Source organism: Hippoglossus stenolepis, chromosome 1 (assembly GCF_022539355.2).
Source record: "Hippoglossus stenolepis isolate QCI-W04-F060 chromosome 1, HSTE1.2, whole genome shotgun sequence".
Taxonomy (NCBI): domain Eukaryota; kingdom Metazoa; phylum Chordata; class Actinopteri; order Pleuronectiformes; family Pleuronectidae; genus Hippoglossus; species Hippoglossus stenolepis.
Window position 1 is genome coordinate 10,118,993 of NC_061483.1, and position 72,089 is coordinate 10,191,081.

Here is a 72,089-nt window from a genome sequence, read left to right on the forward strand (position 1 = left end):
TACAGAGAAAATATCCACTGTTGAGTTATGGTTGTAGATTTTGAGCAGTTAGTCCTGAATGAGTTTTTACATAGACGGAAGTGTGGAAGATGAGTAACTTTAATCCTCTTACAGTGTTCTGAGTGATACAAAGCATACATCCCTTTTTACTTTTACTATCTAACAGTGATGATGGACCAGTTTCCTGAGATTAATGTAATGGTCTATCATTTGTTTCCATAGTCGTCCATTTAGTATCGAAAAACCACTGTAAAAGGACATTAAAAACCCATTTCCAAAGCACTGGCACTTTTAACAGCAGCCAGCTCTTAAAAGAGTGTTTACTGTTCTTCTTGAGGAACCAAACAACACGACGGAGGTCACATCTGCCGCCGTCAGTGTACGTTCCACTCTGATCATCAAACGCCTTTAATACCCACAAACTGCAAATTAAACAAACCAGCTGAAGGGTGGAGTGCAACATCCTATCCGAGGAAAATGTGTACACATCATTTCAAGCGCCAATTTATTCGCCTCTGAGCGGGAAATAAAAAAAAAACAGCAACAAGAGGAAATCTTTTGTGTAGCAGAAATGTGAACTAATGTGATGAATGAAGAATCCTTTGCCCGAAGCAAAATGCGAAGTCGGTGAATGCTCGAGTGCGAGGCGCTTGCATATGTGCATACGTTTAACACCGATGAAGGCGATTTCTATCTTTTCCGATCCGGCACTGTAAAGGTTAACAATGCAATCCTGTTTGACGAAGGTAAACCCGGCCATGCAGATGCTTGAGAGAGAGCAATCAGGTGTGCGAGGTTATCGCTTGGGATACGAGAAATTAAATCAAATCCACGACCGGCTATTCCTCAACCAACTCACACAAGGACAAGAGCAAACAGTATTAGTAATTGCTTTTTTATTTGATCTTTTCGTCTTTTTTTTTTTTCAGATAGATCACAATGAACACAGCCTTTAGACAATAGCAGTTGAAGTAATCCATACAAATGAATGTCCCTGGTCTTTTCACCAGTTGCCCGTTGCAGCGTGGAGCCCTAAGCTATCAGTGTGGGCTTGGGGGGGGGGGGACGACACTGACAAACATTGGGTGCTTGTTTTAACTAACCAAAATGGCATGTCATCTCCGTGTGTGTGTGTGTGAAGCAGTGGCTGTCTGCGTCTGTGTGCACCTGCATCAGCGTGAGTCAGAGACCCGAGGCGGTCAGCCACATTCAGCGAGGCCTCGTTCTAATCACTCGGTAAAACCAACAGTCTCAAGTGGGCAAAAATAACCCACTCTAGATTTGCGTAATGCACTGCCAACGGTATATGATGTCAACAGTGTTTAATTAGACAGTAATGAGAGGCCTTGCGTTATGTTCAATCTCCTACTATGCGTTGACCTCAGCAGCAGCCTCTGCTCTATTACACTGCAAATAGCCTGAGAGGTGGGGAGGGGGGGGGGCGCCATGGCTTTAAAGAACACCTTCCATCCATTGGACCCAGCTCGTTTCCTGCCCACGCTTTGCGAGTGCATACGGAGCGTGGCTGGGCCGGCAGAACACCATCAGAGGGGACAGCACTCACAACGCGCCTCGGCCGTGACAGTGACCGTTCGTGGCAGCTTCAGAATCTGTGCAAATGACGGGATCCCGGGTCGACCCCCTGCACTTTGTTTTAGGTCAAGACGAAATAAAAAGAGAGAGACCACAGCGATAGAGCCCTAACGTGAGCTGGAGTCAAGGCTGAAGAACATAGGTGAAAATGGATAAATAAGCAAGGAGTTGTTTCGTCAAACGATGGAGGCGTGACAGGCGAATCAAGCACATACACATGACTGAGCACAATGAGATAAAACGACGTGTAGTGTGGAAGCGGTAGACCTTTGCCCTTTCTTCCGACCCTTACTTTACCTTTAAGAGGTTGTGATATGGTTTAAATAAAAGGCAGTGTGTTGCCTAAGTGTGTATTTACGTGCATGCACAAGCCTTTTCGATTAGATCACAGAAGCAGTGCGCACTTTAAATATAACATTTTAACTGTTTGTATATTTGGTATGTTGTGAACGTCAACCATGTTTGAGTTATCCAGATATTTGAGCAAGATAACAAAGACAATGAAAATCTAATTTAAAAATAAACAAATATTTTCCTCCACCGTCAAATCCTCCAATCCGTCTTCTAAAAACAGCCTCTGCCATCTCTCAGGTAAAGAGGAAGGGTAAACTGAAACCAATTTTTGTTGTTGTTGTTTTTTCAGACAAAAGAGCAGAGAAAAGGCAACAGTTACTTTGCTCCTCAGAGAAGAGTAAGCAGACAGCTGAGGAGCAAAATAATAATAATGATGTGAAACAAAGACGACAGCAGAATGGCAGAATGACAGGAGAAATGTCCAAGCATGTACCTTTACCGAAGGAAAAAACAGCAAGAACGCAAATACCAAAACACTCAAGAAGTGACATGTCTCCAGGATATAATCAGCTGTCGAGATTCCAACTCAGATCCACTCATACAGTAAATACACCGGGTCACTGTTCACCAAGTCGCTGTTCCCTCTCATGGCTGCATCTTACATAGATTTGGTGATTGCGGTCACATTTGTCCAAAAACACGTCTAATCTAACAGCCTACAGTTCTGCGCAGTTTACCTTCAGAGAATATTAGAAAAAGCACCTCCCGTTATAATCGCAGAGAGTGGCCGAAATGTGCCAAAATTTTCAAAAATAAACGTCTATCTTCTTTTTTTTTTTGTATTTAAGAAAGCCTGAATGTGAAGACACTTGGTTATATAAACCGTCCATCTACACAGCTAACACATCAAACCCAAAAGGAACTTCAGATAGAATTTCAGATGTCAAGTCTCTCTGCAAAGTATGAGAAGTCGAACACGTATCGAGAAGGAGTACAGACATAAACGACACAGACTGCTGGAAAAGAACCTCTTTTGGTCCTTTTATAGAAAATGCACATTCTGGTGGACCAGGGCTTTTATAAGCAGTCACAAGCTCCACAGATACAACAAGCTCTCCGCAGAGACAGTAAGGCAGTTTTATGATCACCAAGGAAACCATTCCGCTTTCCATATGGCAGGTTTCTTTTTTTGGAAAGAAAGTAAAAAGGAATCGAAACACAAAATACACGTACTAGTTGTTGTTAAAGAAAAATAGCTGCCCTGTAAAAATCTGCTCAGTAAAAATAGTCAAACTGTTATCGTGTGGTTGTTGCTTTTTGTTGTTGGTTTGAATTGTATTCTAGATCAGCTGGCTCATTAAGCTTTCAACAGTTATTGTATTTGATCCAGCTGGATCTCAGGGTAAAAAGAGGCGACATCTCAAAAGCACTGAAGCCAGCCTGCAAAGATGCAGAATAGAGAGGGGGGGGAAAAATAAAGACCAACAAAACCCAAACTAAAGCAAACTCACAGAGTTCGACAGCTACTAAGGCAACTTTTGCCAAATACAATATAAGCCCATGTATATTGCAACACAACTATATATTAATTTAATAAAATACACAATATAGCTTTTGTACACATAACAATTTGGCTCAAATGCACAGAAATTGCAGAAAAATCAATAAAAATATGTCAATTTTTTGATGTAAACACATCTAAATTGGATACATTTACACATATAATGATATTATGTATAGTGATAATGTGAAGGGACATTTTCTTGTTTATTTATATTTTTGGATATTTGTCTTCAAAACAATGGCAGTGTCCTTTGCAGTTCAATCGAGGCAGTGCCCCGCGCTTCACCTTAAACCGCAGGACACGTTTTGCTGAGATTCCTCATTTCTTTTTTTTATAAAATGTATAAATATTCTGTTAATATTTGGACACTATACATGGATTCATACATATAGTCATCTATATAATCATATAGATATCCTTTTTTCACAGTTGAGGAAAATGTCCCTTTTTATACAACTCGTGATTGCCTTAAGGCATAGTCACACACATGATAATTCACTGTACACAAGGGACTGAAAGCTGATGATGTACATGTATAAGACAATTACACAGATGGCCAGTTGTGTGTAAGCATTAATATGTACGTGTGTGTGTGTGTGTGTGTGTTTGCGTGTGTGTAGGGGCATCAGTGCATGTGTATGAGTAACAGTGTAGTGCACATGTATAAAATAGGTGTGTGCAAGTACACCGGTCTGCAACATGAACGTTTAAATAGAGGCGTGAGAAAGACACAACTTACACATGTGGCTACAAATGACAGGTGAAACATGGTCACACTGTTTTATAATTCTCCTTCAGCAGAGCATTAAAGCCCGTCCAACCCCCAAGTCCATAACCGACCCTTGTGAACATACCCCTGATTAACCAATCTCTTCATGTTAAGATACAGGATCCATCACACATTTAACACCTATATTAAAGTCAGAAAAGATAAGGTTGCTTGTGTATTTTGGTCTTTCAATGTCCCAAGTAGATTAGAATTTGTTTCTCTGTTTCCGTGTCGATTGTCATGTCTGACCATAGTTCTTCTTCAGTCAGTTTCTATGGCCATCACACATAACAGAAATCCGTCTATACACACTCAGATATGTAGGATTTCACGAGAGACCATGAACAACACACTTATGAGCTGGTGGGCACTTAGATAATAGCTTGCGAGGTGCCAGAGGCATAAGCCTCTGCAGTTTGCTTAAGAATCCAAAACAAAAAAAGAGTTTATAAATTCAGCAGAATTCAGATGTTTGTAACCCAGTTCTTTTTTGTTGGTTGGGATCTTAGCACCAAAACTGGTGCAAAATGACTGACATAATAAATGTTCCAATCCTCTGTCCAGTGTTGGTAATTTTCAACAACAAATAGTGTGAAAAGAGCTCCTTTCAGAAGAGCCGTTCAACCTTTTGATTTGTTTTGGTGACAGTTTTGTATGAGAGTTTTTGGAATAGCATCCTATTCCTCTGTCGACCTCCCATTTTTGTTTTTCTGCAGTCCTCTGTGTCACTTCCTGAGTGTGCCAGTGGCCTCACTTCCTCTGCAGTCCTGCAATAGCTTGTCGATGTCTCTCACCACCTGGTCAGCATCCATTCCGTCACGATTTACGTCAGGCTCCATCTGCTCCATGGGACACTCCATTTCCCCTGCAGCCTCTTGGCTGATCCTGGAGCGTGCCTCGGCGAGCACCTTGGCCACTGGGTCTGAGGGCGGCAAGGGTGGGTAGACCCCCTGGTCTCTGGTTTGTTTGGTTGGGGACAGGTACTGACCATCAGGAGGCCCGTAGTGGCCGGAGCACGAGGCAGGAGGAGGTTTACCTTCAGCTCCGTCTGCTGGGCTTTTGATTGAGGAACAAGGAGAATTGGTGGAGCAGCCCTTTGTAGGACTGTTGGAGGCTGAGGGTACCTCTTGGAGCAGTGGGCTGAGGGCCCGTTTTGCCTTCAAGTAGGGCTTGACATTGGCGACCAGAATAGTGTGGTCACGTCTCTCTTTTCCAAATGTACAGAATGTCTTCTTGCCGTTGGGGTTGACAGTCTCATAGGTTTCTGTCTCGGGAACAGTCTCCATCCCCGCTGGCACAAACATATTGTTGCGGTAGTCAATGCCCTCGGCCTGGTTTCCTCCTGTAGGGAACTGGGGCATCCAGCAGCGGTCAGAGTGACCCAGTACCCGGCACTCCTCCGTACAATTCACACAATCCTCATCTGCAGATAGAAGAAAGGGAGGGGAGATGGAGAAAAGATTGAATTAATTTCAGCAGTGTGCATAGAATAAAAGTAAAACCACACAGTGAGAGGGAGACCGAATCATAGTACTATTATGAAACTGAACTGTACAAAGAGTCCAAAGTTAGGGAAGTAGCGCCAAAGGAAATGATGTAAAAAAAAAAAAAAGAACCTGCAAAGGATGTCCCATTCCAAACACATGTGGGCATATACACACACACACACACAACTACCCACACACACCTTTTGAGGGACTGGGGGACACCTGCTAGCATTTTCCAAAGCTCTGATCAAGGCGATGGCAGAGCATACAGAAAGGATGGAGAGGGAGCGAGAGAAAAACAACAACAGTTGAGGTTTGGCAAAGGCATAGTGCCGTTATCATAAATTCATGTCAGTGGGCTTTGAAGCCCTCCCTAGACAGACAGACAGTGCCAAATGGTTTGTGCTTCTTCCCTGTGTGTTTGTGCCTGTTTATTTGCGGGCTCCTTCTTGTTGCGTGTGCATGCATGTGTGCATAAGTGTGAGTGTGTGTGTTCCCCTCTTTCATCTCTATTCAGAAGGATGCACACTCTGGCTGATTATGGGAGTGTTCATGCCTGTGTCAAATGGATCCAGAACTTGGTTAAAAAAAATAAAAAAATAAAAAGAAGAGGATATTTTTTTTTTCTCCTCTTGGGCATGAAGTGAAAACCTGAAAAAAAAAATGGAGCATCTGTTGTCCCACAAATGGATTTTTTCCATTGGCTGAGTGGGATGAAACCAAGAGAAGCCAACCAGCAGCCACACAGTAAAGATTACACAAATGAAATTGGTACAACTTATTCTTGTTTCTCTTTCCCTTATTTGACAGGGGATTATACTGTAAATTGTCCTTTAGAAAAGAAAACATTCTTTAAAACACAGAGTTTTAAATTTGACATTTCTTGTAACTGTCAAATGGGCTAAAACAGATGAATAGCATGGGCTACATGACACATCTGAGTGTGGTGCATTTAAAAAAGTTGGTTTCGTTCTAATCAAACACCAATTTTATTTGTCCAATTGAATCTATCACCTCAAGGTCCAATAACTGTCTGTTCTCTGTGTACTGAATGAACTTGGTGTTCTGACACAGCCCTGGCTCTGTGAATGGAAAATTTGAAAAAGTGGCTTGGACCAAGCTGCCCAACGACGATGCAGTCAACTGGCAAAAATGGGCGTTCGTGCTCGAGCACAAGACAAGAAAAAAAGAGATGATGGTGGGGGGGGGGGGCGCACATGCTTACAGATAACTCTAATTTAAGGATTACTAGCGGAAGGAAAAATAACAGTCTACCCTTATGTCACTGCCAGACCGAATGGGACTGATTAGGGTTGCAGTAGATATATCCGCAGTGGCGTTAAGGCGGCTGCGTGGAAGGAATGCAGAGACTGACAGGGCTGGTAACAACTTCATGGATGCGCAGTGGACCACTTGACCGCCCACCAACATTACTCTCAATAGTCCTGATTGCCAGTCAGTTCGCTGTGGGAGACCTCAGAGAGTTTAGCAGCGTGAAGACGGATGCATAGGTTGCTCCGTTTCTGCTCAGACGTTGGATTACAATTGTTTAGCGACGTTTCCTAGAATCAATGCATCAGTTTGTTTTGTCCCGTTTGCTGATGTTTGTGAAAGCTAATCCCAACCAATGCCTCCCCTTAGCATATTGTCTTTGCAGGATTAGTCCTGTTGTATTTGTTTGTACAATGTTCAAGTGGTTTCATAGCGTAAAAGGTTCTAAAAACACTTGGGTGCATAATTTGAAAAGCTAACGTCGTGCTTTTAGAACGTATTCACTTCCACGCTGTATCAAATGCTTTGGATTGTGTTGTTGCCTTGGCAACACCCCTCCACGAATTGGGGAGGGTGGCGCTTCTGAAATAAGGGGTATGTTTGTTTTGCTGTCGAGTTTAAATATCAACAGGCTCTGTTCGAAATTGCTCACGTCACCTTTGAAGAAGTATGAAGTTCACAGGTTAGACAAAGCCCAGAACGCAGCAGCACACCAGCCTGTAACACCGCTCCCAGGTTAAATCCAAAGGTCTGCTTGCACAGACTTCTGAACAAATAGAGCAGCAAAGGCTAATTTGCATATTGGTTTTGAGTCGTGTGATGCATCTCGGCTTGTTTGTGGAGCCAAACGCTGCAGACAAACAGCAGACCTATTATTATTTCAACACTTGCTTGTATGTTAAAATGCAACACGAATGGCAGCAGGACTGATGCAACTTTCCTTGTTAAAAGGAACAAAGCAAGTCTGCTCATAGGACCTTAATTTCTGCATTGTTGATGTTTTTATAGCCCTAGGAAAGTGTCAGTAGCACAAGTAGCACAGAGCAATATTTGAGTTTAGCAGTCAGATAAACACATTTATAATTAACCGAAAATAGGCTCTCACCCTCCCCACTGAATGTTAATGGTTTGAACCTTGATTCCTCGTGGTGAATCTTCAACCTCATATAGAGTACGTTATGAACAACACATTTTTAAATTAGTGTGATTTATCTTCCTGTAACAAGCCTGTTGTGGTTTGGAGTCTGAAACCAATGCCGGCAGGTTTAAATTTCGAGAGATATATTAACACAGGGGTTGAAAATGATCTCTTAGTCTTTGCTTGTATCAAAGGCAACATTTAAAAGAAGGAGCTGGAGTGAGGCTACTCAGAGCCGTAAACCATTTCCACCATCATTCCCAACCAAATGTGAGAAGACAACATTACTGTTCGGAGCTGTAACGCCACCCCATCAATTACATTACGTGATGCATGGACCTTCACAGGATGGCCAGAGTGCTGCTTTAAAGACCACAAACTTGGGACTAATACAATCTTTTCGTTGATGCGAATAAGCAGGCAGAGTGGCTGTGCTTGAGTGCACTTGGCTAGGTCCATCTTTGCTGTGTTGCGGGTCAGCAGCCTAGATTCCCTGAGAGAGTGTCCTCCTAAGCTGTAGCGATGAGCTTAACACTTCACAAATGTTTGAAGAAGCCAAACAGCGCTGGCAAAGAGAGTCTGACATTTCCCCTGTCGAGGCAGTCAACTGAGGAGGAAATAAGGTTGAGCTGGAAAGCAGCACTGAGTCCAGTGTGGAATGGACTACATCTAAATGGTGTGGGAGTGAGCGAATGCGTTTGACACGACACGACTAAACAACATGTCAGTGCACCGAGATCGATGATTTGGTCGAGAGCATGTACATAAATAATACAAACCTGAATACAGTCTGCGTCCAGAACACGCTATTACTGTAATCTATCACCGAGCCACAAAGTATAAACCCAACATGTAACCGAGCTCAACAGCCAGACGTCCGCTGGCTTTTCACACAGCCAGGCTCGCCACGTGTTCCAGACACACACAATTAACTTGGCCCCTACAATGTCTTCGTGCTCTCAGAGGTGATTGTCCATTCACTGTGTGCATATTAAAGCATAAATAATCCATGCAGACATATTTCCCTCTATTTAGTTGGAGGAAACCTATGATAGATTATTCATGTCTCAAGCTGCACGTTCAACCTTGAGGCGTTCTCCTCATATCTATTGCTAACAATATGACATACGAGAGCAAGGGTGACATTCATCTCCCTCTCTCCATCCTTCTCCCGCTCCCTCTCTCCCTCTCCAGCGTGGTTCCACCAGCTCTCTGCGATGATCTACCAAGGACAAATGTGCCTGCAATGATTTGGCTAACAGGGGCGTGCTCAGTCGCTCCCTCTCCAGTTTCTCTCTTGCTGTGGTATATATGGTGCAAGATGAATTACGCCGATAGATACGCTATCAATGAAGGCAATGAAGGCAGAGAAGGCAATCATTTGTCCCGTTTTGATTCATCTCCCAGTCAGTGACTTGATATGGTGCAATGATGAAACACTAATAATTTGCATTATTCACTATTGGTGAATATAAAGTAAATCATTAAGAAAAAGTTACCTAATGACCATACGAACTACGTACTGTCGAGTCACTTTCATGTTTTATGATCGTGTCCTGTAAGTTAATGTCCTCAATCTATTATGATATTATTTTTGCAACATTAATATTTCAGCTTTTGGCTAAAATCCAAAATATTTGTCAAGACATTAAGATATCCATCTGTGTTTACAATGAGGAAACAGCATTTGTATCTTTCAATGTTCACTCCCTATCAAGTCTATAATCTTGGCTACTGATATCGCACAGCTAAAGAAAAAAATTGTTCTTGAATTTTATCTTACATACAAGCTTAGAAAAGGAAGGTTTATAACCATAATGGCTCTGAATGGTAACAAATGGGAAAGGAGAGGGGACGAGGCAGTGACATGCGACAATCTTTTTTTGGGGATTACTCATAATGAACCAGAACCTCTTTAGTTTGGTCCAGACCTATTTTCAGTTACGTCTGAACCAAAGTCACAAGTGTGAAATGTGCCTCGGACAACAATTTACCAGAAGAGGTGGTTTCTGTCTCGTTTGAAATGAGCAATGATTCGATTTGTTTTTAGTCTGAAAACCCTTTTTTTGGGTCTTTGTCTCTGATGGTATATTTGAACGATGCAGATTTTCATTTGGTGCATTTGAACTCAAGTCAAGTACTGCACCTCAAGGTGGTGATGCTGGCAGTAATAGCATAATGATATCACAGAGACAGTGTAATGAACCGAATGAACCACTTCATCCATTATCTCCATTCAAACAGAAAGACTACTACACGCCGGTGTCCAACAAATCAACGCCAAGTGTAGGTGGACGCATAGCTGATCACGACAGGACATACATAATGTCCTACAACATTCTTTAGTGAGATCCCTAAATTAAAATGGGAAAGTAAAATTTATCAAATGCAAACAAAGACATGAACCTTTGTTCGACCTTGGTCTGGTGTAAAAATGCCCTCAGACAATGGAGTAAAAAGAATTTGCTTCAGTCCCGAGTGTCAGGTTTGTTGATGTTTCCATCCTCGCAGCTCTGTTGTAGAAACTTGACTCCTATTCCTGATTGGAATCAGATGTTTATTACACATTTCTTATCAACAAAAAGTTTAATTAATTCCAAGTAATCTTTTGTACTTGTGAAGGTGTTTTTAAAAACAGCGGCCGGGGCTATCTAGCTACCTCTGGCAGGGTTAACTTTCTTGCTTTAGGGCAGAATAGCAAGACTGCGTGACAACGAACTGGATGAATGAGGTATGTAGCTGCCAGTTATCTCTACTGCTAAGAGCACATGAAACAGATATGAAAACAGCTCTAAGAAATCCTCTGCGTAATAGCAAAAGGACAAAGTGTCAGAAGATACATTTACCAATTCGGAAAGACCCTTAATTCACCGACATTGCAAAAAACAAGAAGGGAGCGATCCTGCCTCACTGTTATTTGTCAACATCATATACTGCTGTCTTCTAAAAGCCGAGTGAGAAGATAGATGAATAAAGGATTTGTTAATTACTTTCTGAGCCAATGAGGTGCCTTATCTCAAATGTAAAAAAAACAGTCCCTACATCTATCTCTCTAAATGTGACGGGGACATTTTTAGAGGCCATTCTTTCAGAATAAATTATGAATAATTCAAATGATGAATTCTATTTAAAAGCACAGAGGAAGATCTAAAAATGTTTTTAAAAAGCATGAAATTAGTGCCAACTATATGAAAACAGAGTAAGGCAAGGACAACAACAGAAAAGTAGTTTTATACGCAGAATATGCAGGTTTTTGTAAAACAGCGAATGTGCGAGTTAATTTGCAATTAATAATTCCAACTAAAAAACTGAAATAGAGCCAAAATCACAACTCTTATATTGACATATTGCAAATTCATCTTTGCCGGAAAGACCCAATCAAATTATGACATTGAACTTTTTAGAGTTTTCCGAATGACGGTTAAAAATAAAATTCGTCACCCTCACTGATTTCTGCTCATCGTGTGCCCCGATCATGACGATGTGGAGCACTGAGCCTCTTATGGTGGATTTACAAGAACAGAAGACTATTATCGGTACCTCATTTTTCAACCTACCCTTTCCTAATACTCCTTGAGGAGCGACAAGCAAGTGCCGATGCAACAGAAAATACACAACGAAGGATCGACGGTGGTAATGCATACCCGTAGGGACGCATACGCCCACACACACAATATCCACTGCCACAACTTTGCTTGATATGATTCACTACCCAGTGTCTACTGCAAAATGTCAAGATGGAATGAGGTTGATATTAAAAAACTCCAATAATGCAAGGAGGTCAAAAGTAAATGTTCAAGGGAAGAACTTGTTAAACTTCTAAATTGTGGATTTTGCTCCAGTTTAGCATGTGACCATATACAAAGAGCCACAGTTTAACATTTTATCACCGTCTGATTTTCATTCATGAGACTTCACAGCATCAGTGAAGTAGCTTCTTCTACTGAACCATTAAAATCCTCTCATCTCTTTTCAAACTACACAAAAAAGAAAGTCCCCTCCGTTTTCCTTCCAGAGAAGGTCTTTCACTAAATTAACACTTAATTAATGAGCCGCGCAAATTCACACACAGAAGCCACAAGAAGGCACAAGGCTCCGCTGCCCCAACACAGACGAGCAAAAAGTCATTCCTAAAGCCCTGAGTTGTTCTTTTGCCTTCTCTCTCTCCTCAATTTAATTTTTCAAACTTTCCGGGGTGGAAGCTTTCAATATGGCGCATGAAGGATGTGCACCTAAACCTGTGAGTGTAAAAATTGGGCCTGTGTATCGGTGTGTGTCATAAAGCATGCTGTGATTTCCCTAAACACCCTTTTCTCCCTCCAGACGCCTGCCCCCCTGGCCCTACATGCCCATCCCTCCTCGCTTTATTACCCAGCCCTGTGATTAATGTCCCTCTGTCACACACTGTGGTTCCCAGGGAGGGAGGGGAGGAACCGCGAGAGTGCCGCACACACACACACACCCAGACACACACACACACACTAGTAGCAACAGCATCAGTTAAAAAAAAAGATGCGAAAAAAGTAAAAAACTACATAACGTTTCAATTCTGCATCCATCACGGCGCTGCTCAATCTTTTGACCATCAAGTACAAGTAGGTAGTCATTAGGCAGCTCTACACTCTAGTAAAGTAGCCTACGAGATTGCAGGATGATTACATAGTACATCATGTGGTTGTGTGGTGAAGTTGTGTTGTAGTGAACATCCCCCCCCAACCCACCCAAGGTGGACAGGAGGAATGGCAGCTGACAAATTGTGCGGAGCATCTGTGACGGACCATGACTGCACCTGTTCACCTGAGGGAGCTCACAGTGTGTGTTTGTGTGCGCACGTGTGTGTGATTGTGTTTTTTAATCTCCTCGCCAACTGTTATCTCGCCCAGCTGATCCATGCAACGCCTCGGCCCGCTCCCCTGCCCCTCCACATTCTCAACCAATCAGGGCGACTAAATATTTGACTTGCACAGACGAGAGAGTCTCCACTTTGACTGAGTCTCATGTTTAGTAAACATCTTATGACGTCTCAGGTCGCCGCTCCACTATTCAACCACAGTTAAAAGTAGATTTTAACACTCCGGGTGACAGATTGTGTTTTTTCTAAAGAGCAATCTTAGATATTTTAGAAATGTTTTCTGAGAAATGAGAACTATCGTAAAAAAAATAATGAATATGGTTTTCAATGTTTTTTTATCTTGTTTTCCTTTTTATGTTTTTGTAATTAAGCATCCGTCTATCATTTGTTATTTTTATTGGGAAGCCAAAAATCTTAAAATCAAAACAACAATTTGTTATTTCATTGTTCATTTATGAATCCGACTTGCACAAAATTGACTTGTGCATAAAATTGGTCTGTGGCCAGATTTGTTCGTTTCCCATTTTTGACAAAATTTGACAAATACATGAAATGAATAACGAATTAAAGTTTTATGTTTATTTTTTCGATTTGGAACTCCCTAGTGAATACCTAAATAAAGCGTGATACCCAGATTGTGGAACTCCCTCTGTTGCGTTTTCTGCTGTGAGTTTGGTTTTATAATGACACAGGTCTGTGGAGATCGGAATATTGTATTTCTCATTGCTTCAGAAATAGATCCTGTTAGTTTATATTCCTTTCTCCTTACACAGCATTGTTATTGTGGAAATGAGAACATTACTCCAGTGAATTACTGCATCTCATATTGTTATGATTCTTAAACAGGGTTGTGCTGGGGATGCAGGTTGTTCTCTACAGTTGGCCGGTCTGTTTTGCCAACATCGTTTGAAGAGAATGCGATGCAATAGTATTTCCGCGAAACTGCTGTTTTGGTGTACTCATCACAGTTTGCTGTGGGACACACATTTCATACTGGCTCACTGCTCTGCATGAAACCTATCAACAACAGTAATGGTGTCTATTATGTGATTTTAAACAGTAATTCAGAGTAAACTGCAGCCTTAAATACATTTCTCTTCTTTTTACAAGTGAAACTCATTGTTTAGGTTTTAACAATCAGCATCTAAATAATGAAGCTGTATCCAAATAAATACAATTATGTATTAAATGATACATTGTTGATTGGCGCAATTCAAAGCGCCACTGTGAGTGTTGTTGTGTGTTGAGGGACTAGTTGTGGATTGCTTTGTGTAGTCGGTGGTTTAGCAAAAGGAGAGGGATACTTCTCCCCAGTGCAATAGCTTTTATCACAGTGGGAGGCAACAGAATACCGATACATAGCAGGAAATGCTTGGCAGCGGCGGTGGGGGTACCCGGTGGCTGGCGACGCAGACACCGAATCAAGGACATATATCTCAGGATCAAACACGTCCTCTCTTCAGGCGTTCCCTCAACAACTGCAGCTCCTCCGTCAGCTAATGCCCGGCTAAGTTGTTCAAAGAACACCCCGAGGAGAGTGTATTTATGCATAGGAGAGAGAGGGATAAAAACCTGAGAGGAGGAGGAAGAGGAGCATAAGCTCATACTCAAACAAAAAAACACACAAAGCCTGATCAATGATGAGCAAGCAGGACTGTGTGCTGTGGGTGGTGCCTGGTGTTTTTCAAACAGCACTTTCCCTTTAACACAGCAACAACAAGGGCCATAAAATACACAACGTGCTCCTTATGAATGCTAATTTGTTTGCAAGTGCCCTACCTGGTTATGTAAAGGATGCAGCACGTACGTGCGCGCGCGCGCGTGCATGCGTGCATGTGTCCATTTGCATCTGAACTAAGCAGAACGAAATCGGCACTTGTACTCCGCATGTGTCCACAACTAGAGGGCATATTGATAATTTTAATGAAACTCATTTAATGATGCCCCATTAAAATATGAATAGCCTTTCTTTGTAATTTGTGTATTTTTACTACTACAGGCTTTAGTGAACCGCGTGCAACAAAAATCAAAAGTTTCTGCTATCTGCTTAATTGTTATTGAAGGTCGGCCCTGAGTCAACGGTGTGAACAAAAAAAAAAGGGGGGGGGTGGTGGCCTGTATCTTGCCGTTTCTCTGTTATCTGTTGATGATCAGACAAGAAAAAAAAAAAAACAACCTCGACAAACAGGCTCAACAGTAATGAACTGCCATGGGAACCTTTCCAAGGCCAGAAAGGCAAAACACATTTGCGGCACGTGTGAGTTCCAACTGCTGTTTGAGCAACAGAGCTTTAAGAGTTCCTCATTGAGGTGGTTTCACTGCAAGAGACAGACGAACAGGGAAGAAGAGAACGAACACGGAGAGTAAACTCTTTTTTGCGTGCTTTCTGTCTGTTTTGGGAGGGTGCACGCAGCGGCTCGGAACATTCACTGTTCACAGAGCCACTTAATGAATATTGCAAGGTCAGTCAAGGAAGATCCTCGCCTCAGCCAATCAAAAAGCCTGAATCTCTTTCCCCCCAACCTGTGACTTAAGACCTTGTATAATTCACATTTCCTGCAGCTACAGCTCGCTCCTCGTGCTCCCCGGTCTCTCGCTCCCTGAGTGGAGGAGCGATTGCAGCAGAGCAGCCACAGGCAAGCCATTAGATATAGATGTCTGAGAGGAACAACCTTTAACATCACTCCTGCTGTCATCAAGTTATTTATACCTATCAACCAATTAACATGTAAAAGCAACCTGGAAGAAAACACGTCTGTTGTACCATGCACATGGCAATGCATACATGCAGAGAGGTGCATTAATTCAGTACAATTCTCACATGACATATCTATATACTGGATTTTGCTGTAAGCTATGAAAACTGAATAAATGGCCCCTTCAAAATATGACTGTATGACTAAACAATACTTTTTTTCTATCGGCCTTGTTTATGTATATATAATGACGAATACAACTACAAGGGCACTAACAGCGCACACACCCCCACCAAGGCCCAACAGTCCCCCTTTGAAAACACATTTAAATTCAGTAGATTCAAATTTCTATTTAGATCTGCACCAAATTGCACACACTCAAAAGAAGCCTGAGAAATCAATGAAAATGTTGAAATATGTCATATCTCACAATAATTAAAAAAAAACATATCTCGATCCAAAAAATTGAATGGGTTCTTTGCTGACCCACGCAGCGTCCCTCCAAAAAGTGTTGTTGTGATTCAACCTAATAAATACTATAATCCATAATCCACACCATAATGTATAATTAAATACAATCTATTATGTGTGAAATGGTTAGGTTAATTGGTTTTACTGCCTTTTCTATTCAAAGCATGCCCATTATTGTGAATTGGATTTTGGAAATAAAAAAAAAAAATGTGTGTCATTTGCCTTTGGACATATGAGATATTATGTGAACGCCCCACATCAGCAATTTAAACTGGTTTCCTCAGCTTGAGTCTACATTATATGTAAATAAAGATATTTTTGCCATAAATAAAACATGCTCCTTGTGCTGCATTCACAGATGAATGGCTGGACCCCAGAGGGTACGCTTAGTCTAAAGCTGGCCAGTAAAGAAATATGAAAAGCATATTTACTCGGTAATAAAGTGGACAAACACACAGAGAACCACACACAAAACAAAGGATGTGCACTTAATAATGCATTGCTATGTTTTACTGATGAAAACACTGTCCTGTGTCCAAATATTGAGCAAACAATGATGAGAGCAGCTATTAAAAAAAAAAACAAGTCGGCTGCACAGCCTACTTTTACAATGGGATTAGCTGGTGTTGTCTGAGGGAGACAGCACCGCAAGGAACAAAAAAAAAGACAGGAAGCCACAGGTCAATAGTATCTCGCTACCTTTACCTGGAGAGAGACATGGAGGGTGGCACAAAGGGTGGCAAGGAGACAAGAAGGGACTTATTAGAAGATGAGGCGAGAAGCGTGCTGAATCAGTGGCTAATCCTCCGTTTCCTCTAAGCCTGTGTAATTAGGACATGGGGGATTGCACCGTGACAGGGGATGCTTCTGGACCGCCTCGCTTTTCTTTCCTTCTTCCTCCCTCTCTTTTGTTTATTTCTTCCCTCTTTAGCCCGGGTTTATGGCAGTTTGTCATCTAAATATAGCGTGCCTGTGTGCGCCTTGTCTTTATTGTGTGTGCATCGCAGCATGTTCAGTCATAAGCAACATAAACAGACACAGCATGCCTGCACCATGTTTTATTTCTACTCACTACTACTTACTGTTTGCAGATGTGAGTGAGAGCGTACTCTTTTTTTTGTGCCGCTTTGGTCGCTGCGTGAAACACTTAGATTGCATTTGGGCATATTTGTGGGGAATCGAATGGGCTGTTTCAGTCAAACGACACTTCCTTCACGACACACACACACCAAACAAACAATCGCACCATGTTTGAAGGGCATAGAAGAGTGTTAGCGGGGAGCACAGTATAGACCAGACATTAGACCAGAGACCAGAAAGGCTGATCAACATCCTTCTGCCTGTTAATAACCTTAATCTACTTCCTTCCCCCCCAATCGTCGGCAGAGAAACTTGGCTTGCCTTGGCCTATTTAGAGAGATAGCGAGCACAAGAAATAAAGTGAGAATGAAACAGGGAAAGAGAGAAAAAAAGAGGGGAGGGCAGGGAATTAAAAGAAAATTAAGCCGAGAGTATCTGTGAGTCACCAGCTCATTACAGAAATCCTGTTTCTATCCAAGGAGAAAACAGGTTTTAAAACACCCTATTAAAGAAAGAATGAAGGGAAACCTTTTGTTGCCAATTCACAGAGGGTCGTCTTTTGAAGCGCCTCACTCCACCATATTTTTACATTTTAACTGTGCTACTTTAATGATGTTATTTTCCCAACACTCTACATTCGAGGGATCTCTTCTTGAACTGAGTGGATTTAGCAGCGAAACCGCGGCACTGTGGTCCAGGTCCTGATAACTGGTCTTAAGCAACAGGGATAAACACATTAAGACTTGTGGAGGCTTCATTCCGACAATCCGCACAATAACAAGATCCACCAGACATCACACAATCCTGTCACATTTGCGGAGTTAAATCACTTTGTTTTATTGTCTCCCCCTCTCTCTCTCTCTCTCTCTCTCCGTCTGCCTCTCTGTTTGTCGCTCTCTTCTGAACAAAGGGATTTGAACATCTCAGGGTGTCATGGCTTTGTGCAAGTAATCATTCCCATGTGTGCTGCTTTAGCGGGATTAGAGAAAGTGCTTCTGATTCTGTCTCAACAGAACTGTCACTGTAATATGACAACACATACACTCCACACTCTAGTAACATCGTCTTTCCTACTACATCGGGGGGGGTCGATGGTGTCTCATGACCCTGAGTGCTCTTAGCGTTGAGCTCTACGAAGCAAAGACAAAATTCGTTAAGGCAACCAAATTCGTCCGAATCCTGAGGAAAAGGAAATTTCAGTTCGCCCCGTGGCTATTAGACAGCTTGCCGCCACAAGCAATACCTTCCTTACAGTGGCTGCAACTGGTCAAACTCAATAAAGGCAGGTAGGTGCAATGTGTCGAGAGGCTTGACACTCGAGCCTAATGCAATCCAAGAAGGGGCCAAAACCTAGAGGAATGAATTCGTCATGGCTGCTGGTGAGCGGGAGGTTATGAGAAATGTTTCAGACAGCCCCCAAAAAAAATACGAGAAATGCATGTTTTCTTATAATAAAATAAAAATACACATTCATTTGAATTTCTTAATCCCAGTTGGGGCTAAAAACCTAGTTTGACAGTGGTTGGAGGATGAGATAGAAACACCAATGAGCTGCACTGTTAATGATTTTTATTCAGATTATTTAAATCTGCAGTGGGATACCTCTGCAGCAACTGACATGATTCCCCAGGGAAACTGTGTGAAGATCTGTTTCACACATGCGTTCAGTAAATAGTGTGAGCTTAAGCACATTTACCTGACATGACATGAGTCAGATGTTGTTTTTTTCCCAAACAGCCTCATCTGACAGACCGACCCTGCTTCTGTGTGTATGTGCAAATATCTTCCACTTTTCTTCTACTTTTAACTGTGGATATTATCATTATTGTCTTTCTACAGTTCCTTCCGGTTAATTAAATCAAACTGAAATACGCATTACTTACATGTAATTTGGCGACTAAAGGGGTTTGTGGATGCTGAAACAAGTTACTGCCGTAATATTTATTGTGCACCATCATCGCAACTGAATAAATAAATAGTAAATAGAGTATACTGTACTTGACATGGATACTGGGACATCAAGGTCCTGTCTACACTACGAAAGATATTTTTTCAACTGATATTTTATCCTGTGTTTTAAAAACAAATTTCTATGAGCTATCTTTTACAAAATCCCTCCGTTCAGATGAAAACACAAAAATGAGTACAAACGCTCAAACTATATTAATAAGACCCGGCAGTGCTAACTAAATGTGGTGAAACTGATATGTAGTCACCATTTTTGTTGTTGTTTCTGGTGCATGATTATTACACAAAACAACAGTGGGCATGCACCAATTACGTGTTTTACATGTGCACACTGATACACAGTGCCAGTGTTTGTTGTAAAAACGGCGTAGGAGAAAAAGAACAAGAACAAGAAGAAGAATTTGTTATTCAAAATATCTGCATTTAACAGGGCGCAGGTTAAATGTTTTCATTATCTGCTGTATCAAACAGTTCTGGCCTCAGCCTGCTTGTGCAATGCAATAAATCTGCCAAAGGAGGGGAAGAAACCTGAAGACGCACCACCTGTAAATCTACGCACCGTGCGACATAGCAGCGATCCACTCTAAATCTGTCCTCTAGCACACGTCCTCATGAACAATAAGAAAAGTGTACACTTTAGCATGTAGGCATTTGATCAATTGTGCCAATGAGCCACAGTGCACCTCCCCTAAGGATATTGGCGGGTGTTGAACGGAGGCTAAGTGGAAAGGTGGAGAGAGGTAGGCTTGAGTCGATGGTGTTGGCTTTCTCAGCCCCGGGGCCTAACGCGTTTAGAGAGCTAACTGACACACTTTGGATGTATTAACCACAGCGAGCTCTGCCAACCTCTCCTCCGTTCCTCCTGCTCCTCCTCCTCTATCGCCGTCTGTCTGTCACCACTATCTCCTCGCCGTGGAAGACTCCGGGACATGCCTCGTGTTTCAGCAACATTGCTTTAGCATTGATGTTCCCCTGCGCTCCAGCCAAATTGGTGTTTGCAGTCTAGACACTGGTTGCTTGTGTCTCTGTGCGGATAAACATACGCACACACACTAACATTCTCACTCGTCTGTTTATAAGTATGATTAGATTAAAAGAAACTGACGGAAATGCAATAACGGTCTATTAGTCGACCCGTCAGGGGGGATAATCATTTCAAATAGAAATGTGTTTTCCATCTCACTATCTAATTTATACTTTCTTTGCCTCTCCATCTGTTTCACTCCTGAGACTGGTGGGTTATGAGCACAAGGCTTTAAAGTAGGCAGAGTTCAAGTCCGGGCCACTGCAATAAAAACACAAATAAATAGAAATATATATAGCAATAAATAACTCTCAGACTGGGCTCATGAAATAGAAAATCCAGAGGCAAGAGGACCCCGGCTCTCTCTGACAAATGTATGCATTGAATTTGAAGGTGAGAAAAACAAGTCCCCTCAATCCACGCCGCCCCATTCTATGTGGTGGTTTAAGATTAGGGTCAAAGATTAGAAGGCTTACACAAGATAAGAATGGGATTAAAAGAGCTCAGAGATGTAAAATTACAGATCAGAGAACTGTTGAAAACACACCTGAATTGTAAACACACTCATAACACGGCTGCCACCTGTCCTGCCGGACAATCACGGGGTGGGGGAGAAAAAAACAAAACAGTGCATTCCTGACGATAGAAAGGGAAGTGAATATTATGGAAGCAGCATCCAATATTCCGGAGAGGCATTCAGCACACATCAAAGGCTGCCTCTGCAGTAAGTCTGTTAGATTTGGGATTAATGGACTCCAGAGGGGCCTGGACACACATGCAGGCACGCACACACACACACACACACACACACCCACACACACACACCCACACACACAAACATTTACGCACACACACACACACACACAGAAAATCCACTACCACAATTCCGCCTGATAAGATTCACAACCCAGGCTAGCAAAGCACTGCAGTGCAGAGTATATCTATTCCAGTAACTCTCCACAGTAGACTCTCCACTGCTCCACTGCAGTGTGCGTTACAACACATTGTCAGTGTCGACAGTCGCAGTAATTTCTTAGCATTCCGGCACATTTTTGGGCAACAAAAGCTTCCAGGTAGTTCAGATGCAGGGCAGGCTCTTTCCAGTCACGTCTATTAGATTGTTTGGACAAGTTCTTTATTTTGCTTGTCAAATTGCGGAGCACATGCCCGGACACACAAACACGCATGCATGCATACGTGCACCCGCGACTGTAACTCGCCTCCAGGCTCCAATGAGTTCATGCAAATTACAGAAATGCAAATTCAGGTGGTGAGGCTGCACTGGCCTCTGATGCATTCTGGGGAAAACACGACAAAACGGGGGGGGGGGAACTCACAATGAATATATTTTGTTTAATCTCCACAGATAGAAAGACACCATAATCCCATCCCTGACCGTCTTTCCACCCCAGTGCCCAGACTCTTCCCATTCCACCAACCCCCCCCCCTCTCTGCCCCTCCTGCCCTCTGGGCTAAAACCACAGGTGCAGGCAAATGCAAACCACTGGGTGGAAAATGCTCGTTGACAGCATTCTGGTGGGTTTTGCGATTGGTCAGTGAACAATGAGGGACTTTCCTGAACCACTTGTCGTGCTGATGGAACAGCTGGACACCAACACCAGACACGGATCAGGGTGGGAAGAGACCATGCGGAACAACGGGGAACTTAGAACTAAAATGAGATTCAGCAGCGCTCAAGCTCACTGTCATTTCCACAAACTGTTGGTGAGTCGCAAAGAAAACATGTTTTATCAAAGAAGACAAACAAACAAAGTTACTTTTGACAAATTCCCTTCATCTAAAAATATTTGTTTGTAATTGAAATGGCACATGTGCTTTCTAGTAATCAAGGTGTTCTGGATCAAATACGCACCCAGTTGGATTTATTGAATTGTTAATATTTCAGCAGTGGTCTTGATTTAGCAGCTCAAAGCTGAGAAAGGGAGATGGTGGCAATCACCTGTTGTTCAATACGTCTTGAATTCTGATGTGGTTGCCTGGATACAGCAACGGCAAGAGGGTATTTCCCATCAGTCCATGTGCACTAATTCACTGGTTCACTCTGCTATTGTCTGCCTGTTCTTTTTTTTCTTTTTTTGGAAACAAGTACATGCAAGCCAGAACCCAGAGCCAGACGAGCACAACACAACCCGCTCTCATCCACATGATCATCCTGAGCAGCATTATCACAATCTAGAGAACTAGATTATCCCCAGGCTCAAAACTTCATCCTCTTTGATCCCCACTTGGGAGCGGATGAGAGGCGGCACGGGGGGACCGTCACCCAGAATATCCCACTTGTTAATCAAGGCAGATTTTGATCACCTTCGGGGACAGATGGACAACTGTTTTCAAAACATGCAACGGCTTGCATGCTATCGAGGACACTTCCCTCAACAACACGATAACTTCAGGAATGTTTATTTTCGACAGCGACATCAGAGAAGGCTGCAGACTTTTCAGTTAATATGATAAATTGCGTGGTGCCTCAGAAACACGTGCAGAATATAATATCAATACATTTTGATTTAATTATTAAGATGAATGTCACAATATTGTTTATTTAATTTAATTTAAAGACAGATTGCTGCTCCTGAGTGAAGATGGTGCTTTTAAACTCTTCTTTATGGACGGAGAATGACAAACACTTGATAAACAGCAAAACAAACTGACGTAGATGAATTATGTGTAATACGTCCTAATGGTGTTTATACAAAGCTATAAGCATTTTATCCATATATTGGATTTTTTTTTATATTGCTATTGATAAGTTATATTGTGATAATTACTAATATTCTTTTATCGCCCAGCCACCATGTATAAGGTGGGTCCAGTTTAAACCTTTTTCTGAGAATCCTACACATCTGCAAACACACCCAACCAGTCATTGTCGCCGTGGTGTGAATTTCAATGACGTCTCTGTGTGTAAACCCGACGATGAGGTGCAAACACCCGTAAAAGACTCCATGAATATCCATCACATTCGGCTGTTTACTCTGCGAACCGGCTAAATCTCCATAATAGATCTTTGTTGTGGTTTGAGGTGGGACGGTGAGGTCAGCTGTTAATTGGCTGCTGGTAATTACAGATGCATCTTAGGCTTGCCGACATTGTCTACGGGACCTTGGAGACCTCCCTTGCACCCAATACACCGCAGAGATTACGGCATTGTACAGAAAATTACACAACCCCAGATTCATGCATAGTGAAGTAGCAATTAAAACTCCTCATCTTGACTCTAACCCGGTCCTCACCCCCGTCACAGAGCCGCAGTGGGCTTCACACGTTAGCCATATAATGTCTAGAATGGGTTAAATTGCATCTATTTCGAGCGTGGTGCACTCTCCTACACCTCACCCCGTTTTGTGCCCCTTCCCCTCCTCATTCGAATGTTCAAGCTTGTCATTCCTGCGCTGCTTCCATCCTCTGCCAGTAGCCATGAGGGCGCTTCTCCCCCCCCCTCTGTGGGGCTGCCACCCAGAGAAGGAAGGCAGCGCTGGGACAATAGCAGCCACCCAATTAAAGCTGTGTTGGCCTCGCAATTCCTCAAGGTATTGCCATGTGACAGTTTAATTAACCAAGCCCCTTATCTTAATTTAGCAGGATCAAAAAGTAACAAACTGAGGTTATCGGCGAAAAACACTCCCAGTCGCCGTCCTCACTTACTCACCAAGACTCATACTCCCCCTCAATCTCCGTCAGCGTGTAGCTTCACTACCGCGCCACAAGTGTAACAGACACATTTGATGAAATTCATACAGCTCGCCTGTGTGTCGCCATCTGCACAGATGCCACAAAGAACTCTTTATGGTGCAAATGCATCGACGCATATTTATTACATATTCAACGCAGCTGCAGAGGTCAGGCTAATGACTATTTATGCAGTCACAGTACATGTTGTGGAAGTGTGACTCTCCGTGTGTGTACATGTGACCGGGTGTTTACATTGACAGGTTTTTCTTCTGAATATAAACCAGTGGCTCGGTGACTGCAGGGAGCCCAGGCACGATGCTACTTAAGCCAATCTCCCACGGAGCCCGCCTGCTGTTCCAACCCCTCCCCATCCGTCCATCCATCCGTCCATCCGTCCATCCGTCCATCCCTTTCCTCCTTTCTTCATTGCAGCCCCTGTTTTCTTCTTTTATTCTTCCAATCCACGTATGAGTCTCTTTCATAAATCCCCGCCCTAATGCCACCGCTTTGCAATTTGTCTTCTTTTTCCGACATTTCTGATCACCCCATTCACTGTCATCGCATAAACCACATCCCCTCTCTTTGTTTTAGTGCTTTCTCCTCTTCAAATACTCCATTATCTACAGCACTGCAGGCAGCGGATGAAAGGACATTACTAGTTATGGTTGAACAGAGAAGAAGTCCTGATGCCTTGGACAGGCCAGACCCATTTATCTCTCTGGTTCCTGATGCAGGGTAGCATGGGGGAAACAATGCCCCAGGGCGCCACAAATATTCATTCACATCAGCCAAGGAAGCGGCGTGGACAACGGGGCGCTCCACTTGTATCTAACTGATCCGGTGGAAGTTGTGTTGAATTCACTGTCTAGGGACATTGTTTTTAACGTGCTTTCCATTTCCACATTATCAAAGCTGAACTATTTCCCCCCAGTTTGTTGCGGCCGGCACAGAATCAATCAAACAACCTGTCACTTGGTGTTTTTGTAATTAATAATGTTGCTGCATTCAATATCGTACAACTGGGCACAATAGAAGTCAAACAACAACATTCTTTTATTCAAATGGAAAAAATATGAGCTACTACGCTGATTGTTGCTGTTCCAGCAAATCCATACAAATCCTTATAAATAAAACACTTACTGCCAATTCAACTGGGTCTGAAATTCTTAAGTTGCATTTTATTATCGGCAAATGCGACTTCAAACAAATGCATAGATAACGATGCGCAGCCACTCAGTCGCACAACAAGCACCAACCAGTTTGCCAAGGAGCTGGTCTGCAGTAATATCTAGAGTAGAGCGACACACGGAATTCAATAACCGAGCAGTGGGGTATAGCAAGTGAAATGCGTATGATGAAATCAGAGTGAAGAAATAAGGCCTGCGCCAGCCGTGACTTCACCTCCCACAATATTGTCACCAGCTGACGCGAGAACCTCGAACATGGAGCCGACAACCGGAACCCAACGCAAAGAAAAAACTATTAATGTCAGCGCTGCACCGACTGCCTCTTCTAACTCTCTACTGTTACTAAACCTCTGCCTATAAACGACAGCAAAGCAAGCGGCTCTTCAGTTTTTGCAGTTTGTAAGCAGTAGCAGGTTTCACTTGATTGCTTATATACGATCATAACATTTGAAACCAGTCAAGTTTTCAAGGCACATGAATCAGCTCCGAAAGGGACGAATATGACATTGTATACGAATGAGATATGATAGGGAGGAGGTTAAAAATAAAGCTATCCCAGCATATGTAAAAGAGTGTGGTTAATGTCTAGAATTACATCCACATGCACACACACACACACACACACACACACGCACAAGTGCCCGGCTGTCCGTGGACAGAGGACAGATGGCTGCGGAGTGGCTCTGGTCCAGGAAGTGACGATGTTCTGTATCATTATAATCTGCTCCGTAGTGTCCTCCCTACTGCTGTGCTGGACAACATGTTTCACCCACTGAGAGCAGATACTGAAACAGCTCCTCTGCTGCTCTGTAATACAATACTCTTAGCGAGGCGCAGTGATAACAAATTCAATTGTTTTGTGACCTCTGCTCGCCTAAACCTTTAAATCTGCCCACAAATTGGAATTTCACAGTTATTTTCTAATGAAGAAAAAGAAACAGTGGAAGGCAGCATTGTGTTCTAAAGCACTCAGCCTCGTACGAATCAGCGTTGGACTCCTCACAGGAGTTAATACTGTCAGTCTGTGAATCTGCGACATACACACGGATACGAGCACAAGGCTGCAAAGCATCGATTCTGATCCACCATTCAGCCTGTTTGTAAAAGCCCACCTGATGCCACCCATAAGCTGAAAAACTGAAGCATCATCTACGCGCAGTGAATGCACCACCACAGCTTCTTTTCTCAAAATATAATCAGCATTGGAAGATATGAATACAAACAAACATGTGTGCATGGTGAACACATTTAAATGAGCATTTTATGATTCCAGCCTCAGTATTTGGGCCTAACTGAGCTTTTCAATATAGGAGGTTAAAATAAGACCCAATGATTGGCCAATGATATCAGACACAAATATCATTTTCTTTATTTTACTGAATAAATAGTGCAGAAAATATGTACATTTATTTAAATTTTACTTGGATTAATAATGTTTACTTTGTTCATTCAAGTTCTGTAATTATTTTTGCTTTATGTTTATCTTTCTATATAAAAGTGAAACTGCCAATCTGTAAAATGAGCCTCAATTACATTTCTTTGTCGTAAGGTTTTGAAAACAACATCTTTATCCAAAGATGTTGTTTTCAAAACCTTCAGAATAATTCATAATAATTTATTTCAACTTTAATTTGATCAGAAGATTTGTTGGTTTGGAGATGATTCATTAAATGTGTCATTGCCACATCTGAATTTCAGCATTTATATCACAATCCATCCATCCATTGGGCTCTAGTTAAAACATAGGCTGCTCCGCTGTGGGGCTCCACTACACTGTATGTTAATTCATTTCACATATAGCACAGACACCACTTCTACATTGTTTGATGTTCATGTGATTACAAAGAGAACAACTGGGAGCAGAAACTCGTCTGTTGTGATGATGGAGCTGATAAATACACTGGATTTCCTCCCTTGCTTTTGCTGTGAGAGCATATATATATCTCACAGAACAAGTTTGGCAGGGGGGGGTGGGCGTTTTTACACAGTTCCTTCTCACCGGTGTGAAAACACTCACTCGGGCTGATGATGTAGGTTAACTAGTGTGTTTACAGCAAAGCAAGTCTGTGTGCATGTGTAAAGTGTAAACATGAAATATGCGAACTAATCAAACCGCCTCTCCGTCTCGGTCGCTGAGTTCTATTGCACACAAAAGAGGTATTAAAACAAACAAATTCAAATTCATCTGCATGTGAGAATTCTGACAAGAACTTACACTTACACTTCAGGATAAAAAGTGTGTTTAGTGCTGTGCGTGTCAACACTGCGGAGGCATCGCACAACAAACCAACAGCACCAGAAAAACAGCAGCAACAATAAGAAGAAAAATCACAGATGTTTCAACGGACGTGACAGCGGATGAAACTTTAACAATACGTTTGAGAAGTGATTCACTTTAAATCTCCGTGACTCTGGATTAATCCTCATGCTCAGCGCGCCTACACTTTTTTAATAGGCCTTAAATAACATCCCCACCGCCTTTAATGGCTTTGTATGTTTTCAACGTCTACTATGAATGAGCACACACTCAGATTAATACTCTGCGATGTTCTCTGTAATGGTGTGAGAGGAGAGAGAATGGGCAGCTGCGAGCATTTAAGGAGCAGCACACTTTACTGGAAGTTGCATAAGAAACACTCAGTGGAATCCGACATCATTTTTTTTCGACTTTTGTCTTGGATGAAAGGTCCAGTCGTGTAATGATGAGAGGTTGTAATGGCGCTCTGAGTGAAATAAGACGTATTTTTACTCATCGCCTCCATAAACATGCCATAATTATTCACTGCAGCGATCAGGGTGAAGGGATAATGTCAGAGATTTAGAGCCTGAGTGGTAAGAGTCAGAGATATTCATCAATCCCCCCCACTCCAATGCTGTGGTGCCAGTGCTTGAGATAGGCTTCACTGGCTGAACGGGGATCAGGGGGTGAGCTGCCATGCAGGCGCCCTGAGGTTTAGAGGTGGGAATCACACACCCTGCAGCCACTCCAGCCCCGATATCTCTCTCACACACACACACACACACACACACACACACACACACACACACACACACACACACACACACACACACACACACACACACACACACACACACACACACACACTCAGCACAAGAGGAAGGACGCAAGAATGGACATTACCCTCCGTGAACCAAAATCATAACAATGGAATTTAATAAAACTTTGTGTATTAAAAAAAAAAATAGACTAATCCCTTTAAATCTTCAATAATGAGGGAGAAGAAATCCAAAGACTGATATTTCCCCTCCCTTCACCCCACAAGATTTTAGGCTTTCCACAGGATTCCACTAGCTTAGCCGCAAATCGCCTCACTGCTGTGCGATACCGCCGTATCCTCTAAGAATAGGGTGAACACACGATCTGGCACGTGTGGATGGGCACGCGCACGCGCACACGCACACGCACACACACACACACACACACACACACACACACACACACACACACACACACACACACACACACACACACACACACACACACACACACACACACACACACACACACACACAAATCTTATTTGACTTTGAGTGACGCATTCCTGGTCCAGATTGCTGCTGGTTTTCACTTTTCCCCACCAGGAAAGTAGCCGGTGATGTTGCCATGAATCAGGCGATCGGCCCGGCCAGGGACAGGCCACATGGAGCTGAGGGACAAGATGAGGAGCAGGAGAAGATGAAAGGCTCAAAGAGAAATCCTCTGTGTTCGACGGCTCGCGCAAACAGTGAGAAGAACAAGAGCATCTGGCTGCTGTTTTCAGATGTTGCTTGTTTTTCCAGCCACGCGACAAACAGAGATGGATTCTTCGCCGTGGTTTGATATTGCAACATGTAAAAAGACTCAGAGAGAGAAAAGAGAAATGATCTGATTTATTTGAAATAGATAATTATCGATGAGAAGAGCAAACAGGCAGCCGGTGAGAGACAGAGAGGAGGAGTCCCTCTCGCGGTGCTGGGAGAGTTCACTGGAACGACACACATATAGAGCGTGTCTCCGCTGAAACAACAGTGTAAACACACTCTGATGGCCTCAATTAATCTTGTTTAAACAGACAGATGTGATAGCATCACATGAAACCACGACTGCTCCATATGCTACCTGTTCACAGTAATGTTTGTAAACGGACTAATTACAAAGCTCTCAAACGAAGCTCCTCACTCTCGGCAGATGTTTGTCCATTAACCTGCAGAAGGATTACTTCAATATGGTGTGAAGGAAAAGTCACACATTAGCATTGGCCTCCCTGCACTGGAGAGCCCGCCCTGATGAACACATTTCATTGTGCTGACTTGCTAATGAGAGATGTTTATGATATAGATGTTCTGATACTGGCGTTGGAACTGGCTCTATCTGATACTACATCTTTGAAGTATATTAGTTTCAGTCAGATAAAACTGCAATTTTCAGCAGTTGCGCTCTTCCTGTGCCAAGTTTTGTTGTAACTGGAATATTTCACACGGGAGAGTCCCACAACTAAAACAGCAACATGTACTGTGATTTCAAAAAAGGTGGCAGCACTTCAACAGCTATTTAAAGGAGGGGAATTGTTGTGCATTCATAGATTTATTCATTTCTGTTCTCTTTCAGATAAAAAAGGATGCAACTCTCTGTATTTGTGTTTTCAAAGGCTTTAGCATGAGCCAGGCCAAACAACAATGATAATAACCATCACTTCCATACAGGGTTAGTAGCATCCAGCTGTTAAAATACATTATATAAATTTCTTTAAATGCAAAGTATCGGATTGCTGCTCGTATCGGCCGACACTCAAAGTGAAGGTGAATCCGCATCAGGAAGAGGAAAAATAGTATCTAAACATCTCTAAAAGATTTGAGCTTTGAAAAACTAAGTTGTTGCTGCACTGAGTTACGGAGGAACGCAGTTATTCTACGAGGATTTCATTTTTCATTCATCGTGTTTTTCCCCCAAGTGTAAACCAATAAGAAATTTGGTGTCATATTTATTGTTGATACTGATGATATAACACTTGGATTGTTAGCCATTTGTGCACCACTGCAATAAAGCCCTTCAATCACATGGCTGAAGGGTATGAGAAGGATTATGTATTAGAAAATCACATAAACTTCATGCACTGTTAATGTAAAAGACAAAAAAGCCGGCACTTTCAAATCCTCACAGCAACAGTTCCTTTCTTATATTTCATCCGGAGTTCGAGACACTTGCACTGATGCTCGTCTATAAAACTCTCAATGGTTTGGAACCAAAATCAGTGGCCATCTTTTACTGTATGAGCAACTTTTGTCTCTCAGGTCATCAGAGTGCAAACTAAACACAGAACAAACCCTGTGCACCACAGAGATGGACCAGGCTGCCAGATGAGACCACAACTCAATCCAGGTTAGAAACTTTCATGTCTAAAAACTGCACCTTTCATACTCATCCAAAGCCTGTTGCCGTCATTTTCTTACTCCTGTATTCATATCTCTGTTCTTACCTCTTTCATTTTCTTTGCATTTGAATGTTTTTATCTCTATTTTTAATGTGTTTAACAGATGATGTATAAACTCTTTGAATCGCCTCTGTGTTTGAAATGTGCACGACACAAAGACTTGTTTTGCCTCGCCTTGATGAATAAATGTCTGAAAGCCAGTTTCTCCGTCCGCGAGATGTGGACATGAGTCATGTTTTGGCAGTGCCGCTGCTCCGTCACATCACTTTGGATACGCTGCCCGCTGGCAAAGTTTCAGAAGAAGTGCGTCTTCAAGCAGCCTGTCTTTCGGCAACCCGATTTTGTGTTGCTTTGTTCATTTGTTGTCGTTTCTTTTCTCTTTTTTTTCTTCCAGGGATTTCGATTGTGCTTTGTCTGAACTCTGAGTTTCTTTCTTTCACTTTGTCACTCTCCTGCTTTGCATTATGAACAATATTTTACCCAGAACCGAGAGCGCACAGAAAAATGTCTGTGAAACATGGTAATATAACAATTCACCCATCAGACTGTGGTACAGTAACAATGTAACTGTGCAACTGCAACAACCATCACTGTTTTCACAAATGTGTTTTCTTTTTATCTTATGTTATGTCTTGTTTTTAATGCACCGATAAAACAAACAAATGCACAGTTTGGTACATTTGGTCAGTCACACCAAAAGCTCTTGAATATCCAACGTTTAAGAGAATAATACATTTGAATATCTGCAAAATACATTATACATGCATTATTAATTGCAGCCACAACTGGCCTCAATGCTCTGTGTAAAACAAAGTGACATGTGTGTTCATTATGAATTCATAACAAGCCGATTCTGCTGCATTTTAATACAAAACTCAGAAGCATTCGAATCACGGATGTAATACACATCTACACCAGCCCCCAATAAAAACCCTGTCTGCATTTATCTGTCCATGAAATATGAACGATGTTGAATGGAATGCCCTTTTCCAACAGTCAGATAAAGGTTTATTGAACGCCGGAGTGAGCATAGAGGTTGCCATGGCTACAAGTGTGAAAAGGGCATCTGATCTGACTTCTGACCAGTCAATTAATTTTGGAATTGCATTTTTTTTTTTCTTCTTCTTTTTAATCAAAGGTCCATTCATGATTCAAAATTAACTGCGGCGAATAAAAAAGAAGAAAGAGACAAGATTGCAACGACTTTGGAGAAGTACAGTAATTCTAGAGTCTTAAGATTAAGACCGCCACAAGGGGAAGAAGGGTGAATATTTAAGACCGATTAAAGTGGAAAATATTAGTTTGGTCTCAGTGTGGATTGATGGAAATAATAAAAAAACAGGCTTAACAAAACAGCACAGAAAGACTTAATTTCCTCATAGTTTTACAGATGAATTCATGTAAGGTTGCACCTTCCTCCTGCTTGGGAGTGTTACAATACCACTAAGAGGTCTCCAAAAGCCATTACGTGAAATTGCTTCTAAAAAAATGTTTATCACGCTTATTATTCCGGGTTCTATATTTAGCCTAATAGAAATGTTAATGATGGGGAGAATAATAGTGGCTGAAATTCAACAGCACTATGTCTAAAGGAATAAATGGGCTCTTATGGGCTCTCATTGTTCCCAAGGGAACATTCACATACAAATACACTTACAGTAAGATATCCTGTGATGTCGTTAAGACAACGGGACTTCGTTATTTGACATGAGTAGTTCTTGGAGGATAAAATATGTCGGTTATGTACTATACCAAATGGCTGAAATGTCAACTTAATTAAGCTGCGGAAGAAGAAAGAAATTCCTGTGAAGGATTAACTAGAAAACACTCAAAGGCAACAAGCGATTGCTGCATCAAATTCAACTTCATTCCAGTAAATAGAAAATATTTCTTAATTTAAATTGCTTTAGCTGAAAGATTCATATAGCGCCAAGGACTTCGACCGTGCTGTCATAGGAACGCGTCTCACGCTGTCGCTCCTCACTGTCCTTGTAGCAGCAGCAGCTCCTCCTCACACCTCCCTCCCTCCTCCGTGCTGCTTATATCTTCCCTTTGAAAAGAAGGCAGGAGGTGGTTTGATTATAACTCTCCAATTGCAGCTAATTAGGATAGGTCAGCTGCTGCAGTGGAACAGTATCCGTCCCACCACGCTCCTCCTCCTCCTTCGCCATCCCTCTCTCTCTCTATTTCCTTGGACAGCCCTATCAGTGGGTACCATCTCTCTACGCCACCGCCGCCTGTCTGTTCGTGATAGCGACTGTGGCAGTTGTCTCCACAGAGGCGAGCGATGTGCTGCCAGCCACTCCGACGGAGCCAGACGAGCGGGTATCAGCGTCTACGGCGGGCGCATTGGAGCATCAATTAATCGCCGTTTAAAACTGGCACACAAAAAAAAAAATGCATTTGATATACTTGAGCTTAATTAATACATTGCAACCAATTTTGCAGGCCTAATTAATCAATTTGCAACTGGTCCCTGGTGCGAAGATTTCCAGATTATGTTGTCTGGAAGGAAGCTGTACTGAACATCAGAGGAGAAGATGAATTACAGGCGTGGAAATGGGGGAGTTGTGTGTTTGTTCTACCAATGCCTATTACCAGAGGAGTGCATAAATAGCAGCGTGGAAGGAAAAGGGGAAAAAAGGGGGCGACAAATTCAGAAAACAAAAAAAAGAGTCACAACTGTGAATGCCCGACAACCTGGTGACAATAAAGGCTAAGAGCTACAACAGGGCTGAGGATTGATTAGGACTTGAACTACATGATTTCGTGCACTTGTAGTTCTGTTTATACGGAGCCAGTGAACGGGGCCGCAGTGTCCTGGCAAGCAAGCAAGCAGAGAGAGCTACAGAGAGTAATTGGGAAGGCTCGGAGAGGAGGAGAGGAACAGAGGACATGAGATGGATGAAGGAGGGAGGGCTGTGGGGGGGGGGGACCTATGAAGTAGCTGCTAAGTGCTGAGATGTGAAGAAAATAAGCCGGCAGGAAAATGACCCCGGGGATCGGTGACCAACGACAAGCTCCCTTTTTTCTTTTTTCCCCCCATTTGATAATAGACCTACTGTACATGAGTGTGCACGCAGGGAACTGTATTTTTCATAACAGCTCAATTTTGTCCATACGCCTCTTTCCTTTTCACTGAGCATTATTAATTTGCCATAAAATTACTCCAATATATCACCTGTTCGTGAGGGGGTTGGTTTAAGGCACAGCGGCAGATGGGACTCCTCTCTTCTCGAGCTCGCCAGGTACAAGGTGACCATCTTTGGTGATTCATCTTCCACAGCAGGAGGACGTTAAACGTAAGAGCGCTCCCTCTCTGAGCCGGCGACATTGTGCTTTGAGAGTCATCTAATGTAAATATTAACTCAAAGCCCGGCGTAATTTGTCGTTTTGGAGCGTTCAGCTGGTGTCTTCGCGAATTAATAAAGATGCACTGGAACGCCGCCAGAGCGATGTTCACCACGCCTCACTCCTCATCACCGCTCTTGCACCACGCCTTGGCCTCCCGCCTCACAGCTTAGCTGAGCCCACATGTTATTGGCTAAACACAGCCAGCTGCAGGCGGTTAACTGTCTAATCTCACATTAATCGATTTCCCCAAAACAAGGAAAGGAGGAGGAGTGGAACGAAAGTCATGGAGCGGTGGGGGTGAGGGCGCAGCGGAGGGTGAGAACAAAAGGGGAAGGGGGCAGAGATGAGCGGGACACGGGCACAGGCGGGTTACGGCCTTTCGATGATTGTCCGCCACCGCTGGACTCGAGTGCGTGTGTTTGTGTACAGGTGCAACAATGTCCTTGTTTGAGACCGTCAACAGGAAATTGATCGAGATACACGTCCAAAAAAATATGTTGTATTTGCACAGCGCTTGTTGTCTGCTACAGCTCAAACCCACTTTAAGCTCCCATTGTCATGTGTGTTGTCTGTTTAGATTCTTTCAGTCCCTCATGGACAATTAAATGAGAACATTTTCAAAATGAGAAACATATGGAGTTCTTTAATTGGCCAATTTTTCTTGCCAACGTGTGGGGCTTTTTTTTATATACTATAAACCAGTGAAAATGATGGGAAAAAATGCTATCTAGTCAGACATGCATATTGGAGCACAGAGCGTTGAACAAATTGTCATTGTCCTTCCGCGAGGAGTAAAACAGCCCTTCTGTTCTCTGGATTAATGGCGTCATTACAAAGAATCCATGTTTGGTATACAGCGCCTTACTTCTGGATGCAGTCGGTGAGATACATACATCTCGGTGTAGGGAATTTGTATTTCTTTGGGAATATCTGTGCGGTAATGGCCCGCACCGGTGAGAAATTCACCAAACCTCCTGTCCCATTACTTCTCTACCTACTGTACAGTGCAATCTTGGCTATTCTCGCCTCCTCTGACCTTGCACTAATCATGTGAGGTGGCTGGGGTAAGGAGGACTGCAACAACTCATATCTGGGGAGTTATTGTTCAACACATGTCATGTGTAATCTGCCCGACCCACAGCGCTTAGAATAATTATTCATATTTAATCACCACACTACGAAGCTACATCGCCTGCCGCTCACTAAGTCATTTTCCATGTTCCATTATCAAAGTTTCAGAGACGGGTGCTCAGGGAAGGGGGACTAAATGGAGAGGCTGAAGTAGTTGGGCTTATAAAAACATAATGGGCTTGTCTGCTTTGATAAACTGAGGACGTGTGTAGAATGCACACTCACTCACACCCTCAAACACACACACACTCAGACACACACATTAAATGAGAAAAGTCTAGAGAACAAAGTATGGGGAGAATAAAGTAGCCAAGAATAAGTTGAGATTGTGATTGTGAGCGTTCAGGCAAGTCAAGAGCCCAATCGTTAATACAAATAACTTCAGCACAGAAAACGGATTGATAGCCGTTTGAGTGTTTTTCGGCCTGCGCTGCAGCTTTCACTTCTCGTGCAGTCACACGTTGTCCAATGAGGGCTCACCTTGTTCCAAAGGCGGCGGTTTCACGCCAGTAGCCTTCAACTTGAGGGCTTCTTTTGCAGACATGTCACAGCAGGAGCCCTTATTGGTGTCCTGGTCGCTGTCAGCCTGGTCGCTGTCACCGTGGCCGCTGTCTCTGAGGCTCGCTCGCTCTGGGTCTTTGAATGTTGAACTACTAAAGACATTAAGAAAAAAAGAAAACAGCGTTACGACTTTTTTAAAGAGAGGAATAAAAGAGGGAAGGTGTGTGTGATAATATTTTATGTGATATAGCGAATACTTTGAGTGACCACTTTTAAACCTAATTAAATGTACATGCCCCTTCTTCTTCTTCCCGCCACAACTCAGTAGAATTATTTGTCAGATGAGTAAACGTTGGTATATTGTGTTGGGACCGCTGGAGAAAAGAAAACAAAAAGGTCTGAGATGTGATGACGGTTACAAATCCGAACTCTTACCTTTGAACAAACTGTTGTCTGCTGCCCATATAATTAGGCTCAGTGGGGAAATTGTCCGTCTGTGGAGAAGAGAGAGAGAAAAAAGGGATGTAGTGCGGTTCTACAGAAATGAATCCTGCTGTGAGACAAGATCTCGGGACACATGATTAATTGTAGAGGAAAGAGAAAGAGAATACTAGCGACTAAACATTTAAAACAGACCATTTAGACATCACATATTCAATGACTACCAGTGTCAACTTAACATCCAGTGACCTAAATTACTGCATAAAGATGCACAGAGATTCAAATAAAGTTTGCCACTTGCAGTCTGTTCTGTTTTCTATCATCACATGCAGGGAGAAATTGTTTGTGTGGAACTGGGACGTCTGTGTGCTCAACTGTGTGTGGTCTGTTTGCTTTGGGGTTACATGATCATACACAGGGGGGGCTTCATGCTCTGTGGATCGATAGAAAACGCACACACACGCTTGTGCACACATGCACACACAGAAGACACGCTAAGACACAGTGTGGCATGTATGACAAATACCGCAGTAGAATAAGACTGGTACAAACCCCATTCTTCATAAACTGTATAAACACTCCACAATCCTCAGCACTGTGTTGTGCAGCAGTGCATTACAGACTGGATCAATCACATTGGCACTGGAAAGAGCTGGACGCGTCTCTCTCCCAGTCTGTCTCCCTCTCGTTAATTATAGCAAAGGACGGTGTATGAGGGATTTAAAATCATCTCCATTGAGATAAGGGGCCACAAAGATCCCAGTGTGCTTCCTGGCTTTTATAGAAATGCCTGTTAACCTCAGCGATAATGAAAACAACTAATGTAAAAACAATTAAATGCATCCACTCCCCCCCCGTGACGCTGGACTCGAGCGTATGCGCTGTTCGTTCACTTTGAATGGGGCGACGTCACGCGTTGCAGAACTGCATTGTGCGTCGCTCGTGCAGCGTACGTCGTGCTGCATTGGCGGCACCAGCCAATCAAGATGTTCTCAAAGGCAGGTGCTAGCCAATCAAATCCCGGTAATGCGAAAGAGGAGGCAGAGGCAGTGGCTGACCTGGTATGTGTTCATATGGTCATGTTTTTTTTCCCTTAAGGAGGTTAGCCAGAAAGCCAGCTATGAAGGCTGTCGTCATGACGATTGTGCCAGCATCAAGCGGCGGGTGCGCCCGTCATCAAGCGTTGAAGCAAAAAGCATTCGTGTGATTCCAGCATAATTCATGAAGAACACAGGCAGAAAGAAAAGAATGCATTCGCAGGAGAAGCTAAAAGTCCCAGGTACACAGAAGCATAGAGGGTGGAAACAAACACCTTCAGGAGAAATAGCTTTCATATTGTGTTAGTGGTATTCATCACAGTAACACAAATAATTTCCCTATGTAGTGCACAGCTCTCTCTCTTGAATCGAGAGCAGTAAAATGTCATGTTCAGTGAGTAATGCTCGCTTGTGCTGGGGTTTTTCACATGCACAGCTTGACTCACAGTCAATACAGTATTTCAATGTCATCCGTGCTCCGCGGTGGCTCCGTATGAAAACGGCTGTGTGAAGGTCACACAGGCCGGCTCGGTACTTTGACGTTCCATGGGTTTTGCCAGCACCTTTTTTTTCTCTACCTAAACATTCTATTGCACCTCCGCCTTCACAAAGCTTAGAAAGAGAACACCCACAGAAAATTGTACATCAAAGGCTGGAAGCTGACCACGGAGTAGCAGAAGAATGAATGTTTGAAATGGTTTGGCATTGAAATGATAACTAGTTTTTTCTGAAAAATAAAAAAGAAGGGGAGATGGAAATCTTTATATTGATGCACCCCTTCAGTACTTTTTATGACCAGGGACTCACCCTTGGACATGTCTTTCAATCAACTCAGCTGTGTTAGTGCCCAATCTGATCCCGTTGAAAGGATGTCGCAGAAAACGAATTTTCCAGATTGTCACAGCTGTGCGACGTACTTCTGAATGACATCCTCGTCATAAATCAGTTACAAAATGCATTTTCCGTCTCCCCGCTTGCAGAGTTCACCATTGATTTAATAAACTAAAAACGGGGCCACTGTGCAACTTTGATAGTGAGTTAATTTCAAATAAACCACTGAATCCCATTGTGACTTGAAGTCTTATCTTAACTAAAGGGAGGGGGAGCATGTCACACTTGAACGAGCATGTGTTCTACATCTCGACACCACCCACCCCTCCTACAAGCCAATAAAAAGCACATTATGCCACTTCATAGAAACCTCTTTCCTGCCAATTAGAGTCCAGGCTGATCTTAAGCCTCCATCTCTTCCTGTCTGTCTGTACTGCCCAGCCCTTTCACTACAATGGGCCACTTTCCAATTAATGGATCGATAATGGCCTGTATGAACTGCTTTGTGCTCAGACAGTCACAGCCCACAATGGACACAGGATAATTTGGGAGGATGGCGGTGGGGGCGGGGGTGATAAATACCGGCTAGATATCCAGCAGTTTTATTATCATTATTATTAGACACTGCATTCTACAGTACATAAATTCATTTAGCGACGCAAGAATCGAGAGGTTTTCATGTTGCTGACTTGTTGACTTCGGATTTTCACCTCGTGGACCTTTATCCCGAAATTGAAATGAAGTTCACTGAACCGAACTAAAGCAAAATGAAGTGACCCAAACTGCAGCATCTGTGCGTTTGGCCTTTAGGGTTTTCACAATGTGACTCGCTTATTGACCTTAAATATGAGTCTGTGAACCTATTGAATACAAGATGAATCCAGATGTTGTGGGGGGTCAACAGACTTTGTGTAGTTTTCAGCAGAGGCTCGTTTCGGTTCGCTTAGTGTGAATGAGAAATGCAAACGCGTGTTCTTGAGCTGTATTGAAGGATGTCTCGCATCTAGTCCACGCAGCAAGGCCACAAAAGGTCAGAGCGATACTGAGTACAGTGAGGCTGAGTAAGTGTAAAAAGCTGCACTCTATTCTGTATTCCCTTTGAGGCCCTAAGACTGACCGAGCAGACAGCGGCCCGATTGAGACAAATGGGACGGGCATATTGGAGAGCTATTCTACTCTCAGCTCCTGTTGGTGCATTTTGGGACACTGTTCGTTTATGTGTTTGTGTGTATGTGACTGTGTGCGCGCGTACATGTGTGTTTGATATCTTCGATAGGGGGGCGGCGAACAAGGACAAATTGCAGCTTCTCTTTCACACATCATTGGACAGCTCTCTTTTATTCACCGGAACCACAGTACACACCCTCCCTCTACCTGCCCAGCTAGGTGTGATACATGCATTTGTCCTCTACTGTCTTCCAAAAACACACACAGCACTTGCTGTACCAGCGTATGCATGCGTTTCGTCTTGTCAGAAGGTGTGAGCGGTTTCCAAATCCGCAATAACCTTGTCAGGAAGCCAAAAGACATCAGGACAGCAGGTTGTTTTTCTTTATTTTTAAAAAACTATGTCTCTGTAGTGTGTGTTTATGCATGTCTGCATATGTGTGATGTTACCACCAGGGGAACTGTAATTTACTCCTCTTGGAAAACTGTCAAAGTAGCTGCAGGAACAGCCAAAGAGGAAGAGATATTGAGGTTAGAGGAAAGAAAACACTGTGGGGATGAGAGGATGCAGCAACGGCGGGAACTAAAGATGAAAAACGGAGGACGAACAGCAAAAACGGCAAAGTGAGAGGATGTTAAAGGAGGTAAGGAGAAAGTGGCGCAGGAACAAAAAAATAATTAGACTGCATTGATTACTTGGTGGCTAAGGAGCAATTGTAAGTGATCAAATCTAATTAGCTGCTCCTATACATCTTCCTGGAGATAACATACCAATCAATCCACGGGCTTAAGTGAACTTAAAGCCATCACAGGCTACTGCCTTCGGAACATCTTCCACTATCTTCCAAATTATTTAGGAGAGGTCTGGTCCAAATGAAATTTAGACAAGTAAGAAAGTGCTGCTGATGCCAGTTAATGGAGACCAGACAGATTGTAACCACACTGAGGTCTTATCCATTCAGATGGACGGCTCGCTAATGATTCTGGGCACTACTTAATCATAAAGGAGACTTTTAAAGTTATCTTACGCATTTGCAGGCAAGTTTGGATTTCCGGCTGACGTGGCGTTTTATTGGGACACGCTGTAGTTGATGCAGTGTGGGTAAGTTATGCAGGCTGATCTTGTGCAGACAGACTGAAAAGAAAAATACTTCTTTTTGCAGTACAGCGAATTTCCAGTAAGGGAGCATTCATAGGCTGCTGGATTATTCATCTGAACTGCATGGCCTCTGTTGCTGGTGTCAGTGGGAGATCTTAAAGTCTTTTCCTTTTGTTGTTACAGTTTGACTGCAGTGTTTGTGAGCTGAAAGCCGGCGTAATGTTGGTCCAAATAAATTAAGAAAGAAATTCTGGGATTTGTTTTTCCAACTTTGACTGAAAACATACTAAACCCTGACCCCCAACAAACATGATGCGTATTCAACTGTGGATTTTGTGCAGAGTTAAAACTCTCATTATCTGAATAATGTTGAAATGCAGGATGCATCACCCTCCTGTTGCTCCGTGTCAATACTGCAACTGGACTTAACACCTCATGTATTAAGTCCAGTTGCAGTATTGGCTGACTTCATATGCTGTTTGTTTGCTGGGCAGACAAACAGCATATGAAGTCCTTGCAGGAGGGTTTTGTGGGGAATGATTTGCTACAGTGATTCACCTGCATAAACTGTGTTGGTTTTCCTCAAAACCGCAATGGTTGTCCCAGAATGGCATAAGTCACATTTAGCTGACACTCCACGTGACTTTTTAAAGCTCTGGGGTTGTTTGAAATAAGGTATAAACCTTCATGCATCATTTTTCTGGCATGATGAGAAGTTGTATTTTTGGATAGCCGTGGAGAATTTGAGGAAATGTCTGCAGGAGAAGAGGGAAATACCTCAGGGAAGCACAGGAGACTGTATCAGGTTATATATCGATTATTTGTCCCCCCTCTAGTGATCAGTCATTTAAAGTATCTCTGTTACTGACAGTATTTCTTCTCTTACCAGTATAATTGTACTAAACTCGGCTTCAGCAAAAATCGAACACAACCCAATCTGTGTCTCCACTGGCTTTAAATATTGTCACAAATTTTTTTACTAGCGCTTCCATGGGGAGCTTTTTGTAAAATAGCTACTTTATTATGAACCCTCTAATACAGCTAAATAGTTTTCATCTTGTTAATCACGGCCTGGCATAATTCATAACATAACTGCATTCCACTTTTGTTTTTTGTGTCCATGTTCATTTGATGAAGAATAGGGCTTTTTTCCTCCATTAAATAGGGCTAAGTAGCACTTTGGAGGCTTTTATATTCAGTTGTATAATCAACATGACCTCTCCCTTGCATATTCGCTGCTCAACAGCAAAGACACAATATTCATAATTAATATGCAACCACTCACGTTGATTGCCTATTATTTTGGTTGACCATACAGTGTCATTAGAGATGCATATTAGGAGGCCAGTGGAAAAAGAGAGAGGAAAGGTGCACCGGACGGAGCGAGGACGGAGGTGGTCGCACTCGTGTCTCTTCAGGAAAAAGATGGCCGAGACAAAAACCCTACTTCAAAGCCACTTTCATTCAAACTGTGTGGTTACGACCACTTTATTATTCATTTGAGGAGGAGTTCAAGCAGGCAACAAACAAGTGACTACTTTGGTCACATTACTACGGGAGCGTGGTTATATATGAGGCGGACAGCTGCATTTGCCTTTAAGAGCAACAGTCTTAAAGAGTCCATAAGTGTGTGTTTTTTTTTTAAGTACTCTAACAACTGCTTTCCAACCTTTGTAATAATGTTTGTCATTTAATCTCGAAGACTAAATTACTTTAAAAGAGCATGAATAGTTAACTCCAGAAGAGAAACAGACCCAGAGTCTGATGGAGACGGTCAACAAAGTGTTGTTAAACTCGGTTATTACGCCCCCGCCATTATCGTCTCGAGAATCAACTCGCGTAGGAAATACTAAAATGGAAACCTCCTGAGAGATAGTGCACATCACTGAAGTTGTTTTTCGAAGTTCTCCCTTTCACGAGCGCGCACACACACACATATATACACACGCCCAGGTACTGGAGATCTTACAGTCCATCCAATTTAATGATGCATGAAAAATCGAATGATGGGCCAAACTAAATCCTGGATAAACAAAATGGCTCAGAAGACTCATCTTAATGAGCATAAAGTAATACAGAATAATCTGTTTACCACAAATTACACAAACTATTCAATAATCTGTTTGTTTTTTAAAACTTCTACGCATGTAATTGATTTATTAACAGGATTATTAAGCTCCTATTCAATGAATCATCCTTATCTAACTAAAAACAACATTACCCATGAACAGTTATGGTGTTGACCAACTTCCCCTTGGGTAAAGATTACGGAAAGCTGACACATTGGAAACACACACGATGGCAAACTGACAACTATTTTTTTTTGCTGAATAGACGTTAAATGAAACCAAATTGAATGTGGCCCATTTTACAAAGCAGCTGTAGACTGAGATCAATATGGGTCAAGGAACCTTTATTTATAATACTGTTTTTTAGAGGACCATATTTTTACTTACCCAATGATCTACTGGTTTTTCGCAGCTATTCCCCCAAACTAAGTAAAAATGGTTTTTGATTGACTAAGTGTAAGAAACAATGTAATGAAGGAAGCTCTAAAACTGGAAAAACTATTTTAAATTTGGCACCTTTGCCCTCATTGTCTTTAGGTGAGCTGAATTTCAGAATCACTATTTCACCTAGCGATGAAATACTCAAATAACAAAAAATTAATTATATTTTCATAAGGGAGGTATTGGCACAATTCCTATAAGAAGCTGCAAACGAAATTCAAATGGAGTGAATTAAACTGACTGACCCTGTGGTTTTAAAAAGTCTTCTTTAATCCTCTAGGAGCAGGGCGAGTGTGTGCTTGTGTGACACACTTGTGAACTACAAGGTTGATTTTTTCACTTGAATCAAATTGCTTTTCATGTCAAAAAAGGCCCAAAGTCCTACCACACGCAATTCCTCTGGTGGAACACGGTGTCACACAGCACACATGCATATTTATCAACATAAAACATACATGAGTGAGCTGGTGTCTGTGATCATGAGTCTTATTCCTCAGGCATCATTATAAGGTGAAGTTGCTTCTATGTGCAGTGAAATATAATGAGGCATTCTGTTCCTGCGTTGGCAATCTACACTTCACCAGAGGAAAAAAAAAGCATCATTAAATGGGAACCAGACATGAAATTTTGAGAAAAAAGTTCTAAATCACAGCATACCAGACAAAGAGGGTCCGACCAGAACAGGTTGTGACCCCATCTCTGCTTTCCAAAAAGCGGTTTTCTGATCTGAAAGTCGCACCTCTCATTTCTACCCTTTCGCAACAATGTCAGACTGCTGTTATATTTTGAAATCATCATCTCGTACCTTTGTGCGTCTGCAGTTATAACTGGGATTACCTTTTCAAGATTCAACTATGCGGACAAAAATTCAGCAGCCAATTCGGTCTCAGTTTCAGTCTCTGAAGAGGAGGGCAACACAAGACGGCGTCTTTGTACTGCTATCAACACAATCCACATCTGTGGCAGTTTAGCCCCAGGAGCAAATGGTAAATGTGGCTTTTGGCGTATATATATATATATTTATTCGAACACACAAAACCCCCTAACACAGCAGTCTGGCAGCTCTCCTAAAATAGCAGCGTTGTTTTCCCTCACTCTCTCTGTGAGACGTTTCGTGAAGACACATTCAACCAGGTGGTGTGGGTAGACATACAGCTGGTACCGCGTGTGGTTATTGATTGAGCACGATATGTGAACTTAGTGAAAAGGAATAAGCGAGAGGACTTAACTTTTATGCCTTTGAAACTTTGGGGGAATAAGTTTAAAGTAAAAGGGGGAGAAAGAGGGCACTGTGTGATCTTGGGAGAGTAAGTCTCTTATCATTCAGTACTTGCTAATCAATAGTTACAACAGGTTTGGCGTTAACTGAAGTCTTGAGTCAGCACTGACCTCGTTTCACCCTCATTAGTCCACAGCCAACTCAGCCCAAAAGATCCAAAGCTGTTCCAGAGGTGACGGGTTTATCTTACTCTACACATGAAACCATACACAACACTTCTGACAGCCTGGGTAATATGCTTGTCCGCTTTCTTGCTGAGAGTTAGTTAAGAAGACTGGAACTAAAGGACGATGATAAAGTGATGGTTTTATATTGTGATCGATCTTGAGAACATCCACAGTCATAGAGATCGTGACACTGAACCATTGTATCAGCTGTATTCAGTCCACCATAATAAGGTGGATTTCACGAATAGATATGCAGCTACCAGATGATTTCTCATACTGTCTTTTTCAGACATGACTTATCGGTCAAACAATCCAACGGGAGCTAGCGGCATAGCGTTGCCAAATAAAGGACTTGACTTGTGTGGCAGCTATTCAGCTATGACTCATAACACTAAGATCCCAATTAACTTTGCTCGGCAGCGGTCGAGTACTGTATATTCAACCACCTTAAAAAGGTAGCATCCAATGGATTATGTTTATACATAATGTTTAAACAAAGATGTAACAGAGTCATTTGGAGGCTTTAGAGATCCAGATAGTCGAGCTGTTTCTTATCTGTACGCTAAGCTCACCAGTGTCTGTCCAGATTGTTGGAGACTGGCATCAATCTTCTCATCCAACTTTCAGCACGAAAGCAAATAAGCGTAGTTACAAAATTAAAAAGAAAGAAATAACATTCTCTCATGTTCGAGCTGCGACACTTTCCCTCTTCAAGTGATGGGATTCATACAAATAGGCAGACATTACCCGAGAATGGAGAAAAATAATCAAAATCAGCTGCAATACAAAAATGCATTCATAAATAAAACACAATCAAAGTCTGTCTCCTTCAGAGTGTGGAGTTGATGTTGAAATAAGAATAATCCTCATTTACCAACAGGGATGTCACCATTTTCACCCTCTATTGAGGCCTTCAGAATATAAATGAAATACAGTCAACTTGTTTACAAGCGGCTAAAAGCACACATGTTAACTACGGTTTGAAGATGATATTATTAAAACCTCTTATCTAGTACATGAATCGAATTTAACTAAAGAAACAATCATTTTCTAATTTATTTGCTAAAACACACCAACCGCAAAATGTTGTCTGGTGTGCGGGTTCAAAAAAGACAGGCGCTGAGAGCCCGTGAACAAAAACATTAAAGAAGAAATTTATTCTGTTTGAATTGATGTAGGAAGAGCTGTTCCGTAGATGAAAAGATTTGAGATATTTCCCCAAAGCCCAGAGCCAAGGCCAGACGCAGATATAAAAACACACACACACACACACACACACACACACACACACACACACACACACACACACACACACACACACACACACACACACACACACACACACACACACACACACACACACACACACACACACAATATCAATCATGCACAAGTGCACGTACACACACCTGGGTTCTCCCTCTCTGTTGCTCTATGCGTGCACACACACACATAAAAAGAGAGAGAGAGAGAGAGAGAGAGAGAGCAGATGGACTATGTATAGTCTCATTTCAAGGTGACCTATCTACTGTATATGTATCGGGTGAGAGGCGATGAGGTATCTGAGCGAAGGAGGGGCCGGGAAGAGGAGGAATGGATGACAGGAAGGATACTGTCCGTGCAGAAAAGGCTTTAAGATAATGCTCTGTTGTCAAAGTGTTGGACGCCAGTTCCTCTCAGTCTCTTTTAAGTGTGTCTATGGTGCATTAAGAATCTGTCAGGCCAGCTTTAGCATTAATCAGCTCGCCCGCAGAAGAAACAATCACACATAATCTCGAGCTCTAAACCCCGCTGACCTTCTCTTCAAATGCACAGATAAACTCCCTTTCAAAACCTCAGTCGGTTAAAGACACACACACACAGGCCCGGGCTCTCGATCGCGTTTGTAATTTTCTTTTTTTTCTCCCCTCCCCTCCCCGCTCTCCCTCCCCTGTAGTCTAGCTGATTGGTTCTCCAACAGCAGCACCCATGTCTCTCCACCTGGGAGTACAACGACTCAGCATGTCAACGTGACCTCAAGGAGGTCGCATTTCAGACGGCGTGCAGCGCTGCAGAGAGAGAGGGGCTGTTTTACCCCATCAATCTGGAAATATGGAGATGAAGAGGAGAGCAGAGGAGACAGCGGGACGAGGGATAAGAGAGGGGAGAAGGGCAGAATACACAAGTTCCATTCATCATCTCCGCACTGTTGAGAGTGTATAAATAGCAAGATCTGTTCAGAGTTATCATTGAGCCTGCGCTTCCATCGCGGTGCTTCATTTATTAAGACTGTGCACAGATCAATACAGCAGACATATACACTCTGTACTGTTGACAAGATAATCTCATCATTATGAATTTGGCTTGGGTCGTCAGTAACATGAGCAATTGCAACGCTTATCTGAGATGACAAGAGCCGAGAGAAAGAGAGGGAATCCAAAAAAAAACAGAGTCAGAGCAAGAGTCGAGGACGTGTGGAAAGGCGGGAGCGAGAACTACACTTTCTTTTTATTCTTACACTAAGCAATGGTCAGAGTGATGGATAATAAAATGCAGTATTTCACGACCAAACAGAGCAAAGATCAATAAGAAACGGAGCAAACCAGCAATTGATCTGAATGTGAAAAGGCCCCAACACGAATTCTCTCTCAGACATAAAGCCAGTCAGGGGCCAATTGAGTACATCTGTATGGAACTATAGAAAAAGATGAGACCAGCCAAATATACCGTTTTCAATATGCCATTAGCACTCGGCATCGCCCGTGCTACCCTGAAGAGCAGACACACAGTTAAACGTTTGGCAACAAATCTTGTGTGCCCACCACTTAGAGGGCCTTTTGTTTGGGCAATAACATCTGAGAGTGCCGACTCATTCGCCTCTGTTGCCACAAACATATAACAGCCGCTGCAAAACACAGTGGCTGTCAATTCCCCTCAGACACACACACAGGGCTTTAGACAAGGGAGTCAGATTTCAAACTGTGCTACAGATACAGTGTACGCGGGAACAGAGGAGACAGTGGGATCTCTCCAGGAGTATTGGACTTTCTCAGACACGCAAACAATCGCAAAACATCACTGGCAGGATTTCGCTGCGTGGAAAAATACTCCTCAAATTACAAAAGCAAAATTGTCATCTGCGGATTGTGATATACTCCAGTGTTTGAAGAAGAAGGGAGAAGAAGCCCGTTTTAAAGGCGGCTTGTTTTGACACGTAGTTAGGTGAAATTAGAGACAACGAGATGGCATTCATGGTATGTCCCTCCAATCAATTAATCACATTACTGATGAAGCTGAAGACGTGCTGAACTGTGGCCGGCAAGGACGAGGAGAGGGAGATTCGGGGAGCGAGGGATAAATCATTCCTCTTATACTAATGAGATAGAGGGTGAGAACAGAGTCACATAACTCATTCTTTGAGCTGTGTGTTGTTACTACAGCACATGCCTAGGGGGCACAGTGAAGGAAGATGCGGCAGAAATAAAAAGCTCTCTCAGGTTGGACCGGTGCCACGGCACAGCAGAGCGAGTTCCACTTTGTTTGACTTTGAAAGTGTTTGATTTACAGCAAGGAGACCCAGCTGCTGGCAGTTCAAAGAATACATCACCGAGCCATGTAGGCCTATGTAGCCTTCTGTTGCGGCGGATCTCAGCGCACATTACTATGAGGTCACTACTATCTTTATACCAAACTATTGCTGCAGCGCCGGCCCCCCCGCTGCTCAAAACGTTAAGTCTAAAGACCCCAGGAGAGATCTAAGAGCCCTCAGGGGGCAGGCGGCCCCTTCAGGGAAACCAATTCAATCTGATGGAACCAGCAAGACTGGTGCTTCAGAGCGCAGTGGGTGGTAGCACAGGTGCATGTGTGCCTGTGCACATACATACACACGCACCGAGACACATGGCAGCTAAATCTCCGATTGTTCCGCTGTGAAGGTTATGTTTTGTTTGTTTTTGTGACCTGCGATGATGCTTGGTTGGCTCCTTGTGCCAGAGTTGTTTGAGCACGAAGCCAAGTAAATGTTTCAGAATCTTCAGGGAGCAAACACTGACAGAATCTAACTGAATCTTCTATTTTTATTAAAGAGCGTGTGTTTAGGTAGTTGATGTGAAATAACAGCATCAGGTAGAACACACTTAGATCCATCTGTGTATTTGCAATGTAATATAAATATGCGCCACTCGCAGTATCATCAAGGTCTGAAAAACAAGGCGCACTGCCGCACAAGAAAACAGCCACAATAAGCAAAAGTGGCAACAAAAAGCAACAGAAGCCGTCCTCTCCGTGCCTTATGATAATAAAGCTGAAAAGTAATTACGAAGTCTGATAGGAATTGATCTGAAACCACTTAAAATGCTGCCCGGTCTTCGGAAGGTAAACCAAGCCAAACAACGGCACTTGCTACTCATCAGAATGACATGATAAAATGACAAGATATTCCGGCGTCAGAAAATTAGGCAGAGGAGACCTGACAATCCACTTCCCCTTTATCGCTCGCTCGCACACGCACACGCACACGCACACAAGTGAACAAGCCACAGTCCTATTATCGTGTGCCTGTCATCTCCAATAGGCTGCTTCCTATTCAACCAAACAAATTGGTTTAATGTGTCCGGCCAATCTGGTCCTCACAGAGGTTAACTTGTGATCTCATATCCTGTCTCGTTCTCCACACTCCTCGAAAAAAAACTAAATTCCTTTGTTGTGCTGCACAGTTAAGAGCTGTGTCCACACGAATGCACAACAGCTGGGTGAACGGGTTTCTTGTTGCCGACCAACAAGACAAGAGCACACATTCATTATTGACTCCAGTAGTCCACCTATATCCATCAATGTATAACTTGTTCCAAATCTGCGGTTGTTATTAACTACAGGAGGAAATTGCCTCTACTTGTGGGCAAAGTCAGGGCCCTACAATCATATTGAATTATTTAGCAAGGTGACAGAGGGATTCTTCTCAGAATTTGCAATAAATAAAACATGGACTTCCACTGCTGCCTCCAATCTAGAAAAACTTTTTGGGGGGTACTTATAATACCGTTCTGCAAATTAACTATTAACTGTGCAAAACTTTGAAGAACGTGTCACAGACAAGGAATCAGGAAAATCTGCCTAAGACTGCAGAACGTTTTTTTACCTGAAATAGCAGCCAATGATATTTGTGGTGTAACTTATTACTAGAGCAGATTTCTTAAACTTAACTCTAAATTCCATTGCCAACTAAACTGTTGAGATTACGACACTAATTTCTACTTTTCCCTGTGCTGCAAACATCATCAGTATTTGGGCGTTCATTTCCAGGTTCTCTTTCCAAAAATGAGCAATTTCTGTTTCCCACATACCCCGTGTTCTGCCCTCCTCCTCCCTCATGTTCACAGACCTCTGATGTTCGTCGTGACATCTTCCGCTTTCCACTGATTTGTTAAACGTTATGATTTATTAATGAAAGAAGATGCAAATATAGCTGCTGTTTTGTGCTGTGTGCTGCACTGCTGCTCACACATCGAAGCTGAAACAAGTACCACGGCAACAATACCAGTAATGGCAGCTAGTAAAAGAAACATTCAATTACTAAATTTCTATGTTTTGCTTATACAAAGATAACATAATTTAGTGTTGTTCCCCGGAGCAACATTCTGTGGTCTGACTTCACTTCCTCTCAGTTGCATCTATCATATGAGCTTGGGGGAGATGAAGAAAAATAAAACTGCCTATTAATAATTCAGAATTTCAGCGTGTAGTGTTATGTACAGTAGCAGCAGGTTTATTTGAGGAAATATGAAGATACCTCCTCAGGCGGGCTGATTATTTTATTTTTTTTTATGTACTGGCAAGCTCAAATAAAACAAATGTGGCCTAGTGTCCCAGAAGAACTCAGCTGAGGGACACAAGTACATCAATTACAAATGGCTTCTTGAACTGCCCCTCATTCCTATAAATGACCGTTTGTGCATCGAGCTGCTGAGCGGCTCAATCCTGTGAGCGAGTGAGCTCCGGTACATACAGGTTTACTACAAAACTCATTCTATAGAAAGCTCCAGAGTAAAGTTATCTAAAGATGAAGAGAGAGGGAGAGAAATGAAATAAAGAGCACTTTTCTATTCATTGCCTCAGTGGCCACTGAAGTGTGGGAGCAATTTCAATACAATATACAGCACAGGCTTTGATAAGACTTTTCAGTAGAATCCTTAAAAACAGCACAAGCAGGGTTACATATGCATCTGTGTGGTGTTTGTGTGTGTGTGTGTGCACGTGTGTGTCTATGTGTTTGGAGGAAGGGTGTTTCAAGGTTCGGACAAATGCAAGATTGTCACGCTCATAAAAAGAGAGGGGCTCTGTCACGGAGCCTGCCAGCTAAAGGCTTAAATCACATGCCTGGAATACACAATGACGTTACACCCACACAGACACACACACACACACGTGTACACACACACCCACACACACACAATATCCCTAAATTATGCAGAGTAAGACCATTCCTGGAAGCATCCATTTTCAACATCTGCTCCAGCTACATTGTTGGCATGCATATGCTCAACCTAAAGAGATCAAAGGAGTAACTTCATTGTGTGCCGCACTGAATGATCACAGTCACACCTCTTAACTGTTTTTTCCCCCCCCCAGCATCCTTTAAATTTACTCAATAGGTTTATGGCTGCCAGTCATTTTTAGAAAGACCTTGGTTTATTGTAAATTCTTACATGATCCGTCAGAATCTGCCAGGTTTTCTAACAAATTTTAAATAATTCATCATGGATTCACTGCTTTTCGTAGTAAATTCACCAATTGTCATTCAAAACAGCTGTAACAAAATGCTGTCAGGCAGGCGACTCCAGACAAAGATATCCTATGTTCCATGTGCTTGTTACATATTTATGCCAGACATATTTCATTAGAGCCGTATGATTCTCCTTACCAAGTGACAAGTGACAATGTCGAGTCAGCAGAGACAGGTGCCCCCTTTTCTCCTTGACACCCACATCTCAATGCCACCCCACACAAGGCAGAATGCCGCCACCTAAAGGCAGCTTTTATAGCCATTCACAATCCCATAAGCCTCTGTACCACATGCACCTTATTAACATGGATGGTGTCTCACCGCAACAGGATTCTGTTTAATTAGAGTTTCATGGTGAATCTAATTATAACACTCAAAACTTATCAAAACAAATCAATACGATTAATTAGGGGCCCATTTAAAACTAATGACACAGGAGTCTTTCAATGATTGGTAACAATGGGGACAGCTTCGGAAACAGGCTGGAAGAAAGCACCGGAGGAACTTATGAACCAGTCAGTGGGCCGTAGTCACAGTGGCACAGCTGCTGAAGCTGAACATAATGTGGGACAAAATCCTAAAATGTATTCAAGGCAGAGTGGGCGCGGGCTCACTCTTTGGAGAGAATTACTGAAATCCTTTCTTCCTGAGCATTGAGGAATTTTGCAGCAGATTGGTTTTAACCTTGATTCCACACTAAGTAATTCCCTTCAACGCCTTAAGCGGAATTAGGCATCATTACGTATCATCCATCTCCTTATCCCAGGAATTCTCTTTACAAATGAAATGAAACTCTCCACTGGGCCGGGTGCTGGCACGGTGGTGACAATGATAAGGCCAGCAGAGCTCGGCTGATATGTTCATATTATTCCCCTTTCCCTGTCTGCCAGTGTACCACTATAAAACATCATTAGAGGCCAGCAGCAGTGTGGAGAGAGACTGGGAGTTGCAGGCAGCTACAGCAGCACTACCAGGTACAGATGAAGACAGCAGCACTAAGGTACTCTTCTGAAACTGAATGAGCAGGCGATATGCTCTCCTGCTTTATCCATCTCTTTATTTATTTTTCCCATTCAACCTCTCTCCCTGTGGCACCTGTAGTGACAGATGGGCTGGGAGGCCTTGGGATCGATGGAAGGGGAATTCTGTCTTTGTTTCCTGACATTTTTCCCATAGCCGCTCTCCTCTGACTCAGGTTACTTACTGTCCACACAAATGCAGAGAGGAGGCAGAGGCATGGACGAGGGGGGAAAGTGATACGCCTCTGTACAGCTTCTGAAGAAACTTAATGCCTCAGGCCATCTCCCTCTACACAGGTTTCTGTTGAATAATACAATAGAGCACCCTGCACGCCTGATGCGTCGAGGGGACCCTCTGTAAACAAGACACTAAGGAATGTGTTGTAGCTGCTTCTGCTTGTTTTCCCTTTGACAGTCTGAAGGGGGAGCGGAAAGAAGTGCACAAAATGGGTGTGCAATAACCTCACACGGTCTAATTCATCATCACTACATTAGCAGAGAAACAGTCTGCATAATGGACCAGCAATTATTCTGTCCCTCTGATTAGGAAGCCTTAACGGTCTTTGTGCTGACCCTTGCCCTATGCAGCTGGCTCATAATAGAAACAGGGCTGAGGCTGAGAGTGGGAACAACAGACAGTGGCCTTCCTCCCTGGTGGGAACACATCACATCTGATCACAGTCATCGTCACATTCACAGCCAGCGCAAAATAGTAGGATCGAAACGACAGAGCTCACGAGAGAAACTAATAGTTACCACTCAAATGCAACTGAAAGAATCCTCAAAAGGCCATTGGCAAAAGGTAATAACAATAAAACTCACAGAAACTATTGCTTCTATCAAATACTATTAGGAATGATAATTTCTTTAATTGTCAACAACTGGTAAATTTGAGGAAAAGAGGCCCCTTTGCTACCACTGCCCATTGTCCCCAGTGTTCGTACCACCATCTAAAGCAGGCCTTAATCCTCGTCTGACACGACAGACTTTTAATGGGCTTAAGGCCAAAGACACAGAGAAGTTATCACGTTAGAGGCTTATACACCCAAGTACTTCTCATAAAAGCGTATAAAGTAGCCGTGAAAATAAGTAGACTTTGCTAATCTCTAGGAATTAAACCCCGTAGAATTAACCACAAAGAGCTGTAGAATATGACGACTGACGGGATGTTAAAAACTGTGAACAGCAAAACAAGCAGGGGTCTCTGTTTGGACTAAGTTAACTGTCATGATATGACATTGTAGCTGTAACAATTAATATGTACAGGTATTTTACTGCAAAATGCAGGAAAGTACATTTTCAAAGACAAACTTGTCATTGGAATAGAACATGCAACATGGGATAATTGGGAAGTATCAAATGGACCTACCGTGGGCTAAACTCTTTCTTCCACGGGAATTAAATGACAGTGATTGAGTGATTTATCAAAGATTTCTACAGGAAAACTGATTTAAAAGAGACTGTTGTGACATATTTCAAACACCACTGATTTGTGTTGATGTCACTGGCTGTGTTCTATGATAGCACCAGAACGGCTGTTTAATCCTTCTAATGCTCCCCCCCTCCCTTCCTTCATTTTTCTCTGTGCTCCTGGGCTTCTCTGTCTCTGCCTGTCCTTGTCTTCTTTTTCTTTCATTAAAAAAGGGGGAAGGGGGCTAATGTTGATATAGGAAATGGGACCTTTCTGAAGGTTGTGGCGGTGAAAACGGTGAAGGAGAACACTGCAATTTCTCTTACCTGTATGATGGACATGCGGTTAGTAGGTGTGTCTGTAGTGCTGGTGACTGGGCCTGTGAAGCTGGTGTGGCATCCCACGTGGCCTTGGGGCACGCTGAGGTTATTGGCAGTGGGCTTGAGGTACATGACCTCTGACCGTGGTGAGCTGAGTGGCAGGCGTGTCTGGTAGTCAAAGTACATGGGTGAGGTGGCCAAGGAAGGGCTGCTTACCACATTCATCACATTCATGGCATCCCGCTCTTCCACCTCGCTCTGCACCAGCATGATGTCGTTCTTGTTTATCTTCTTCTTCTTGCCTTTTCCGAGTTGAGGGTGCGAGTATTCTGCAATGCGACAATTATAGGTACGGATCTCCTTGTTTTCCCGCTTGCACTTGATAGCTATGGTCACCATGGCAGCCAGAAGCATGATGGATACAATACTTAGAGTTACTATAAGAGGCAGAGACATGTCCCAGTTCTGATTGTCCTTTGTGCGAGGCAGTCCATCAGGAGGACGTCCGTTGGAAGCCTTGACGATGAGTCTGGCGGCAGCAGTGAGAGTTGGCTTGCCGTGGTCTGATACTCGGATGATCAGCTCCACAATGGGGCTGACATCATCCCAAAATGGATGGGCTGTTCGCACCTCCCCAGTCACTGGATCGATCTCAAAGAGGTGCTCCTCGTTGCCATCTGAGATCTCATAGGTGAGCCTCCCGCTCTCGCCATAGTCATTATCCACTGCCCTCACTGTGGTGACTATGTAGCCAACACCAACATTACGTGGCACGTGGATTTCAGCTGTGTCGTTCAGGAGTAACGGCAGGACTATGACAGGGATGTTGTCATTGACATCCAGAACGCTGATGCGCACCGTTGCGTTACTCTCCAGATGCGGAGATCCTGCATCTCTAGCAAGAACCTTAAAGTCAAAATACTTGATCTGCTCGTAGTTAAAAGATCTCACAGCATAGATGGCTCCATTTGCAGCATTTACATTAACATACGTGTTGACATCACCCCCACTCACATTGGAGTTGAGTATGCTGTAGTACACGGTGCCATTCTGGCCAAGGTCTGGGTCGTGTGCCAGAACTGAGCCCAGGTACTCCCCAGGGATGTTGTTCTCAGGAATCTGAAGAAGGTACACTGACTTGGTGAAGCGAGGGACATTGTCATTCTCATCCAGAATCTTCACAGTGAAGGATCTTGTAGAGTTTAAAGGAGGGAGGCCATTGTCTTTGGCAACAATGGTGACATTGTACTCATCCTGCACCTCTCTGTCCAAGGGCCTGTCTGTCACCACTGTATAGAAGTTATCATAGTTCTCCTCGAGTTTAAAAGGGACATTACCCAGCACTCTGCATTGAAGCTGCCCATTCCTGCCCGAGTCCTTGTCTGTGACACGGACCAGAGCAATGACAGTGGCTGGAGGTGCTGCCTCGCTGATGGCTCCCTGTCTCACAGACACAAAGCCTATAGATGGCCAGTTATCATTCCTGTCCAGCACTTTAACAGTGACTTTACAATGGCCCGGGATTGGATTGGGACCGAGATCCTTAGCCTGAATGTCAATCTCGATAACTGGGCTCTCTTCGTAGTCAATTTCACCCTGAATCTTTATGACCCCTGTTCTGGAATCTATGGAGAAGAGCTCCCGGATTCTCTCTGGGGCATAGCCACTAAAAGAATAGACTACTTGTCCGTTGTTGCCCTCATCAGGATCCGTGGCATTTAAATCGATTAGGACTTTACCAGGAGGTGAATTTTCAGGAATTTCCACGACATATGTGGGCTGATCAAACACGGGGCTGTTATCATTTGAATCAATTACTTTAACATTTATCTGCATGGTACCTGATCTAGGATATTCCCCCCCATCGGTGGCTGACAAAATTAGGGTGTGATGGCTTCGTTCTTCTCTGTCCAAGGGTCGTTGAATAACTAATTCTGGGAATTTTGTCCCATCCCCGCGGGCTTTTACCTCCAAGGAAAAGAGATTGTAGTCATCACGGGTTATTTGATAGGTTTTCAGGCCATTTTCTCCTGCATCTGGATCATGCGCGCTGGTCAGGGGAAAGCGTGTCCCTGGCACAGCATTTTCTGAAATGTCAATATCAATCTGATCGGAGGGGAAATTGGGTGAGTTGTCATTAATGTCCTGAATATCTATTTTGATCATGCAGATCTCTTTGTCATTGGCAAAAACCTCCATTGATAGCTGGCACTTGGGGTTTCTCTTACACAATGTTTCCCTGTCGATGCGCTGCTTTGTGTACAGCAGTCCACTTTGAGGGTCCACGTCAATGAGATGCGGGGCTGAATTCTCCAGCACCCGAAAGTTGGCTTTTTTACCCTGTCCTCCCGGTCCAGTCTGATCGAGTCCGAGTCTGGCATCTTTGGCAATGTTCCCAATCACTGTCCCCGGACCCTGTTCCTCTGGGACAGAGTAATTCAAGTTTTTCAATGTCAGGGCTTGAGCCCATAACAGGAGGAAAAAGAAAATAGAAAGATACATCCCTATACTGTAAAAGCTGCGATACGCTAAGATGTGCTGTGTTTAAGCTTCCTTTGACCTGTTGATATTTTGTTCAAATTTGGTATTTCTGTTATCCAGGATGAAGAAAAGAGTTCTGTTCATCATGCGAGACCTTGGCATTTGTCTTTGTGGATTGTCTTTGCTCTGTCTCTCTCTTCCTCTGCCTCCTCGAGCAATCTGTGGTGCTGAACACCTAATTTATATTCAGCCGAGCGTCCAGACTCATCTGAGCAGTAATCGCGATCCAGTCTCCAAACAGAATAGTCATTGTCAGTGATCACTCATAGCACCTAAAAAGGAAAACAGAAAAAAATAAATGTTTAGATAACGTATACCTGTCAATTAGACACCCAAATAAAAAACTGTAAGCTACACGAGCCATTCTGCCGAGGAGATATCCGATCCACCGCTGAGCCAAAAATGAAACAGGGCTCATGTGTAATTCATCTCTACAATTATGGGAGAAGCTTGTCAATTAGTTAACCTTGGGAAGACACCAGGCGCAGCCCCGATAGATGGGGAAATAATGATTCCCCTTGTATCTTATTCACCACATGTATTATTGTAAGAACAAGAATGCAGTTTTTTTTATTTATCTCAAATGTGCAATGCAACGACCTGACCCTGACCTGACAATGGCCCATTCACACCTTAGGGGAACGCTGACTGACGCCGTAATAGGACAACTTTAATAATATGGTAACACGGCAGGCGTTTAACTGAGGGGCCTATTGTGGTGGCGATTTGAATAAGTGTGTATTAAATGAGCCTCTTACAAGCATTAACAAATCCGCATAATCCGGATTTTTCAAATGAGCCTTAAAAAAGAAAAAGAGAGAAATGAGCTGCCAACGTCTCAGCACGGTCGTGTAATTCTCTCCCGTCTCCCCGGAGGAAGCTGTTGCATCCGTACGAACGGGGATGGTTGAGAAATAAAAGGAAATACAATTGGAAAAAGAGCACGCAACAGATAAATAGGGAGACTAGAATTAAAGAACGTGATTTAAACTTACCCCCAAAAAGGAAACTGATGCAATAGTCCCAGAAAATAGAGCAGATTCAAAAAAAAATTTTAAAATAAAAACAGTCAGTTCCAGCAAGGGTTCAGGGAGAGTTTCATCCCCCGAACACTTCAACGTAGGTTCCCACCTTCTCTGTGCAGAGGAGAGAGAGAAGAGGAAAATCCACACGCAGGCTACAGAGCAGGCGGCGCAGAGAGAAAATGAGAAGGGGAAAAAAAAAAAGAAAAGTGCTCCAGAAAAGTATGACTGTAATGTCAATGAGCTGAAGTCCTCTCCGCTGTGTGATTAGGATGCAGCGGATCGCCCTGCGCCTGCAGTGACTCACCGCTCTCCAGGAAGGAAAAGTGTTCGGAGAAATACTGAATGAGAAGAAGAAGAAGAAGATGAAGAAGAAGGAGAAGAGGGGAAATCCAGATGTGCTGCAAGATCCAAAGTGTTTAAAAGCCAACCGGTGCCAAACATCGCTGAGGGACTGTTCCCCTTAGTGGCATTTTGTCCTTGTGCTCCGTCCCCATCAAAGTCCACACACACACACACACACAGATATAGAGACAGCTGCTGCTGAGGAAGAGGAAGAAGAGGAGGAGGTGGTGGTCAGAGCCGCATTCTGCCACAAGTCTCCGTCCAGCTGTCAGCGCGCGGATAAAAAGGTGGATTCTCTTGGCTGCGTTACGCACAGGTCGCTGTTCAGTATTCTCTGCGCGTCTCGCGGGCCCTGAGCACATTGAGCGCTTCCTCTCACTGACTCAACTCCGGACACCGCATGGTGCATTAAACATTGTCGCTGCTCCTCTGGCAGCCAATGGGCGCGAGGAGGAGGGCAGAGAGGGAGGGATTCAAACGCCGCTTTTTTTATTTTGGAACACGCGCCGGAGATGATTGGTGGCTCGCAGTTCAAGCCCGGTGGCTGCGTCGGTTTTTTTTTTCAAATATCACACTTCATTGTTGTTTACCCCCGAAAAAAATAAAAAAAATAACGAAACGGAAAAACGTGCGTTGAATACCGTGCGCCACGAGGAGACATGGAGAGAGAGGGAGAGGGAGAGAGAGAGGTAGAGAGAGAGAGAGAGGGGTGGGGGGAGGAGGAAGAGGGGCCAGGCTGAGGTGATTCAAAAAATGTCGGTTAAGTCATTTATCTAGAGGACAGACACACACACACACACACACACACACACACACACACACACACACACACACACACACACACACACACACACACACACACACACACACACACACACACAACACACACACACAGTCAGAGGAATAAACTGAATTTAGTGTGTGTGTGTTCTCCACCTTTCATTCTGACGCTCATGTGCGTAAGTGTACAGAGAAAAAACGAGTGTATTTTAAAAGAAAGCATGTTGAATAGACTACTTTTATACTTTCACACACACACACGAATATATATATATATATATATATATATATATGTATGTGTGTGTGTGTAATGTATCATGTATACCTATCTATCCGTCTGTCTGTCTATTTATATTAGGATCATGACTGGAGATTATGTTTGTTTAATGTTCCACACGTTCATTTCCTCACTGGAGTGTACTTTACACAGTGTATTTGAACTCACCTTTTAGAGTTTCATAAATCCCCCATACCTATATCTAATATCTTTACTATTCCGTAATACTACATAGAAAGTTTCACATATAGAAAACTATGAGAAGCAGCAACGATTGCATGGAACATTAGTATGAATTTATGTTTGTATATCAGTCCGAGCTGACACTGGGTGAGAGGTGAGGTACACACCGTGGACAGGTCGCCAGTGTACCTCAGGGCCAACACACACACAAACCCACACACAGAAACACACACTGACAAACAACCATTCACACCTATGGACAATTTTGTGCACAATTTAGGACTGTGGGAGGAAGTGGGAGTATCCAGAGAAAACTCACACAGACACAGGGAGAAGGTGCAAACTCCACACAGAGAGACCCTCTCACCACCGGGCCACCCCTGTTTTTACCACTTTAACAGAGGAACAGAAAAAGAGTGTGCAGGAAAACACACTGGACGGACATCTTGTGCATGAAAAACGATAAAGAAAGAATTCAAACATCAATAGAAAAACAAACCTGGCCATAACAGTATCGCTTATTACTGAACCTCAGTGTCACATACAGTATATCTGTATTAATCAGCTTTTAAACATGTATGGCCATTAAAGATCCGATCACGACCCCTCTTTAACTTGACACTGACTTTGTCACAGAGCTGCAGTTTCGTGCCCTTCATTCGCTATTGCTATTTCAACATGTCAGCTTTGTTCAGTTTAATCTTGTAGTCCATCCATGTATAAACATGGGTCTCAACCCCACTGACTTTGCCACTGACCTTTCTCTGACAGGAGGGAATGACAAGAAGTGTCAGAATCATTCGTTAGTCGGACGGCGACTGAAGCTCATTATGAAACAGCAGGTTTGATGTACTAATGTCAAGATGTTGATAAGCGATGAAGGTAAATGTCACATCACTGTTCCATCTGCATACTGTGAGAGTGTGTGTGGGTGTGTGCCTGCAGTGTGTGTTCCGACGTCTGTTCGAATGAGGTGCATATTTCCTCACCGTGTCCTCTGTAGTTTCCAGCGTAATGTGTGGACATTCACAGAATTGTAAAGCTGAAGACAAATTGCTGAGTAGCAATAAGCCCGATTTTCTTTTTTCAAAGTGATTTTCCAAATGTGATTAGCAGCATGTCTGGAAAATAATTAGAATATAATTCAGGCTGCTTTTGTGTGAAGCTGAATTATCCATTTTTCTCAGAACCGCATTGTTCCCACCACAGGTTTTGATAATTTGTCCAAATAACATGTTTGTGTCTCCTTTTCCCCTCCCTCTCCTGGGCTGAAATGCTACACACTGAGCTTAAACAATGCCTGGAAAATCACCTGCCTTGATGAAATGTCACCAGCGCTGCCAGAGATAAACCCAGCCATTAGGAGCTTTCTTCATTAGCCCAATTAAATGGCCCTCAGGAAATGCACTGACAGAAAGCGTATTTGGAATAGGCGGCTGGTGAACAGCTGCATTAAAACACAATTTCGTAAATTAAATTTCAATCTAATGGCAATGGCCTTTCTTCAGGTGGTAATAAGAGCGAGAGGGCCTCTTCCTGCCTACACTATTTAACCAGTTTTTGAATTATTCTTCCTCCCTTTCTTAAACCTGTTAATTTCACTTCTTTGTCAAGCCATTGAAGATGTTCTACAGCTGCTTTCCGACATGCACTGAAGTCCAGACATTTTCCAGGGGGGGGCTGTACGTGAGAACCCAAACGTCCAAGTCCGTTGCTCCTGACATGTTCCACAAGTGTTCCCGCCAGGCCCCAAGTAAAATATTCAGAAAACGTTTGTCATGTCGATGACCTTTCGAACATGGAATGGACTTAAAAGTGAAAAAAGAATACAAATATCTCAGGATTAAAAAGAGGTACCATACACGTAGAAGACGCTGGCGAAGAAGTTAACAATGATTTACGAGCTTTGTGTGGATGTTGACACACAATCTCCTGCTATACGTTCCTCATAAGTGAAATGAGTTTGTGGACATGTCCCAAACTCCAAGTTTTGGGACAGTTTATGGGTTTCATGTCTGAGAACAGCTTCAGGGCACAATCACACATATGCAGCAGTGGTGATCCCTTCATTTCCAATCTGTGCGAGCGAGGAGGCAAATAAAACATTTGCATTCCCGTGATGAAGCAAATCCGCAGCATGGCTCAGCGTGGAGTTCAACCATGATGAACTTTGACCTGCGCCATTTGCCTCCATTCACGTTCGTGTGATCGCTCCCTAAGAGTGAGCTGTTTTTCTCTACAACCTCAAAGGTGGAGCACACTTTTACACACACAGAGAAAACTGTCACCTCTGTCCCGGCTCCATTTTACCTGCATGTTGTCGTCTCCCACATACACTTCTCCATGTTGTCTTCTGAATCTGTGCCTCGTCTTCTTCAACACTGTTCAGCTGCACTCTTCGTTAGAGGGAGAAAGGGGGTGTTAGGATCTTCTTGTTTACTTCACTTTGCTGTGGATCAGCAGTATAGAGCAGCAGGAAAAAGCTGGTTCCCGACACAGCTTGGGTAACGCTTAGTCTTTGCCTATGATAGTGTGAAAGATGAGATAGTAGCACTGATGATATTTTTGAGGAGATGTGTCTCTTTCATTCTTGAAAGACCCTCGGCCCTCTGTACCTTACATCAGTTGCATCGCACGTACATGATGCTAGGTGCACTTAGATATTATTATCTATTTCCTACAGGTGACCTGGGTTTGACACTACGTACTGTAAGACGGCTCAACCTGCATTTGACCCTATATTTAAAGGTTTATCACTATTGTTCTGCAGTTCACACAATTTAATGCCAAACCGCAGAATTAAAGTGAATTGCAAAGGATGACTTAAGACTCGGATAAAGCTATTTTTCAGTTTTATTTCCCTTTGTCTTTCTGTTTCTCTTCTCTTGCTGTCTCTCTTAATGTCATGTTTTTACACGTTCTCCAACTGTAAAATAAAGTTTCAACGTGGTGCGAATAAACTAGTTTGAATAAAGTGTTGAGAAACGTCATCACCAGAAGTACACAACGAATCGAGACAGGTGGATAATGATGCCCACTTTAAGAAAGTCTCTCATCAAAGGTATCCATGGTGTTGCACTTGATATTTATGGAAGTAGTTTTCTGGGGAATTAAAAAAAATTAGTTTGAGACACGAGGACACAGAGATCTCAAATCTTCATTGACATAATTAAAACCTAAATATAGCAAATTAAAAGTACCTATTCCTAATAGAAATACCAGTGCACCCAGGCTGACATGTGTTAAATTCCCAATTCAAGGTTACATATTTGATATTCAAACACTTTTGACTGTATATAAAGATGGACAACACATCTCCACTTCCTCCCCCTATCCAGAAGTTAAGCTACAATATCCAAGATATTGTCGTCCCCATCTTGCACACTTGGAGAAGCAATAAGGTGATGGAGCGACGGTTGCAAGGTCCCGTCGATACACATGCATTCGACCAATCACGATTCAGTGTCAGCTGTCAAATATGAAGTATTTATAAGATCAAACAATTTATTTTAGTGCACAATGCCCCAAAGCATACTTTGCTTTTGCATCTATTTTATTTCTAAATGGGACCATAACTCAAAATGAGCATAATGTTGTATCGAGGAAGACTTCAAATCAGTGATCGTGACCAGAAGCTACGCACAAATTATTTTTTGTGAAATGTATAAAACCTTTAAAGAGCCAAATCAGGAGAATGGCTGGAAATCCTAGTCAGTTAATGCATTGGCTTGTTCAGATGGAGTGCCGATGCATTTTTAACCTGCTTCACTTTGTCAGTCCGAAAGTGGTTTAATGGAGATAAAAACCGATGCGCATGGTCAGGATTTACAGTTTGAGCAATGGGAATGTATCTATACCTTCACTATGCAGCCTTTCTGTCTTTCCTTATAGTCTCTATCTGTCTTTTTAAATGCACCTCTATGCTGATGTCTCTTACATCGGCTGCAGGTAATGAATATGGAGATTATTGGACAGGATGAATGTGTTAAATGGTCAAGCACCACCTGCATCTGTCTGCATGCCTGTTTCTGTTTGTCTGCCTGTGTGTGTTTGTAACAACCAAACGTTCACTGTTTGCATCCTTCCAAGAAGTATTTCCTGATCAGCGCTCACTGTGTAACTGATTCTGCCTCAGCCCAGCGTGCACAGTTGGACTCTGAGCCATAATGGACTTCTGCAGGTGGAGGGCATGATCATGGATTTCCTCAGTGAAAAGACTTGTTTAATTTTGCGAGAGATTTATAAGGTAATTTTGTCAGCCACCGTTTTTCCACAAGCATATTGCACGGATGGGCTGTACTACTGGATGCCTTAAATAGGAGTCATTGAGCTGGATGCATACATTAGTGCTCTCAGGATGCTCTTAGTGCAAATGTCTTCGCCTCTGATAGGACATGAACGAGAGATGAATTGCAACCATCTCCTATAGCTTCTTAGCATCACCTAGTGCTCATAAAGAGCCAAATCACGCTTGGCCAGCAGAGACTGGACACAGGAAATTGATGCGGTGATGAAAAGCATGCCAGTGAATATACCTACAGAATGTCGTCTTGTCACCTTGAAGTACAAATAATTACCTCTGCTCTGACCTGCATGCTGAGACGAGGCAATGAGACCAACATCTCCCCTATTAGATGCTTGCCCATACCGCGTTGGGCCTGAGCTAACACCCAGTGCAGAGCAGTTCAAAGCGTGATGTCAAGTATCTTTGTTCGTCTCAGACCAGAGCTGTTGGTCATATTCCAATCCATTAATTAAATAGCAAATGCACTTGGGTGTGTTGGTCTTTAAATGAGGTGTGTTGATGGTTTATGCTATATTTAGGCAGTAGAAAAGGCCGCTGCACAGTGGGCCGAGACTCTGCTCTGTTTCCTCTGCAGAGAAGCATTATTACCACCTGGAAAAGCTTCCATTCTAATGGCAATATGCCAAAGTTTAAAATCACCAGGCTTTTAAAGCAAATAGGAGATGGCTTGTTGCATGTTTCACCCAAAACACACCCGTGATGAATTAAGAGACGAAGCACAAATGTTTTTGTACCAGCGACATTTTTTCCTGCTCTTGCACCGGCAAAAGTTGATTTGGACACACCCGGAATTCACATGTTCCATGCACATTAAACCGTATGTAGTACTGGTAATGGAGAGCTTTAATTTTTCATAAAGTTTCAAAACCTGTACAACAAATTAAAAATGTACGCCTCACCCCCCGTGATGCTTTTGTTTAATAAAGGTTCAGTGTGTAAGATTTAGGGACATCTAGTGGTGAAATAGCCTGCTGCAGCTGAATACCCCCCACACCCCCCCGTCCAAACATGAGAGAGAACCTGTGGTAGCCTTCAGTTGTCATAAAAACATTTGAAGTTGTTCATGTTGTTTGTCCAGTCTGGGCTACTGTAAAAAACATGGCGGCCCCCGTAGAGAGGACCCGCTCCTGATGTAAATATAAAGTATTTAAATATAAAGGGCCAATTCGAGGGTAGGGAAAACAAATATTTTTCCAATTTAGATCAAACACACTGATAAAAACATCACTAGGTTATTTCATATTCCATTTCTGCTAATAGATCCCTTTCACATTAATCCTAAACACTGAACCTTTAATATGAGGGAGATTAATTAAAGCAGCAAACAGAAGTGTTTATTAGGCAGCGTACAGGGCTCACTAAAGTGACAGCGGAGCCCTCCTGAGAAACAAAACCAACACAGTAGCTTTTCATCAACACTTATCTTGTCGTCTTCTTCCTATCAGCCTTGCAATGTAAAACTGCTCAGTCTGATAACATTACATTTGCCAATTTGTTGCTTCACACAATTTCATCAGCACGACAATAAAGATATTGATAGTGACACCCCATTCAAATTAATTTTACATGGTATAACGGACTTTCAGATAAAAACAGATGTGAAAATATACAAGATATGCATATATATGTTTGTATTTGTATGTTTGCTGACAGCCAACTTATGGGATGATGAACAATGCAAGAGGTGTTGGTAGAAGTCCAATGCATAAAAGTGGAAAAGCAACATATCGTCTCAATCTGGAACCATCTGCTCAGGTAACAACAGAGGTGTGATCAACAAGTGCAAGCATTCAAAAAAACAAATAATAAAATACAATACTACTTTAAGATTGTCGACATCTGAATTCAGTTGTGTGCGTGCAATTTACTATAGAACCATTTTATCCTTACGTCCACCACATGTGAATTCCCTATTGTTTTCAGAATCACTGAAGGATGGGCAGCAGCACCACAAGCAAACCAGCTTGACTGATACATTGTAGTGAAACATGGACTAAAATGTATGATTTAACACTTAATACATTAAATTAATAAAAACTGCCATTGTTGAAGATCATGCAGGACCTTTCCACACGTGAAGAGCGCAGCACAAAATGTCCTCGAAGCAACCTTTAACCACCAAGTCTAAATATGTAAAATAGCATCGCTCTATTTTATTATTTATTCGCCGCACTTTTTCCTTGTAATGTCTGTGCTTTGCTGGCTTTCTATGTCCAAACCTGCTCCTATGATTCATCCAGTTAACTCGTTTGTACAATAAAAGACAGAAATAAGAACATGGACTACTTTGCATCGAAATAGGTCAAGTGATTTTCTACAGGAGGAGATAGAATCATATGGGTCACTGCATTATTTCTGGAAAATCTGAAAGAACATGTGTTGTAGGATTGTTGAAAATTACCCACCAATTTTATATAGGTGACCTAGTAGGGTGTCTATATTTGTCTTAACATTGGGCGAATTGAACGTGGAGGCAGCGGGTTTCTAACTCTCGCACTCTTTGTAACACCTCATCTCACCTCGTCTGGACTTCATTTGCTCCCTGCTGCCTGTCTGCGTTAGCTACACACGTCTGGCAAGTTTTAATCTGCAGTAACTTGCCACGCATTTAGACCTTGTTTTAGACATTTGGGTTTAATGAGTCTCTGTCATGTCTCATATCAAACAACTAATCTTAATTAACTCCCACATTAATTCTTAATTGTTGCATTTCCCTCAACAACACATATCGAGACTGAGAAAACAGGATATGAAAATGTCCTCTCTCTGTGTTTGGCTTGACTTGGACTTAACTCGGCCAGATCACTTTGTCTTGTCCGAGGCGTTTTTTACCCTGGGGACAGTTCCAGTCTCACCCACTGCAGCTGAGCCTCTCTGTCCTCTTTATCTCTCTCTCCCCTCCTCTCCTCAGGTGCTATCTCCTCCTCTCAGGGTGCACTACACCCACCACTCCTCCTTCTGTCCTCCTCGTCCTCTTCCCTCTCCCTGCCCTCTGCCTCCGTCACCCTGTTGCGAACAGGTGTATCTGTCTCTCTCCTGATGGGTTTATTACTCTGAAGTGTCTCCGCCGTCCCCCCGGACCCCCCGCCTCCTAATACGCTTAGTCCTCGCGGCTTATGTCAGTCAGAGTGGGTGGTCTGATAACGCTCCACTTGATCAAGCCATCCACATCAAGGTCCATCTGGTCCGCAGTCACTTCGGTCGGCTTGTGTGACAGGGAGTAGACACACAGACAGACAAACACCCACACAGAGTAACCTTCTCCCTCCCATTAAAGGTGATGGGAGCGACACTGCTGCGTGGTACCACTGTGACCAGCTCCTCAGACCCCGGGAACATCTTAAGACTTTTTTTTTTCTTTGGTGAACTTGTATGTAGATTAATTCAGATTGACTCAGCGTGGTTCCTCCAACACATCAAGCTGCTGTGCTTTCAAGAGGAATCGGGCAGAAGTCGATGGAATATAAACGAGTCAATTCTTTGTTCGCTCTATAGAAAAAAGCTGTCATAAAGATTCAAATGTCCTAAACAAGAAATTATTAACAATAATGCACGGATGAAGCATGGATAATGCATGGATGCATGCATGAAGCCACATTAGCATTCATTTGGAGTCCAGCTCTGGTCTGGCCTCATCTCTTGGGAAATATCGGCATCTTTAGATGGTAAATACTTCACTGTGTTTACAAGCTCGTCTGCTGTTTGAGAGATGAAGCGATAGATTGTAATGGGTGGTGGGGCGGCACAGCGGTGCAGTGGTTGTGTCCTCGCAGCAGGAAGGTTCCCCCGATTAGAACCATGATTTGGCCAGAGGTCTTTCTATGTGCGTGTTTGTGTGGGTTTTCTCCAGGTACAACACTCATGCAGATTGTAGGTTAGGTTAACAGGAGACTCTAAATTGAGTGAATGTGAGTGTACATGGTTGTATGTTGGCCCTGTGATGGATTGGCGACCTGTCCAGCGTGTACCCTGCCTCTCACCCATTGGTTGGCTCCAGCTCCCCCAGTGCCCCTCTAAAGAATAAGCAGTACAGATAAAGGATGGATGGATTGTGGGGTTAATATTGTGTGTAAAATCTCAAAATGTCTGACATTAAAGTCATACATCTATGAGAAATAAATAATAAAAAAATTGTGTTTTTGTCAAGGAACCACCTGCAGCGGATGATTTAACTGTGAGGAAATACCTGGCCTTTAGTCCAGTTACGTTTGAATGGGTGAACGTGCAATAAATGCACAACCCAGGTACAAGTGATAAAGTGAAGATTTATTGGGGATGCGAGGGTTCTGGCAGGCGAAGGCTGAGGGCAAAGAGGGAGTGGCGGCGTGCGGGACGGAGCCAAAGAGGGCTGAGCTGTGAGCGGGGCTGGATGTCTGGCCAGGCGGCAGGGGAATGAGCTGAGGGGAGCAGACTGATGAGGTGGGGGGGGCAGAGTGGAGCCGGAGACTGGTGGAGATGAGCTGGTTATGGAGACGTGGGTTGTGTGACGAGCGAGGCAGGCGGAGAGTGGAGCAAACAGGCAAACGCGAGGTGATCCTGCAGTTCAAGGATACGAAGGTCACTTAGAGAAAATTACAAATCTCATTTGAATTACCAGGAGACATAGCGGATGAGATCTCTGCATCTGTCCATTGCTGTGTAGTTCCTGATGCACAACACTGCACATGTTTGGGATTTCAATCTCAGAGAATTCATGAATTTATTATAATGTCAATATAGTTTAAAACTAACTAATGACTTTAGCTCATTTCTCACTAGTAAAAAAAATATGTTATCACCAACATCTGGCTTTTGTTTGCAATGGGAATGAACACGATCGGCATTCACTCCCCCGGTCAAATGACTCTGCAGTAGACACGGGTTTTAATCAGCTATGGCTCCGATAGGCAGTGATGGAAACATGACAACCGGGCAGGTAGGACGCCGATGTGAGAGAGCAGCTCTGTCTCTCGTTTGTGCCGTCGAACATGATGTGTGTACCAAGGGCAAAAAACAGAACAAAACTCAATGGGAATGGGAAGTTGCTTGAGTTGATTGCCTTCATTTAGCCTGTTTACCCCCCCATACACCTGCTAATTTTGGTGTAACAGCGGTATCGATATTGCAAAATAACTACTTAGTATCTCAAAATAACGACATAATATCGAAAAATAATGACTTGCTATCTCTTAATTTTGACTATTTCTTAGTTTTGACTACCTCAAGTTTTTCTTTGTCAGGAATTCTGAGTTTTCTCTCCTCTCCTGTTTCTTTTCACTTATAATGGCCTTAATACGCCACTATACTAAACAGTAAAGGTCATTTTTTCTGGGTCCATCAATACGAGCGACCCCTTTTACATTGCACATTGTCGTTTGATCCGTTCTTAGTATAACAATATTGTTTCTTATAGCATATACAATGCACTTACAACACCATGTATATAACTAATGTAAAAATAGAGACTGTAGATTAGAGCAAAAATAAATCATAAGACTCAGGCATCCGGATGGTTCACCCTCTTTCTTATCCTCAGAACTGTATATAAATAACAGCAGGCCAACATATGTACTGAGTAATCCACAGAGGCTTCACGCTCAGGCGAAACAGGAGGTAAACTTTTTCTGCTTCCCGTCAACCTCCCACCCTTCGCCCATCTTGTCTCTCGTTCACTCTCACCTCTGCACCTTTTTTTTCTTCCCTCCATCCTCTACGTGCAAACACATGGCAGCCTCCCCCACCACCATCACCTTCCGCCCCAGGAGATATCAAAGGGGTTGAATGCAAAACAAAGACTCCAACCCGTCCCTGTAGAGCGGTGCGGTGCCTCTGCTTAGATGTGCGTCGCTCCGAAGTGAGGGAGCAGCACCTGATTCCCTCGGAGCTGCAGCGAGTCTTTGTAGACTCTCGCAGGCCTTGAAGTATGCATATGGGTTGTGTTCATCATCGGTGGATGTACACAACAGCAGGAGACAGCCTTCTGACTCTGAAGTGCCTACAGGTGTTGCTCACAATGGTGTTTTACATGCAAAGTAACACGGACCGAGGCAGCTACATTCACAACATTTCCCAGAATCATCAGAGCTATTTACGGTGTCATTTGCCGCAGCCAAAGCTGCTTTGCACTCCCTGGAGAGGAATTGACTGAGGACTACTGGCTTACTTATAGTGATATGTTGCATTCAAATTACACCATTTCCATCATCAATTTCCACTGTTTTCTTTATACCATACCTACTGTCAGGTTGTCCATGGCAACCACACATTTTTTTTTCTCCTGTCCTTGCAGAGGATGAACCCAGCTCATAGTAAGTCTGATGAATGTGTTTTCTTCTTGTTTACTACAGCGGGAGATTTATCCAAGACTTTTTAAATGAATGTGTATAATTTAAGTGTTTAAAATGGTTCAAGCTTCACAGACACTCTGATAGGATTAGGGAGGGAAACACATTAGCACCATCTAGTGGTGAGTTCAGATGAGCCTTTCTGTCCCACTGCATGATGACTGACAGCTTTTAGTTTTCTATCTATCATCTATCCATCTATCTATCTTTCTGTCCATCTATCTATCTTTCTATCTATCTATCCATCTATTCATCTATCCATCTATCTATCTATCTATCTATCTATCTATCTATCTATCTATCCATCCATCTATCCATCTTTCCATTTATATTCTAATACGCTGTCATCCTGACTTGCTGATCAAGTGCTCTGGTTAGCACAAATCTCAAGCTAGAGCTAATTAACCAGTCATATTGGATTCTGAATGTCAAGCAAATTATTTTCATGTAATTCACTCTAAATGTGTCCTTTTTCAATTCCCCCTTTACCTGTAAGAAAGCACCAGTGCTACATGCTGTATATAATACATCAGCCCATTTGCCGGCACAATTTAGAGAGCACAAATAGGCCTTGCTTATGAAAGTCACGAACCCATCGGCAAACCTTGTAAATCAAAGACATCAGTGTGCATTAAACAGCCTTTCTATGCACCGGGGATGCCACAAGGTTCTCGCCCTGTGATCTGTGCAGGTTTTCTGATTTGTGTCACAAATAATGATGGAGATGTTTTTTCATGCCTAAAATGGGAATCTAATTCAATATGAGAGGTGCATGGATATAATTAGGTGGCATGTCTGTTAGAGAAGAAAGCCCCCCCCTGCCCAAAACATAAATAAAAACTTGTAAAATTGCATACACTCATAAATATCAGTCACCTATGCCTGATTTCTTTTCCATCAAGATTCCTGAATCATCCCTGACAAGCTAACACAAAAAATCCTGAATCCCTACCAAAATGTAATTAACTTTTCCCTGACCTGCGCCACTTCCTTCCACCAGGTTGCGTGCTAATCCGTCCGGTCGTTTTTTTCCGTAATCCTGCTCTAAAACAAACAAGTAAAATAAACAACGGCTGAAGAAAAAAAACAAAAAACATAAAAACATAACTTTCTTAGCAGAGGTAGTAATAATATGATCAGAAATAACAATGTGTAAAAAATGTCATAGTCTTCTTTCGGTTTCTTGTGGTGAAGGTCGAGCTTTAACAGTTTGTAGTCATTCATAGAGAGAAGAAGGAAAACCTTCAACACAACCACAAGCAAAATGTAGGCAACAAAGAGAATTACCATGTACAGTATATCAATAGCTGGAAATCTATTGTGCTCCAAGTTTCTGCCTTGAATAGTTATTTTATTTTTTAGCTTCAGTTTACTGCAACATAAAGGTGGAGGAGTAAATGGTGTTTTGGTGGATTAGAAACCAAATCAACCTTCAAATAGAGTTTTTGCCTCTGTATTACATATGTGACAGAGGAGGGGGGAGCGCCACATTTGAAGTAGCTCCAAGTGGATTTTTTATTTTAAAGTCAGCATTGGCCATCACACCAACAGGAGGCACAGAGCTAAGTCCAATTCTTGGTCTGTGAACTTTAATTAATCAGGTGAGAGAAGGAGGAAGAAATGCAGATGGAAATGAGCTGGTAGCAAAATCTGGACTAAATCACCTCTTCTCCTTTTGAGATGAATGTTTTTGTGCATTGTCCTTGTTTAATAAAGAGGCGAAAATATACATATATATATATATGATTTCATACTCTACACAAGCTTAGAGTGACACCTAATAATACAAATAATAATAATAATACATTTAATTTGTGGCGCACTTTTCTATACATATGTCTATACAATCAAAGCTCCTCTGAAGAGGTGAGTTAAGGAATTTGAAAAGGAGAGCGTTCCAGAGGAAGGGGGCAGAGGAGAAGGCTCTGTCACCCGTACGTCTGATGCTTGGTCCTGTGTGGTATGGAGAGGAGGGGGGAGGAATTTGAATTGAATGCACTGAGGGAGCAGGAGCCAGCGGAGGTTCGGGGGGGCCAAGGGTGATGAAGTCCCGGGAGCATGGGTGAGCATACGAGCAGCACATTTCTGGAGGGACTGAAGTTTATTGAGGACCTTGGAAGGTGTGCCGTAGAGAATGGATCAGGGTCAACCTTCATTTCATAAACCACAATTCTGTCAGTATATTTATTTATCCACATTCTAATTATTATCTCCACATTATGCCATTCTCTGTGTTTATTTTTAACAGTTACTCCGTGGTGTTGATCTTGTGGTGTGAACTGGCTGGGGGCGCCGATCCACTCTGCTGCTCACACCGTTGTTCTGTAACTAAACATTGTCTTTACCTGCTACAGAAATACCTCCCTTAGTGATTCTTAAGTTCATCTCTCATGCCACCGACTGCCACTGATCCCAGAGGCTATGTTATGTTGTCATGTTGGATGAAGTGTTTATGTTTTGCAATAGGTAATGAATTTGTTGATTGTGCAGCCTCCTGCCTCTTATATCTGCACTGGGTTCCTTACTGTGTTTTCATTCATTTCCCACACATTCAACAGTAAATAAGGCGTTTCAGTCGACCCTGCCCTCGCGTTTGTGCAAACACTCGAACCGATCCGTGTTTATATTCTTGTTTATCATGATAATAATGATTCTTCTCTCTTCAGGAGAAAATGCATATGTGGCGTCACAAAACATCTTGAGATCAGTATTGGTGATTGGGCAAGAAAAGAAAAAAACCTGTCTTCAATTTTCAGTTGTGCATT

At 42.9% G+C, this 72,089-nt stretch overlaps 1 protein-coding gene across 2 annotated transcripts; it reads right to left on the reverse strand.

Moving 5' to 3' along the window:
- Positions 1-874: 874 nt before the first annotated feature.
- pcdh17 (protocadherin 17) lies at positions 875-57,837 on the reverse strand. 2 transcript variants are annotated; one of them, XM_035155751.2, is made up of 5 exons: positions 57,084-57,837; positions 53,764-56,360; positions 35,942-36,000; positions 35,486-35,658; positions 875-5,643 (listed from the first exon to the last, which is right to left on the reverse strand). In XM_035155751.2, exons 2-5 carry the CDS (start codon positions 56,047-56,049, stop codon positions 4,946-4,948), a joined length of 3,216 nt encoding a protein of 1,071 aa, XP_035011642.1. In that variant the 5' UTR covers positions 56,050-56,360; positions 57,084-57,837; the 3' UTR covers positions 875-4,945. The 2 variants fall into 2 exon arrangements, with proteins under 2 accessions (XP_035011642.1, XP_035011641.1); XM_035155750.2 differs by having other exon boundaries at positions 53,554-56,360.
- Positions 57,838-72,089: the final 14,252 nt, after the last annotated feature.

Bases quoted from the DNA above. Each gene is read 5' to 3' on its own strand.
- pcdh17 (XM_035155750.2), bottom strand. From the start codon at position 56,049: ATGTATCTTTCTATTTTCTTTTTCCTCCTGTTATGGGCTCAAGCCCTG. The intron at 35,659-35,941 runs GTAAGAGTTCGG...TAATGTCTTTAG, and splicing joins AGACAACAGTTTGTTCAAAG to TAGTTCAACATTCAAAGACC. The intron at 5,644-35,485 runs GTGAGCCCTCAT...TTCTATCTGCAG, and splicing joins ACCGCCGCCTTTGGAACAAG to ATGAGGATTGTGTGAATTGT.